The 57,056-nt window shown below is 48.2% G+C and overlaps 1 protein-coding gene and 1 non-coding gene across 2 annotated transcripts; one reads left to right on the forward strand and one right to left on the reverse strand.

The window, feature by feature from the left end:
• Positions 7,796-39,813, reverse strand: GLRX3 (glutaredoxin 3). The gene is made up of 11 exons (XM_018041489.1): positions 39,690-39,813; positions 33,828-33,936; positions 25,596-25,670; positions 24,717-24,918; positions 19,762-19,934; positions 19,227-19,288; positions 17,060-17,117; positions 15,392-15,444; positions 12,876-12,915; positions 12,676-12,768; positions 7,796-8,067 (listed from the first exon to the last, which is right to left on the reverse strand). The coding sequence occupies exons 1-11, from the start codon at positions 39,776-39,778 to the stop codon at positions 8,014-8,016; spliced, it is 1,008 nt and encodes a 335-aa protein (XP_017896978.1). The 5' UTR covers positions 39,779-39,813; the 3' UTR covers positions 7,796-8,013.
• Positions 41,218-41,289, forward strand: TRNAC-GCA. The gene has a single exon. It is a non-coding gene; the product is annotated as a tRNA-Cys (tRNA).

The raw sequence follows: 57,056 nt of genomic DNA on the forward strand, positions 1-57,056 counted from the left end.
ACGAGCAACACCTGCACAAGCGCGCGCGCTAGGCGCCCTCGCGAGACTATCCGGCTTCCGGTGTCTCCCCCAAACCCCGCGCGCGCGTGCGCACACGGCCCGGCGCGCGCTCCGGGACCCGCTCGCGCGCGCGCCTCGGTCCTCGCGCGCCCCCTGGCGCCCGGCGGCCGGCCCTGCGGGCGGCGCGCACCGGCCCCGAGCGCGGAGAGCAGCGCCACCGAGTGGACACGCGCCGTCTCCGCCCACGCGCAGGGCCGCCGCCCACGTGGACGCCACTTCCCCGGCCCACCGGCCGCTGAGCCCGCGCGGACCCCTGTGATCCGCGAGCGGCTAGAGAGCGAGCGCGCCGGCCTGGGCGATTCTGCAGGCGGGAGAACGGACGCGTGAGAGCCCCTGGAGGACCTCCTGGCGCCTGTGACCGTCAGTGCCCCGGCCTGGTCCCCCCGAGGCCGCCCGGGCTTCACGCGGGGCCCTTGTTGTCGCCGGCGGTCACCGGGCCCTGTGGCTGGAGCAGAGGGGTGTCCCTGTAGAGCTACGACCGCGGCACACGGAGCGGGGAACGGGGGTCCGGGGGCAGGGACCCGCCCCAGCCAGGCAGGGCTGGCCACGCTCTCCGACCTCCGGATACAGGGCCGGTATCTGCGTGCGTCCTCCTGGGCCGTGCGGCCCCCCAGCCAGGCTCAGGGGCTGCGCGTCCCCAGGGGCGAGGAGAGCCTTCACTCACCCACCAACCCCCGCCAGCACGGACGCGCCCAGGCCGGCCCTTCCAGAAGGCAGGCTCACAGGGACCCAGCCCTCCAGGGGAGGGGCGCACCGGGACTTACCTCTCCAGAGGCAAGGGATGCCTGGGGTTGACCTCTCCAGGGCCGGGTGCACTGCGGTCGAGCCCTCCAGAAAGTTCTCTTTGCAGCGCCCCTCCACCCTCCTGCACGTGCTCGGCGCGCCCCTCCTCCATGCGCCCCTGAGGGCGCACACCCGTCCCGGGTGGGCTGGGCAGGGCCTGCACAAGTCTGGGCATGGCCAGGGAAACAGGGTGGGAGAGAGGGGCGGCCGGGCGGGGCGATCTGCCAAGACCCCCGAGCAGCTCTCCAAGGGCTAATTCAAGTGCAGGCCTCCGGGTCACTGGCCGGGTGTGTGTGTCAGGTTAAGAGAACACACACGGTAACGCTGTATTCCCTAGATTTAGCGCTCGAGTGTTTGCACAGAGGGCGGGAGCCTTGCTCCCTCAGCGCCTGCTGCTCCCCAGGCTGCCCCAGGGTGACCTGGCCCGGCCGGGACCCGCTGGGCAGAGAGGGGCTCGCCCTGCGCAGAGAGGGGCTCGCCCTGCGCAGAGAGGGGGCCTTGCAGACAGCAGCCGCTTGGAGAGCCAAGGGGCTACTGGCCGGCAGCCCAGTCTGAGCACAGCCCTTGCTGGTGATGACCCTGTGCTGCGCTCCGGAGGTGCGGGGCCTGGGAGCTCAACCACCCCCTTAGAGGGGAGACTCTGGCAAACTTCTGCACCTGTTCCCCCCACGACAGAAACGACACCTGTGACACCCACTGTGCCGAGTCCTCAGCAGTTTCTACACAAGAAGCACCAGGCTTCCTGCAGACTGGCCTTTGGCAGGGGGCAGCCCCCATGATCCACCGTCTTCTCCCCACCCCGCAGCAGCTCTCAGCCCTGTTAGGGCAGCAGGGCCCCTCGGCAGGCCAGCACTCTGCCCTGTGCTCAGTCCTCTCTGGACACCTGGAAACGTGAATGCCTTCCCTCTGCATCACTGGGGCAGGAGCTGACTCAGGGACTCCACTATGTGTAGGATGAGCTCTGGGGCCAGGTGACCCAGGGCCACACGCCAGCTCCACCGGGTACTGCGTCACCGGGTACTGGAGCAGGTGGCTTACCCTCTGTGCCGCTTCCCCAAGAATAAAATGGGGTTGATGATGCCCACCTCACAGGGTTATTGTGAGAAGTAAGTGCTTCATGGAATCAAATATATAGGACAGGACGCGACATGTGATCAGCACCAGGTGGGTGGGAGCTAGCTGCCGTTACACCACGTCACTAACTCAGCGATGCACGCTGAGCAAGGAGCCAGGACCCCGTGACCATGTTGAGGGTAAGATGTGTTTCCCTGGCGAACAGTTCCAAGTTCAAAGAGAAGACTCAGGAGGCCGGTGGTTACCCTAAGTGGTTCTTTAACAGGATCCCTAGGGAAGAACACTGATCCCCCACAGACCACAGGCCCAAGGCTTCTTCGGCCTTGCAGGACCCCTGGCAGGCCCGCCCTCAGGTAACCCAGACTGTTCACACACCTGTCACCTTGAAATTCTTCATCACTATACCTTTGGACTTGGGTTTGCTAAGTGAAGTCCTTAGCTGAGATCTGAGAGTTGGAGTATAATCCTGTATGTATAGCCAGTGGTCATGTATGGATGTGAGAGTTGGACTATAAAGAGCTGAGCGCCGAAGAATTGATGCTTTTGAACTGTGGTGTTGGAGAAGACGCTTGAGAGTCCCTTGGACTGCAAGGAGATCAGTCCTGGGTGTTCACTGGTGGGACTGATGTTGAAGCTGAAACTCCAGTACTTTTGCCACCTGATGTGAAGAACTGACTCCTTGGAAAAGACCCTGATGCTGGGAAAGATTGAATGCAGAAGGAGAAGGGGATGACTGACAGAGGATGAGATGGTTGGGTGGCATCACCGACTCGATGCACATGAGTTTGAGTAGACTCCGGGAGCTGGTGATGGACAGGGAGGCCTGGCATGCTGCAGTCCAGGGGTCGCAAAGAGTTGGACACAACTGAGCAACTGAACTGAAGTCCTACAGGACAGGGGTGTGTGTGTGGACAGGAGGTGCCCACGACATGCATTCATACGTGTCCCCTGCCACCCGCTCATACACAGCACAGAACCCAGGGCACCATGCACGGGACGCCCTCAAGACTCAGAGCAAGTGCAGGGGAGCGTGTTACACCTATGACCCCACAGCCCTGCGGCCATACTTTCCACTCACACCACAGCTTGCTTTGTACACAGAAAGAAGGCAGTGGCATTCCAAGAGCCACACGTGACCAGGAACCCTGTCTGCCCTTCTGACCTCCAGGGATTCATATGGGAAACTTGTAATTTACTCACACAAAATGTGTTGTTTTAGGAGATAATTAAAAATTATCTACAAATGGTAGTCATTTAGACGAAGGTGGGGGGAGCACAGGAGAGACCCTTTTGGTCCTAAATGCCGAGTCCTGGCACCTAATTTTAAAAATCCACAGTACTCCGGATGGTTGTAAAAGTCCTGTCATTTCAGAAGCCCAAGACCTCCGGCTGAAGCTATCGTGTCAAGATGCCTAAAGCACAGTTCACATGCCTGGAGTCAGCATCTTCCCAGTTCAGACCCCACTGCCAGCCCTGGACCCCTGCAGAGTGACTTAGACACCCTGGAGTCAACCTCACAGGATGCTGAGGTCTTAGCTGAGCCGGCGCGTGGCAAGCCCAGCAATGCCCAACACACACCCTCCCTGTTGTGGCCAGCTGAACTCACATCTTCCAGATCTGAACATATGTAGATATCAGACAAACCTGTATGAAAAAGCCCCTGGAATTCTGAAACCAGTGTGAGGCTACGAACTATAAAACCCTGTCTTTGAAATTACCCATTTTGGTTCATGAGGCAACAACTTATATATCCATTCCAACTCACCATCTGAAATATGGTATAAAAAATGAATTTATCTGCAAGGTGGCTCAGATGGTAAAGAACGTGCCTGCAATGCAGAAGACCCAGGTTCCGTCCCTGGGTCAGGAAGATCCCTTGGGGAAGGGAATGGCAACCCACTCCAGTATTCTTGCCTGGAGAATTCCATGGAGAGAGGAGCCTGGTGGGCTGCATGGGGTCTCAAACAGTCAACACTTCCACCTTCAGGGGAAAAAACTGTTTGAATTTTGGTAACATGTATCTGTTGTCAAGTTTAAGAAAACTGACTTTCATTAAAAATTAAGCCAGAAATCATGTCTCCTATTTTGGTCTTAAGCTTTGAACTTCTGATTTGGCCACGCAAGCATGCATGCTAAGTCACGCAACTCTGTGCGACCCCATAGACAGCAGCCCACCAAGCAAGCTCCTGTGTCCAAGGGATTCTCTAGGCAAGAACAGTGGAGTGGGTTGCCATTTCCTTCTCCAGATCTGGCCACAGGATAGGTCTTATTTCTGTAATTCCTTCCAATGAGGCAGGTAATGATCACCTGTGTCAAGTGCTTTAAATGCATTACAGCTACTTCTGAGGTCAACTAAACTTCTCTGCAGAAGTTTAACCTAACAGAAGCAGAAGATATTAAGAAGAGGTGACAAGAATACACAGAACTATACAAAAAAGATCTTAATGACCCAGATAACCACGATGGTGTGATCACTCACCTAGAGCCAGACATCCTGGAATGTGAAGTCAAGTGGGCCTTAGGAAGCATCACTACAAACAAAGCTAGTGGAGGTGATGGAATTCCAGCTAAGCTATTTCAAGTCCTAATAGGTGATGCTGTGAAAGTGCTGCACTCAATATGCCAGCAAATTTGGAAAACTCTGCAGTGGCCACAAGACTGGAAAAGGTCAGTTTTCCTTCCAATCCTGAAGAAAGGCAATGCCAAAGAATGCTCAAACTACCACACAATTGCACTCATCTCACACACTACCAAAGGAATGCTCAAAATTCTCCAAGCTAGGCTTCAAAAGTATGTGAACCAAGAACTTCCAGATATTCAAGCTGGATTTAGAAAAGGCAGAGGAAACAGAAATCAAATTGCCAACATCCATTGGATCATTGAAAAAGCAAGAGAATTCCAGAAAAACATCTGCTTCACTAACTACGCCAAAGCCTTTGACTGTGTGGATCACAACAAACTGTGGAAAAGTCTTCAAGAGATGGGAATACCAGACCACCTGACCTGCCTCTTGAGAAACCTATATGCAGGTCAGGAAGCAACAGTTAGAACTGGATGTGGAACAACAGACTGGTTCAAAATAGGAAATGGAGCACATTAAGGCTGTATATTGTCTCCCTGCTTATTTAACTTATATGCAGAGTACATCATGAGACATACTGGGCTGGATGAAGCACAAGCTGGAATCAAGATTGCCAGGAGAAATATCAATAACCTCAGATATGCAGATGACACCACCCTTATGGCAGAAAGTGGAGAAGAACTAAAGAGCCTCTTGATGAAAGTGAAAGAGGAGAGTGAAAAAGTTGGCTTAAAACTCAATATTCTGAAAACTAAGATCATGGCACCTGATCCCATCATTTCATGGCAAATAGATGGGAAAACAATGGAAGCAGTGACAGACTTTCTTTTCTTGGGGTACAAAGTCACTGTAGATGGTGACTGCAGCCATGAAATTAAAAGACACTTGCTCCTTGGAAGAAAAACTACGATCAGCCTAGGCAGCATATTAAAAAGCAGAGACATTCACCTTGCTGACAAAGGTCTGTCTAGTCAAAGCTATGATTTTTCCAGTTGTCGTGTATGGATGTGAGATTTGGACCATAAATAAAACTAAGTGCTGAAGAATTGATGCTTTTGAACCATGGTGCTAGGGAAGATTCTTGAGAGTCCTTTGGACTGCAAGGAGATCAAACTGGTCAGTCCTAAAGGAAATCAGTCCTGAATATTCACTGGAAAGACCGATGCTGAAGCTGAAGCTCCAATATTTTGGCCACCTGATGTCAAGAACTGACTCATTTGAAAAGACCCTGATGCTGAGAAAGACTGAAGGCAGGAGAAGGGGACGACCAAGGATGAGATGGTTGGATGGCATCACCAACTCAACGGACATGAGTTTGGGCAAACTCAGGGAGTTGGTGATGGACAGGGAGGCCAGGTGTGCTGCAATCCATGGGGTCACAAAGTGTTGGACACGACTGAGTGACTGAACTGACTGACTGTAACTTCTCTGCATGACTGGAAAGTTGTTTTCTTAAAAAACAAAAATGAGATTTTCTAATTATAAAAATGTGCTTTTTAAAAATTTAGTCTCTTCAAACTCATCAGTAGGTGTCTGAAAATGGAGAATAATTCTTCCTTCTTGAGCAAGTTTTTCATCAGTCAAGATGGGTGGGACCTAAGGTTCCTGATAGAGGCCACGAGCAGCCACCCTGCTGACCCAGAGTGACACGCGGTCTCCGTCACCACAGGGCAAGGTCCCTCGAGCAAGTCTCAACACATCTGCCCACAGCCTTCTTCAGGTCAACCCTTGGATTACAGGAGTGACAGCGATGGAGGAGGAGGTGGGATGAACCTTCTCCCTGCTGCTCAGGAGAGGGACAGAGCGAAGTGTGCTGGCTGGTCACCCCAGACTTCTCATCACAGGCAGAAAGGCAGTCTGATTCCATCCACCTTGGTGGGGCAGCCTCATGCAAGGGGCGAGCCTCAGGTCTCAGGGGTCGTACAATCCTGGAGTCACACATGAAAGGCCAACCCTGCACCGGGTCCTGCAGCCAATAAGTCTTGTATTTCCGAGTTCCTCACCTGAATTCCTAACTCTTTAATTGGTTTCTTTTTCTTTCCATGTCTGGTTAAAAGTAAAATCAAGCAGTTCTATTGGGACTTTTTAAGTTCATTCCTACAAGCTGTTTCCCCAAGTGGATACCAATCCCCCAGGAGCCGTCACAAGGAGGCTACCTCAGGGCGGGACACATGCTGGAGCGGAGCTGCCTGCCCTTCCCCGGTGAGCCCTCCTGGTTCCCGAAGGCATCCCGGACGATGGGAGGTTTGGCTCCCCAGGGTCCAGAGACGAAGTCCTAGCAGGAGCCGCTGCCAGTGGCCTCAGCACCTGTGCAGTGACCTGCCACTCCCGGCCCCCGGCCCGGCACGAGCCCTCGGCCCAGCATGCCTCCCGGAATTCCCAAGTGGATTCAAGCACAGGGAGCCGTGCAGGCGGGGAGCTGGCAGAGCCGGCCCGTGGGGAGGCCCCTGCTCCCTGGCAGACAGCAGTGATGCTCAGCCTTTCTATCCACACGCACACCTGCTCCACAAGAATCTGACCTCACTAAAGCCCTGAAACAGCACCGGCCCACAGTCTGCTCCCAACAGAGCTCGGCCTCGGGTAGCATCTGGATGACACCCCGTCGCCTTCCCCGCTGACATCTCTTGGATGCTGGGAACTTGGCAGAGTCTAGTACCATGGCACCAGACTCAGCCTTCTGTCTAAGGCATGCACGGCAGGGACCTAAAGGGGCAACGGTGTCTTCAGCATGTCAGACTCAGAATCAAAAATGCTGCTGCAACGCTCACAGACTTCTGGATGTTCTCAACTTATTTAAGGACCAAGTATTTTTAGTGCAAGGATTAGAGTAAGTTGTGATGCGTAACACAACCCAACACCACCATCCTGCTCTCTGCCAGGCTACCTATCCTTGGACAAGTTCTGAAAGAAATCTGCTGACCCCCCACTGAGAAGCCCCCTCCTCTGGGAGGGTCCCAGGTGCTACGCTGCTGGGGCTGACATAGGTCCTGAGTCTGCAGGCGCCGACGTGGACCCAGCCATTTCACCAGGCTCCCGCTCAGTGATGCTCAGAAAAAGCCCTCCAGCAAGATTTTCTGAGCTGTAAAAAGATCATCGGCCAGTGAGGGGAGCCACTGGCTTGGTCTATGAGTGGCTCTAAATGCCGGTGCGGTTCAGATTCTCAAGTTCCCCGCTCTCTGAAGACTGTCTATTTCTTAACTGCAAGATGCCCACAGATGATGGAAAAGAGATGAGAAGTGGGTTAGTCACAGTGACTACACACCTAACATCACTATAAAGACACACATTTTTACACAATTTTAATTTTTTATTTTTAATTGAACTTGAAGATGTTTATTGTGTTCTAATTTTGGTGGAAAAAAGGTCACATACGTTATTTAGCACAGCCTTGTGAAATACACAAAGCGTAACTGAGGATGAGCATTTTCTCCTCCTGGTCCGTTTCTGAGGACTAAACCGCGAACTGCTCCGCTGAAGGAAGCCTTCCTGCGGTGGGTGGGCACCAAGTCCACCATTCACCAACTCTCTCCTTTCAGTACAGGCAGCAACTCCCCACTTCCTTTCAATTCCTGAAAATAAAGATTGAAACGGTGTCATGCATGCGTGTATGCAGAAAATGGAAACGCCTGGACAGCGGCAGCTCGCATCCGCGCCAGAGCCCGAAGAGACGCCTCGCTGAGCGCAGGCTCCGGACCACCAGCACAGCCACGCTAAGGGCAGCGCCATCAGAGCCGCAGGCTCACTGTCGCCTTACGGGACTGGAGTTAGACGGTGTCCGAAACCCACAGGCCTTTCAGCATTAGCAGCACAGCGACTGGAACACGACAGTGAAGCTTCCTATTTAAACAACAGCACTTAACGGGGAAGATGAACTTTACGGGACTGAAGGAATACCAGGTCCACTCAGATACGATGCACATGGCGCCTGCTGCCCTCCAGGCAGTAACGAAGCTTCCTGGTTTCAACCCACCCTGGAAAAACCAGGCACTGGTCTATAAATGTAAAGGCCGGGAACCATGACAAAGCTGAAGTATTCCGAAAGGGTCTGTGCCTACCTTTCAGATCTAAAATTGGAACACAGCCATCAAGTTTAAAATGTGACGGTGGAGGATACATAAGATTTTCTAGTTTCAGATAAACAATTTGACAGGACATTTCAAGTTATTCTAAAGCTTCATGAACATCAATAAAACCACTAAAATCCACTGGCACTCTCTCTGGATTAAACCCAGACAGGCAGGTCTTGGGATCCGGTACCCATTTAACAAGCAGACATCTGGCTACATCAGGAAGCCATGCACGACCGCCGGCCATGCAGCTCGACGGCTGGCTGGGTGGGTGGGTGGGCCTGACATGAGATCGGGACGCAACGGCTCCCTGGCCAGGAGGGGGCACACCACTCCCCTAACTTCCGACTTTCCGGACCTGCTGGGAGGGTGTCAGGCAGTGACCTACGGGAAGCACCTGCCTCTCAACTGATTCTGCGCCCCAAACTGCAGTGGCGCACTGTCCACTCTTCAGAGCGAATGTTAGCTCTCTGCATCCATACTAACCAGGCGACGTTTCTCTCCAGATGTCAGCCTGGCAGTTACCCAGTCACCAGATAGTCCATTCACTCATCACCCACCCATTCAACCAAACCAGCACTCGCGGCTCACGCTGAGGAGGCCAGGGGTGAGCCGTCAGCAACGCTGCTAAGGCTTCGAGTGAATAAAGATGAAGAGCTGCCCTCTGCCAGAACAGACCAACACGGCGACACAACATCAAACCCATTACCTTCTCAGAGAATTGTCAGCAGTATCACAAATTTCCAGATATGTAAGTTCTTAGCAGGTGAACACAAGAAGTCATGTACCACACACTGTTACACACCTAAAAAGAACCTGCCCACGCAGCTCAGCTTCAGGGTGAAATGAGACATCTTGACCGCGTCTCCCCCAGAGCTGCAGCGGCTGAGGGACAGGCTACAAACCTTCAGACAAGGACAGGCTCAGGAGCGCCTGGGCTCTGAACACTGCCTGCGCCTCACAAACAAGTAGATACAGGCAACAAATGCAGACCGAGATTTGCTGCCTCGGGGCTGTTCACAGCTACTGTGGTCTACGTTTTTTCCCTCCAGAAAGGTGAGTTTACTGGGGAAATGATTCACTGTCTTCCTCAAGAAGCATGACGTCAAACCTGGAACTCAGCAGGAGACCAAACCTGGGCAGTGAAACCTCAGGACCGCAGCTCTGGGACTCGGAAAAGCTGCCAGCCCTCAGCGCTGAAGGCCCCCAGAGCTGGGCCAGAGCTCCTCCACGGGACGACGGCGTTAAGTCAAAACCTTAGAGGGGCAGCAGCAACCAGCCAGCAGGTTATAAGACAACCCGAGGTAGCAGCATGTACTCCCTGCTTTCCACTTAGAGCATCAAGGCCCTGGCCTCAAACACAACCCTCCAAGTGGCCAGGCCAAGGAGTGCCTGAACCCCGCAGCTGTGCTCACCCTCCTCCAGGAGGCCGCCCCGCAGCCTCACCGTTGCCACCGCGCTGCAGCTCCGGGGGGTGGTTCCAGGGAGGCTTCCAGGATGCTAAAGCTGCAGCTGCCCCATGTTGTCCTGGGCTGCCCTGGAGAGCTCCAGAACACATGTGTGCTACCAGGAGGGGTTCCCTACATTCTGGACTTGAAATCCTAAAGTCATGTCTGTTTAAAATTCACTAAATTTACTTAAAGCCAGTATCTAACAGAAGCAGAAGATATTAAGAGGTGGCAAGCATACACAGAAGAACTGTACAAAGAAGATCTTCATGACCCAGATAAGCATGATGGTGTGATCACTCACCTAGAGCCAGACATCGTGGAATGTGAAGTCAAATGGGCCTTAAGAAGCATCACTACGAACAAAGCTAGTGGAGGTGATGGAATTCCAGCTGAGCTATTTCAAATCCTGGAAGATGATGCTGTGAAAGTGCTGCACTCAATATGCCAGGAAATTAGGAAAACTCTGCAGCGACCACAGGACTGGAAAAGGTCCGTTTTCATTCCAATCCCAAAGAAAGGCAATGCCAAAGAATGCTCAAACTACCACACAACTGCACTCATCTCACACGCTGGCAGCGTAATGCTCAAAATTCTCCAAGCCAGGCTTCAGCAATACGTGAACCGTGAACTTCCAGATGTTCAAGCTGGTTTTAAAAAAGGCAGAGGAACCAGAGATCAAATTGCCAACATTCGTTGGGTCACAGAAAAAGCAAGAGAGTTCCAAAAAAGCATCTACTTCTGCTTTACTGATTACGCCAAAGTCTTTGACTTGTGTAGATCACAACAAACTGTGGAAAATTCATCAAGAGATGGGAATACCAGACCACCTGACCTGCCTCCTGAGAAATCTGTATGCAGGTCAAGAAGCAAGTTAGAACCAGACATGGAACAACAGACTGGTTCCAAATTGAGAGGGGAACACATCAAGGCTGTAGGCTGTCACCCTGCTTATTTAACTTATATACAGAGTACATCATGAGAAATGCTGGGCTGGACGAGGCACAAGCTGGAATCAAGATTGCCGGGAGAAATAGCAATAACCTCAGATACGCAGATGACACCAGACAGTGAAGAGGAGCTAAAGAGCCTCTGGATGGAAGTGAAAGAGGAGAGTGAAGAAGCTGGCTTAAAGCTCAACATTCAGAAAACTAAGATGATGGCATCCAGTCCCATTACTTCATGGAAAATAGACGGGGAAACAGTGGAAACAGTGACAGGTTTTCTTTTCTTGGGCTCCAAAATCACTGCAGATGGTGACTGCAGTCATGAAATTAAAAGATGCTTGCTCCTTGGAAGAAAAGCTACGACCAATACAGACAGCACACTAAAAAGCAGAGACATCACTTTGCCAACAAAGATCCATCCACTCAAGGCTATCGTTTTTCCAGTGGTCATGTATGGATATGAGTTTTGGACTATCAAAATAGCTGAGTGCCAAAGAATTGATGCTTTTGAACTGTGGTGTTGGAGAAGACGCTTGACAGTCCCTTGGACTGCAAGGAGATCCAATCAGTCTATCCTAAAGGAGATCAGTCCTGGGTGTTCATTGGAAGGACTGATGTTGAAGCTGAAACTCCAATACTTTGGCCACCTGATGGGAAGAACTGACTCCTTGGAAAAGACCCTGATGCTGGGAAAGACTGAAGGCGGGAAAAGACCCTGATGCTGGGAAAGACTGAAGGCGGGAAGAGAAGGGGACAACAGAGGTTGAGATGGTTGGATGGCATCACCGACTCGATGGACATGAGTTTGAACAAGCTCTGGGAGTTGGTGATGGACAGGAAGTCTGGTGTGCTGCAGTCCATGGGATCCCAAAGAGTCAGACACAACTGAGTGACTGAACTGAAAGCCAACCAAACAAGGAAGTTCATCATCAAACACATAGAAAAGCAGAATCCTTGAAATACACTGACAACCTGACAGAGGTCTCAGTTTCCGAGCATCTGAGACCAGTCGGGGACCTGGAGATGACCTCATGCAATCCTGAGGTCAGTGACCTCAGGCCTCAGTGGCACAGCTAGCAGGGCCAAGCCAGCACTGTGTCCCAGGCCCCCAGCCCTTAGCCTGGCACTCTTTACTCCATCACCGAGTACATGTGAGTAAGGCAACTGAAATGACACCAGAAAGTAATAAAATTATAGTAATATAAATGTAACAGGGCAGGAGAACTTCAGAAGCAGATGCAAAACAAACATTTCTGGATGAAAAAACCTAAGATTCACAGACAAGAGGAGCCTGAAGGATACAGAAAGCATATTTAAATACGGACTATGCAAGGAAACTCAAAGTAGAGACAGGGTGGAAAGAAGCTAAAACATGGAAGAACTTAGTGCCATGTGAGTGAAGCAGGGGTGGAGCCTGGCCACGCCCAGGGCTGCTCTGAGTGCTGAGTCTCTCTGGGGACCCTGGCTGGCAGCTCCTCAGAACCAGAGCAAAGGACCTAGTGGGCAGGAGAGGCCATACAGAGAGGGGCTGATTCTGACTGGCTCCGTGGAGAGGTAAGAGACAAGATATTCTTGTTGGAGAGATGGTAGCTCTGGGCTGGAGCGATCAGACACGAGGCCAGAAAAGGACACCAAGGACAAGTCCAGTGAAACAATAGTTTTCATCCACGCTCAGGCTTTCATTCCTCCAGGCTCCCAGTGATTCCTGACCTCACCTTAACGATGTCCAGTCCTCCGACAAGCTCCCCCTTCACATACAGCTGAGGGTACGTCGGCCAATTGGAGTAAGCTTTTAATCCTTGCCGAACCTACGGAAACAATAGGAACCCTGAAATCATCCTATCAGATTAGAATAAATGACAATCCTAATGGTTAAAACTAAGACGAAAGACAAAACCTAAAACACAGAACTTACTTCTTCATCCTCCAATATATCAAATGTCTCATATTCAATCCTACAAAAAGGAGAAAACATTTTGACAAGAAATACAGTTTTAGACAAAAATTATAAACTCTATTTGGTGTTTCAGAAACAGTCAAGAAAAGTAAAACTATTTTGATGCTAACAAAATTTGGGGAAAAACAAATTATTTTACTTCTTTATCTGTCTTGTACTTGACAGAATAAGTCATCCCCAAATAGAAATTTTTCTGGATTTTCTGCTTCGGGAGCTAGAGGGGGCAGCCTTGCGGCGCCCAGGGACGGAGGGCAGGGGGTACGCCCCCAGCCAGCTCCCCCGCTGGGAATGAGCCTCCCACAGAGCACGCAGAGCACGCGTGCTTTCCCCACGATGCCTGCAGCCAGCGCGAGGGCTGTGGCTGGATGCCGTGTCATGAGGCTGCTCGTATAAATGAGTGAAAATTCAACCACATCTACGCAGGAGGATTTCATTACAAGGTGGTCAAGGAACTAGTAAGCATGTGTGACTGGATCCCTGCAGAAAGACTGTGAGTGTATGTGCAATTTCAAACCCTGGCCAAAGAAAATGCCACATATGAAAAAACGAATTTTGCTTTCCATAAAACCAAAGCCACTTTCATAGGGAAATCCTGCCTACGTAACACACAAGCTAAGGCCAGTCGCTTCAGTCGTGTCGGACTCTGTGCGGCCCCACAGACGGCAGCCCGCCAGGCGCCCCCGTCCCTGGGACTCTCCAGGCAAGAACACTGGACTGGGCTGCCATTTCCTTCTCCAGTGCAGGAAAGTGAAAAGTGAAAGTGAAGTGAAGTCACTCAGTCGTGTCCGACTCTTAGCGACCCCATGGACTGCAGCCTACCAGGCTCCTCCATCCATGGGATTTTCCAGGCAAGAGTGCTGGAGTGGGGTGCCACTGCCTTCTCCAACTTAATACACAAGTTCCAAAGAAAACAGTCCATGATGCAAGAAAGAGTCAAAAAAAAGAACTTGACAGGATAAATCAGCAACAAGTATCAAGAATGTAATGTCTGAAAGAAGAGCAAAAAAGATTAAAAAAAGAAAAATAGAACCACACAGTATAAGTCTCCCTTCAAGTTGAACTAAAGAGGCAGATCTCCTAATTAACACAATATGATAAAAAAACACTGAGTTCTGGAACTGCCCCTGATACAAGGGATCTAAGAAGTGCTGGGCCTACATGTGCACAGGTGTGGTGAGTCACAGCTGCCAGAACACCTCCTGAAGTTCCCTGAAAGGGTGCCTCCCACGCCCCAAGGCACATGGGGGTGCTCAGCCCCTCGAGGCACGTCTTTCCTCGGAAGGGACAGACAAGAGCAAGGATGGAGGAAAGGAACAGAGCGCTAGAAGCGCCCCCCACATTCCAACAGCTCCAGCAGGACCACAGTCCTCCACGTCAACAGACCCTGGAAGGGTTCAGTCAGCCTGGAGTCGGGAAGGTACTCCGTCCCAAAGAAGCTCCCTGCTCTGGGGGAACTGGTGCTTCCAATCCAATCCAGCTTAGACAGACATGGGACAGAAAGTAAGTGATGGAGACTTTCCACCAAATACTTAGGCTGTAATGGGCCCAGAACTGTCCCATCCTGGTGTCAGAATCCCAGGGGACTAGCCGGCACTAAGGACAGGTGGCCTGAGGGTGACTCACAGGAGATGTGGCAATGGGAAGAAAGCGACCAGAGCCACGCCAGCCTCGACTGCAGCCCAAGGCAGGGTGAGGATGGGGCAGCTGGAGGCCGGAGCACAACAGCGACCAGTCTCTCCTCTGTGAAGCATCACAGTCACTTGAACAGAATGGCTGTTCTTCTTTTGTCCCGAAAGCTGCATTTGGGGCTGTGCTACTCCGCCCAGCCCAAGAATGCCCACACACTTCAGAGGTGACTTTCCCTGTCACGTCATAGGAGTCTATCTAAAGCTACAGTTAGAATCCTTACAATACGGAAAAGAGGCAGGTGAGAATAAGGAAGAAAAATAAGCAAAAACATTGGGCAACACAGAACATGTGCTAAGTATCTCTAAATAGGTGGTTTGACCACAATTCCAGTTTTCTTACCTGGCAGCTTCGTCACTGAGATCAAAAGCATGAGCCCCACAATCTGATTTACCCACCTCTCAGACTCAGATAACAGATCTTCCTGTGCTTCCTGTTTCACAAACTATTTGGAAGCTAGAATATTTTTTTAAGAAAATTAAAAATCTATAATACACTTTCCCTAAAATATCTTTATGCATGCTAAGAACTCAGTTATTAGTTTTCCTCTGGGAAAGTAGACAAATGGTTATCTCAATGTCTGCCAAAATACCTCCTTTATGTTACCAATAGGTTGACATTGGTCAAAAAAATTCTACTGTGGTCTACGTTAAAGCATTCACAAAATGCTACAGCAAAAATAAATAGATAAAAATACATGAACAGATATAACAACTGAGAAGAATCAATGTCAGAACTGAAAAGTTAGAATTTCTTAAATACATTCTCTGAAAACAAGATTTACTTACCCAGTACTATTTAGTATTTCCAAAATCTGTCTGCTGAAGCCACACTTAGCTTCCTAAATTTAGGAAAAAAACACAAACTTTAGAATGCACTGCATACCAACACAGCCCACGGGCACGGCCCTGCCTGAGGCTCTGTTGGGGGGATGGCACTGCAGAAGACGGCCGGCTCCCAGGGCCTCCTCCTCCCAGAGCCCACGGAAGGATGGGACCCGCCCTTTCAAGAAGGACCCATCCAGACGTCCCCCCAGGCGCGCGGCCCCCAGCCTGACTTGGGCTTGTCACCACCGGAGAGGACTGTGTTCCGACACTGTCACCTCGTGATCAAAAACCTCCTGAGTCAAACCCTGCCGCCGCCGCCGCCGCCGCTCCACTTCACGCAGACCCACAGCCGCAAAGCCTCCTTTCTTACGTGGTTGAAATCATCCCTCTTCTAGTTCCACTTTTTAAACGTATGTTTACATTACGGAGTACCAAACTTTTATGAGGTTATAGAAAAGTCTAACAGTTTTTTTCATGCCAGAGGATCCCAAATCCCAGTCCTATAGAAAAGACTTGGCACCATGTAAACATCTTACCAGCACTCACAATTCCATTCCCAGAATTCATGATTACTTCCTGGGCTTCCAGGAACAAAATATAAAAATCTGCTTTAAATAACCTCCAAGAAGAAAAAAAAAGGTGACTGGGAATGGCTAACTTCCTCTCCTTTGCTTTAATAAATACAGTGAAGCAGTCAAGGAATCCAGGCCCTAATCTAGTGACCCCAATATGGTGAAGTGTGCATCACCACATCTTCCCAGTCACTATCACTTCCACTGTAACACTATGTTTACTGGTTACATAAGCTGTACTAGTTACACAGATTTCCCAGAATGACTCTGCATCATTCTGCCACCCACTAGAGGGGACCCTGAAGCTCTGGGGCGAGTGGCTTCCCCGACACACCCCACTGGACAGGTGAGGCAGATGGAACCGCCTCCGCCCAGCCTTCCAGAGTCCTCCTGTCCTCTGCCCAACCCTGCCCACCTCAGCACCTGGTTAGAACAAAGGAAGGTAACAGGGGCTGGCTTCTAGAGATCACCCATCTAATTCAAATACTCAGGATAGATGATTTTGATCAACTATCAGTAGAGGTGAGCTATCAAACTGATATTCAGAACGAAGCACAGTCAACACAACTTTCATCCATCACAGCGACAAGAACCACCCAATTACAAATAAAAACTGTCAAACCGTCCCACTCATTCATCAAAGAAGTTCTGAGCCCCCTAGACACAGCCCTGTTCCTTTCTGCATCGCCAGCACTTTAGACCATGGTCCAGGGCTGCAAACCAAGAAACCGTGAGGTTCCCAGCCCTGAAGTGCACATTCTGGGAGTAGACAGCAGCTAATGGAACCGCCCACTGCTAGCTAGCAGTGCTGACCACATCCACTGACAAAGTTTGGCAGCAGAAAGAAAGGCACCCCGCTGAGATGCTGATGATAAAGTCAAAGAAAATGTAGATTACTTTGTTTGATCTCCATAAGCACCAATTAAGGCCTAGATAACTTCCTGCTACCACTACAGCTTCATTAGCTAAAGCTAGGAAAAAAAGATTTAAGTGTCCCCTTGTTGCAGATGTTAACATCAAAAGAAATTACAAATAAAACCATTTTTGAGTTCTTTACCTGTTTGTTTCCTTTCATAAAGAGCATCACAGAAGCTTTATTTGTCAGTACTTTGAGCCTGAAGAGAGAAAATTGATATGTAAGGGCTCAGCTCAATTATTAACCGCCACTTTCGCTCCGCTTCGCAGATACCGTGCACATTTGAGGGACGGCAGGATGAGAGTTCACAGCGCTGAGTGTATTAAACAAGCAAGCGCACTGGCACTCCCCTTTATTTCACTGTCTCCCTAAGCCGCTGTAAAACACAATATGGCTTTTTAAGGCAACAAATGCGCCTTCAAATTGCAAATTTAAGCCCATCAACTCACAGAACTAAAAAAATAATAATAACCAACTCAGTAAGGAATTGCTCAATAAGGGACGCACAGGCTGAGCCCACCCGGAATTCCCAGAGCTAGACTCGTGTGTCCTTTCCCATCACGAGGCCGGCACAGCCCCACACTCTTCAAGCCCACAAGGTCCCACCTGGAGGGAGACGCGCTCAGCATCAGTTGCTGAAGTCTAATGCTCTCCTCTCGACTTTATACATCTTTCAAACCTCCTGATCTAGCTTGCTGTCCCGAACGCTGACCATCTGCACACACCCTGGAGTCCACGGCGGATCTCAGGGCCCACCCCCATCAGGACCAGAGGCCCTGCGGGGGTCCCAGCACCGCACTCTCCTCCTTCCACACGCTCTGGAACACTCGCGGCTCCAAATCTCCTCAGAGGAAAATGGTCTCACAAATGAAGCACGCAAATCATGCACAAAGCTGCGTGACACACGCTTTCACATGGTGCAAGCAGCCACTTTTCAGGAAGCGCCCACGCCCTCACCTGAAGACCCAACTACTGGGATCCAGGGAACCGAAACAGGGCCCTCTGTCCCACAGAGACGCGGCCGAGGCTAGGGACTCGGGCCCCGACACCGCGCTTTCCAGGAGCCCTTTAAATTATGACTCCAAGTGTACTGCCAACTACCTTCTATGTAACTCCAGCCAGTAACCTTCTGGTGCCTGAACACAGCACAGTAGGAAAGAGCGGCCTGATGAAAGCAGGGACACAGACAGCAGCAAAGGCGCGCTCAACACAGAGGGAAGTAAGCCAAGAAAACCCAAGTGCGTCTGGAGACAGGCCTCTGAGGCCACGGCCCTCGGCGAGCCACCCAGGCTTTAGAGCAAACCCTAGCCCGGGACACGAGAGTGCCACAGGGGCCAGGAAGGCACGAAGGGTGCACGGCGAGTGTGCACGCCACCTGGGTGTGCACGCCACCTGAGAGCACGCGGCACTTCCAGGTCAGCTCGACATCCACGCCAACTATGAGGAGCGCTGTACTAACCAACACAGGTACGTGGACACTTGCAGGGAATCCCAGAATGTCAACGGAGAGAAAAATCAGGAGAGGAAGTTTTACCTTAGAAACTCAAGCCCCAACCATGAATGGTTGATACGCTACTATATTTCAAAATAAATTGCTTTTTAATCCTCTACACTAATATTTATTATAACTACTTATTACAATTAATATTTATTAAAATTAAAATCCTACAGACCCAAGTCCAAACTTTCTATAAGACAGAATCTCTAAAAGCAGATTGAGACCCTTCCTAAGACAAAGCAATTTCACAGTTCCAAACAAAACCTTCGATTTTAAGTTACCACGGTCCTAAGAATGGCAATGAGAAATCCCAGAGTCTCCACATGACCTCCACATTCAACATGCCATCATTGGGGTCGCACAGAGTTGGACACGACTGAAGCGACTTAGCAGCAGCAGCAGCAGCAGCACAGAGCTCTACCAAGATGGAGACAGCAGCCAGCCCAAGGCCACGACCCAGGAAAACACAAGAAAGCAGCTTCAAGCTGTGAGCAGAACTGTCGCTAGAACCTAACACCAAGACTGGAGCCCAGCTCCAAACTGCAGAAGAGAGCTGCAGCTTGGTCATTTCATGGTGACAGTGACATTTCTACAAAAACCAAGAATACCCTCCACACAATCATTAAACTGGTGCAAAATTTTCTCCAGTCCAAAAGAGACCTTTCTAAGTTTGCATGGTTAACTTGTAACAATTATGACCTCCACATACCACAGCACACCTCTGATTTCCATATACAAAGAGTAATACAAAAACTGAAAACTCAAGAATATTTTTAAATAACCGCAGACTGAAACTTTAAACACACTTACCTTTCCTCTAACTTGGGGGCTTTGGGGCAAATCGTATCTAGTTCTTTAGATGCTTCTAGCTCCTAAAATAAACACATATGTTTATTTATACATTTATTGTAACAAATCTCCTCAGTCACACCGTAATATAAAATACCAGTGTATCACCTATTAGCAAATTCATTAGTGAATTTACGGGAGCGTATCAGAAATATTGTATTTATTCCAGATTCATAAATGTAGCTTCTACAAAAATGTATACTCTTGATTTAATACAGCACTTATAAAAGTATGCTTAAATATGGAAATACCAAGCCGGTGGCTCAGTGGTAAAGAACCCGCCTGGCACGGCAAGACACACAAGTTCGATCCCTGAGTCCGTAAGACCCCCTGAAGGAAGAACCAGCGGCCCACCCCAGTATTCTTGCCTAGGAAGTTCCATGGGCAGAGGAGCCTGGTGAGCTGCAGTCCATGGGGCCCCAAGAGTCAGATACAACTTAGCGACTAAACAACAGTAAGTATGAAAACGCTCTACAACGGTCTTCTCAATTCTAACCTTGATTATATCAAGTCCTCCTATGAGCTCTCCAGAAACATAGAGCTGGGGATAGGTGGGCCAATTGGAATAGGTTTTGAGGCCCTGACGAACTTCTTCATCTGAGAAGATGTCGAAACTGCTAAACTGAATATTATGTTTGTTAAGAATTTCCACCATCTGCTTGCTGAAACCTGCACACAGAAAAAGAAAATAAAGAACTTTATTTCTCTCTCTCACATACACAGAATTTTATGTTAATTCAGAGTGTACACTACCTGCTGAACACAGACAATCTGCCTCTGTTTTACCAATAATTTAATTAGCATGGCTGACTAGTGTGTAAGGAGGAAACCAATTCCAAGAACCCCTTCTCTGGCCTTGAACCAGAGTTTTTTTAAAGTGTGTTTATTTATCCGAGCTCCCCCTCAATGTTAGGTACATTTTCATAGCAGGGGAAACGGTGCCGACCCAACAGCACAGACCTCAAGCCCAGGCGCCCAGCTCCGCTCAGCGAGCAGAGGCCCCGTGCAGGCCCGGAGGCCACCTCCCCCTCCTGCACTCTGCTATCAATCGGGAGACTGGCCCGGACACCCATTCAGTGCCCCCGCCCCCAGGCTCTGCTGTTCCGTGAATCTGTGAGCAGCAGCACTAGGTGGAAAAGAAAACTCTGCAACTGCCATTCTCCACGACTGGACCACACTGGGAACCCCAGTCCTGTCTGGCTTCTGTTGTGCTTTGACTACTCCCTGTGTCTCCATTTCAGTAGGTCTCCATTTTCATCATCCCTAAATAGAATAAATTAAAATCAAGAAAGCAATATGTTCTCCTCTAGTCTAAAATGCCAGCACATTGGATTTCAACGCTGTCTCCTCTGCTGCTGTACAGGAACTGCCAATACACCGGCAGTATCCTTTCTCATCCCGTGTCATCACCTGACAGTTTCTTTTCTAAAACTGTTTCTATTCCCCAAAGCATGTGATGTGATTTCTTTTTTTTAACCACACTGCAGTGATGATCTTATGTTCCATGATTTCATTACACTTTTGTGACACATTTTTGTTCTGTGCTTTTCTGACACCATTTTCTTATTATGACATTAGTACTGAAGAATAAGAGTGTGCGTATCAGTCTTTTATAAACCTATTTAGTCTTGTCTGAAAAGAGGGTATTTTTCTTCCTATAAGCTGATTCTTCCTGACTGTTTTTCAACACTCTGTACTCCACTCTTTCACATTCCATCATTCTTCTTTCCAAATACAGTCGTAATCCACTGGAAAATAAACTACTCTTCAGATTCAAAATTCCTAGAAGGTAATAGCATCTGCAATTATTTTTAAATAAAATCAAATCATGAATCGGCTTTACCTGATGTCATGCAAAAGCACTTGTACTATTAAAATGTGGATCTATAACTGAGCTCCAGACATTTTGAGGTCTGCCATTCACTGAGATGAAGCACCAGTGTTTATTTGTATAGCACGTAAGCTGCTTTTCCTGCAACTGAAGTGTTAAGTTCATGTACAGCCTGAAGTAAAACACTGATTCTGAAATTTTTTCATTCATCTGGGAGTTCATTAGTAAACAGCTAACGGCTGATTGCTGATGGTTATTCTGTTGCCAATATATTAACTCATTTCTACTGTAACTGACTGAGGAAAAGCTTTAGTTTTGCTTTAGGCAACTACATGCAGACTAGAGAGATTGACTGGTAGTGTTTCATTTTTAAGGGTTAAAGTGGCAGACTGGAAATGTTATGCTTAAGGATAAAGTAGAAGGCTTTATTTTAATAACAAAATAGTTACACACATTTTTTTAAGAAAAATGCACGAATGCAGTGAAACTATTTAGAACTAGAAAAACCATGTTTAACCGTTATAGAACCACCATTTTTCTCCACAATCATTTCCACTCATGACAGAGGACATGAAGACGGAGCCTAACTGCCACATTTCATCACTTTCTAAGAACAATAAAACCCTAAAGAATACGCTTCGGAATCTGTAACGTTTCCATGTTTGATTTAAAAAGTGAAACCCAATTAGATGACTCACTGCAGGAGAAATTTCTGCACTGTGGTTCAAACACCTTTTGCTTCACTAAAAGCGCCGTCAGAGGAAACAGATGCGAGAGCTCCCAGATAACTTAATTAGCCCGCAAGATCAAGGATCTATCATTCTGTTTTAAAAGATGCGCATCTCAGTGTGCCTCGAAAATCACCCTACAGCACGACAGCCTTCTCTCCTGTCCTCCTGGGCAGCACAGACAAAGGGCAGTCTAATCCTCTGACGACTGAGGCCCTATCAGCATGCCAGGCTCCTGAGACAGGAACCATCCTACAGGTAGGGCCCAGAAGTGAGGGGTGAGAAGACAGAGGTGTGCAGCGTACACCTCTGGGTGTACACAGGGGCTGGGCTGAGTCCAGGGAGACCCCAGGGCAGACCCTGAAACGGCTGTCAAGGTTTCCTTGACAGAAAGTTTAAGCGTTATTCATTCATGTTTTTCTGTTTTCCTGAAAGCAAGGTGTGGACCCGCTAATCAAAACTCAACTGTAGCTCTATTCCCAAAGGGAGTCCAAGGGAGCAATGCGTGTTGATGACAGCAGTGCTTTCAAAGTGAATTCTGTGCAAAGTATGGAAATACCAGCCACCTGAGTTCATGAGAGCTGATGGCCATTCTTTTATAAAGAAGAGTCTGCCTAGGCCTCACCTCTAATGTACCGTCAGAAAACCAAAAGCAATTTTCCACTACACAAGCTCAGAAAGGAAGAGGGTAAAAGAGAACAGTTTCAAGACAAAGACAGTGTCTGGAGCCATGCACACAGACAAGGGCACACAGTTAGAGAGCAGCGCCAGTGATGGAGGCGGCAGGGCCCAGGTGCAGCGGAAGACCCCGGTTAGGCCCTGACTAGACGCTTCTGTAAAGGATACCAATACTCCAAAATAGTGTTTACTATGTGTGACAGAAAGACACACTGTCACAGAAACCAAAATGCTGGGAAACAGAAAAGCCTACTAAAATGTGGTTAAAAACATTCTAAATAACATATGAATAATGAGGAATGAAACTGTATTTATCATATGTATCTAAAAATATTTTATATCTCCCAAGTAGTATCTAAATGCATATAATATAGTGTATATGATAGTGTATAATATAGAGCAATAATATATTGCTCTGAAATGTTTCAAAGCTTCTTTTTCATTCTAACTCATTATTTGTACAGCCTTCTAAATGCCACTCAGGCGGTTAATATAAAGATGGCTAGAAACACCTCATAAATTCAGCCTAATAAAGTAAATGGTAAGCAGAAAAATGATTATTTCTAAGTGTGATTCTATTTTATTTGAATACTCATTCCGCATCTGGATGGCTCTCCAAGGCTGACTCCGACCTCTGACACTACGAAGAACTGCAGGCGTGAGGAAGGCGGCCGACGTGAAGCTGGAGGCATCAGGGCAGGCACAGTCAACAGGCGGCCCGCCTGCCGGCATCCGGTCTGCAAGGCATTCCAGGACATCCCCTTCCCCTCTGCCGCTTCAGACCACCTTCCCCAGCTGCAGTTTCACCACCTGCCAGGTTTACCTGCCAGGGAATCTCTTCATTCAGAAGAGATTAAGAGAATATCAGTGTTTTGCTCCCAAAGAAGATACCATGCTACTGGTTTTACTGTGGGCCTACTGTGCATAACCTGTCACACAGGCTGCTCCGCGCCATACAGCCTGATGACGGTCCTGAGTGGGACCCACGGGACTGCTTGTCGTGAGGTCAGCACAGAGAGTGCCAGAAACAGTGCTCCTGCCTGACGGGGAAAGGCAAACCAACATCCATTAAAAACAGCCAACCAACACACAGAGCCTCTCTGGGGCTCCCTCTGGTTAACTCTCACACAGACTAAGTTAGCCTTTCAGTACATAAACAGCAGGCATCTGACATGTAAATGCTGGCAAGGACAATTTTCAAGCAGAACTGAGAAAGAAAGGAACCTTTTCTTTCTCTAAGACAGAATTTACCATGAAACTTTACATTTAAAACTAGACTTTTTTATAATTTAATAGGTAATTTGCTAACTATACAGGGAAGAATTTACAACTAACTTTACAGTGGAGTTGGCTGTATTTATAAAGTCACACTGGACATGCAGTAGTGACATCAATAACACATTTAATTTCCTTGCCACCGATCTTTAACAAATCCCTCCTGTGCAGTTGAAGGCAACATCCTTAGATTCTCAACAGCATCATCGAAAGGCATTAAATGCTCAATTATGCAGCATAATAATGTTGCACGAGGCACAGTAAAAAGAACACAACATAAATTCAATACCAGAGGGGCCAAATAACTCGGAAAGTTACTTAAGGACAAAACTCCATGCATATCTGAGGCAAGACAGTAAGAGTGACTATAAGCCACAGGATTAGGAATCTTTAAATCCCGAGAAGCAATGAACTGGAAATGACGGCGATGGGTGAACAGGGTCATCAGAAGCCGAGAGGCAACAGGAAAGGCAAGAGCATACAGGGTGGACACTGGAACGCTACCGCCATTCTGTGCGTTTCTGACCTGCTGAATCTGAACCATACGCATAAAAGGAGGCTGCCAAGAAAGAGAAGGTAAGTATTAAGAGCAAGGTTAACTGAACAGACCAAAAGCCTATTCATGGAGACAGCAATATGGTGGCCAGGACTCAATCCCAACTCTGCTACTCAGTGACAGCAAATCGCCCTCACCAGGAATTAGGAGGACAACAAAGGTTTTGAATTAGATGATTTCCATGATGTCTTTTGGTTCCAACATTCTCCAGGTCTGCAAACAAGTCCTCATAGCTTAACTACAGAGTCCACTGGAAATCACCACCTCTCTGCTCTTCTAAGGGTGTCTGACCGCAAGCATCGGTAGGTGTCCAGCACAGACCGCACAGAGCACGTGGTCTCGAGCCCAAGCCCTGTGCAGCGTGGCTCGGAGCAGCCCCTTACCACAGCGCGGCTCCTGAGGCGTCCCCTTCATGAACAGCATGCAGGGGGCGGCGTGGGTTAGCTTCTTCAGGCGCAGGCTGAGGTCCTCCTTCGGGCGCTCACTACCACTGGGCGAGAAGGAGCCGCTAGACGCGTGTCGCTGAACCTTTTTGGTCAACTCTGGGGCATGGGCACCATCTAATCGGTCGATTTTCTGAGAATTCTAAAGTTAAAGAAGTCATTCAGAGTATGTATACATTCCTTCACCATCTATTTTAGGCTCCAAAATTATAACAAGCACAAGTCCATAGCTCTAGCCAGTATTTAAAGAGGTCAACACTATCACTGGAGAAATTTTTTAAAACTCGGATTGCAAACTGCCTGCTATGCATGTCAATTTTAGAAATAAATAGTTGGTTTCTTTTTTCCTTTTTGGAAACACTGGGAAAGCAGCACTATTCCTCAAACCTGATCAGAAAGGCTCTCCCCACCCCCGCTGCAGTCAAGCTATTATGAAGTACAATGAGGCACCTGGGGAACTATGGTGACACCCAGGAGTGCCCAGAAACACAGATTTGCACCCACTTCCTAAGAGAGTCATTAATCAAACCAGAAGCAGCAAGACGTTTCATCATATCCAAGCACATGCCCCAACCAACCAACTGCTGACCCAGCTCAGGGAACACTCTGGGTTTACAGCCATGGCTTCTGGTGGCTGGACCTCCACACTCCATGTCACTTTCCCAGGACCCCGAGCGCAGGCAAGCAATGAGACTACAAGACAGGTCGAGGCGAGGAGCAAGCAAACACCTAGTGCTCAGCAATCGGGAAAGGGTGAAAGAACCAGCAAAGACAGCCCCGCGGCACACACATAATCTCTTCCACCGTTTTCATCCTTACCTTGAAAAACAGAAAGGTGGGAACAGAACTAATTTCATATTTCTCAGATACTTCAGGAACAGCTTCCGCTTCCAACTTTAAAATAAAAGAATTTAAGCACCATTATAAAAAGGTCTTTTCTTTTTAACTACTTCAACATGTAAATCAGTTTCACATGCATTATCCCTTCAGGTAGTTGACGTTTTTAAAGAGCACAGTACAAAAGTTTATGACACATTTACATTTAAATGAGACTCACTGGGCTGGCATGTCATCCACTGAGTCTGCGGTGTCAAAACAGGTTCAGAGGTTTTTATTTTGTTGCACATTTCAAAAGATGCCTGGAGGCTGTGAATAAAATTTTTGGTGCACTAGTGACCTAGTAAATTTTCAATCATATGCAGCTACTACTATATTGAAATCCATAAATCACTGACCCCAGTTATGTCATGATTACAGTGCTTATTTTCTGCCCACAGCAATTCGTGCTGTTTGCTCTATTGACTAATTTCAGGAGGCAGTACATCATGACTGACAGTTGCAGCCTTCTGCAAATTATGAAGCAAAAAGGAGTATTTCTTCAATAAACTATTGATGTCTGATAAATTTTACTTTTAACTCCTGCAAGGCTGCTGAACCCTAAGCAGATAGTTATCTTGCTAGGTTACTTGCTTCTGGGTCTGTTCATACATTTAAATGCATTTTAAATAAGATGACCACATTCTATTTGAAAATCTCCTTGAAGCCCTTCAACAAGATCTGATGTGATATCTGACACATAAATTTAAACATATTTATTAGTAACACGCTCTCTAATAATGAGAATAAAATTACTATAAGCTTTTTATGTGGACTTTATATACTTTGAGAAAAACCAAGATATATTGTGTTTTTCCCTCACAGGACTGTCAATGTTAATACAAACTTTTAAAACCAATAAAAATCTGTATCCACATTATACCTATAGGAAATAAAGTTTATTGGTAAATTATGTTATTAAAGAGTTTTTAAAATATATACACTGTGTTTTTCCAAGAGTGAAAGATTTCCACTGGGCTTAAAATACTGTCTTTATCCAGAGCTTTAACCAATCCACTGTTTCTGTCCATGGAAACGGCCATGACGCCGGGGGAGGCTGTCCTATGCCTGTGGCTCGAATCGTCCATCTCGTATATGCTTGGGTGCTCTTTTACCGCCTTAATTCTATTTCCTTTAGAACACCCTTTTGAAACAATGTTTTAAATTATTTTCTTTTTTAATGTGAGAAACCACATATATTTTAAAATCAATGTCAAGTGTCCAATAAAACTGAAAAAAAGAACAAAGAGAAGGTTAAGCATTCGGAGACAGCTATTCAGAAGACACTCTTTCTAAGTCTAAGGACCTTCTGCACCATGTTCTTTCAGACAATTCCACCCTAGACCACAGGGCAGAAAGGTGGTGGCCGAGGCAGCGCCCCCCCCCCCCCCCACACACACACACACACTCTGGGCACTGGGCCAGGCTCAGTGACGATCCCCTTCGCTCGCACTCTGGGATTCTAACAGAAAAGTAATACGAATCAAAAAACAGGTGCTACTAAGTAGAAGCAAGATAATAAAGTCTTAAACAGAACAAACAAGTCACATCCTGACTCATAAAATCAAATTCCTATATGCTTTTAAAAGCTGATCTCTTCTCATATTTCTGCTGGTTTCCAGTAGGGCCCCTTACTGACAACTCTTCCGGGAAGCAAATGATGCTCTCAAAATTCCTGCTGAAGCCAGGAGGATCACTACACGTGCCTCCCCTCAAATGAGCTCCCAGAAGACGGAGCTTAATAAGACAAAGGCAACAGTGACAGGCAAATCCTCCTGAGTCCAGACCAGGAGGGCCATTAAAGGCAAAGCTGCTCCCCAGAATAGCAAGGGCAGCTGAAGTCCGAAACCCTTCACAGCAGCAAAACTCCTTGGAAATATTTCTCTTGGATGTAAAGCAACATAACAGTACAACAACGGAAGCAGAAGATGAATGCATACATATCCAAAACTTTTAATTTCAATTTTCTTCTGCATCCTGAAGAGACCAGAGATGGCCAATAAGAGCTACCTTCCTTGGAGGCCTGCTCTGTGCTATACACCAGACTTGTCACAACCTGGAAAGCAGGGGCCACGTTATCATCTCAGCTCCACGGGGGCCGAGAGAGAGGTCACTGCAGACACAGTCAATTAGCAGAGCTGAGAAACCAGCCCATGCCTCCCTGACGACAAACCCTGTGCGTTTCTCATTGTGCTACGGTTACCTTTTCTACCACAGCAAATAAGAAACAGCAAATTTAAGAGACAGGGTTATATGCGACTTCAGGACCAAACAGACATGGACACTTCCAGAATGGGTTCCCAGCCGGAGTGCCTTGGGGGAACCACGCGCTTCCTACATCTAGAATCTCAAACTTGGACCCTTCCCACTCAGGGCGCTGTGTGTCTGTGGAGGGGGGAGGAGGGCACGGGAGCTCTACTACAGCAGGATGAATCCAGAGGGAAGGAATCTCCATCATCTCCTTCAGTATATCAGGGGTCCCCAAAGGCCACCGCGATGGCAATGGCTAAGAGCTGTGGTGCATTCTAAGCCAGACAGCATTCTGAGTGCATTCACGTACTGAGCTCATTTAATCCTCACAGTGAGTGCGCAAGGGAGTGTCAGTCGCTCGGTTGTGTCTGATTCTTTGCAACCCCATGGAGCGTAGCCTGCCAGGCTCCTCTGTCCATGGAATTCTCCAGGCAAGAATACTAGAGTGGGTGGCCAATCTCTTCTCCGGGGAAAGCTTCCCAACCCAAGAAGCACACCCAGGTCTTCTGCGCCGCGGGCAGGATCTTCGCCATCTGAGCCCCAGCGGGGCCCTCACGGCGGGTGCTGCCATCACACCCCATTTCTGGGTCCCTCACTGCTGAGCAGGGGCCGAGGCGGTCTGGCTCCAGGCACAGTCCACTCTACACAGCCCTGTTAGCACCTCACCAGACCCAGTGGTGCCTCCTTGTCTTCTCATTTTACTGACCTCTCAGTCTCACTCAGCAAGCGTGACCACAGCTGCCTTCTCGGGTTCCCTTCCCTTGGCTTTCCGTGTCTTCTCTTCCTCTAACTCCTGGCCTGAGTGTCTGGCTTCTTCCTTCACCTTTGCCAACCACGACACTGCTGCACATCCCAGGACTTGGTTCCGTGCCTGCTTCTCCTACCTACGCTCACTTTCCTAGTAGAGTGGTCTCAGGCAACACCCTGGCTCTAAGGAACTCCAGGACGGCACCGCCACCCAACCTCTACCCAGGACAAACCTCTCCTCTCACCTCCAAGCCACACACTCGACATCTGCCCGCAGATCCCCACCAGATATTTCCCACTGCACCTGTTCCTCCCCAGGGCAGCCCCGATCTCACTTAATCCACCGAGCCGCTCAGATCAAAAAGGAGACAACCTTAACTGATCTATTTCCTCCACCCTGACATCCAGTCCACCAAGAGGTCTCCTGGGTGCCCCTCTAAAACATAAGCCAACGCAGACGACCACAGCATTTCAACAATCTCCCCACTAATGTCCAAGAAATCTCTTACCTGGCCTAGTGAAACAGCCTCCTAACTGGTAGACCTGCTTCTAGTCTGTACCCTTACCCACTTCAAACCGTTCTCCACGTGGCAGCCACAGTCATCAACTTAGGAATCAGACGGCTCACAAGGCCACGTGGCCCTCCCAGCCTCTGCAGCTTCCGGTCAGGGCCTCGACCCCTTCCCTCTTCTCCAGCCCCGCTGGCCGCCCACTGCTCTTCTGAGGTCTGCCTCTGCTAAGCCTCTACCTAAAGGCTCTCTGCCAGCTCTTCCAGTGACTGTCATATTTGCGTTTTTTAACTCTCACTTGTTAGATACACCCTTTCAGAACAACCTACATAAAAGCACCCCGCCTACCCAGGCCGCCTCCTCTTCACAGCCTGCCTATTTATTTCTTTTGTTGAACTTCACACCACCTGAAATTACCTTGGTACTGTGTTACCCATTTATTGTCTACACCCTTACTGTTCTGCATTCCCAGTAACTAGCATCCGGTGTGGCGTATAATTAAGTGTCCAAGAAACAGAATTCTGAACAAACAACAGTCACTACTCCCAAGCCAGAAACACAAGTGACTGCTTGCCAGTGGCGGCACTGAGGCTCCAAGGTAAAGGCAAGAGTGAGGAAACGCGACCTTTCAACGTAAAGCAACTAGACTTCCATGACACTCTGGGACACTGTTATGCCTCATACAGGACTTCTTTCCACTCTGTGACGTGCTACAAAAGGTGAATTTTTCAAAGTCAAATTCTTTGTTTGCCAGAAAGTCAAATATAAATTTCAAAATAGTACTTAAATGAACATTTCTAATAACTTTTTATAACACTTTGCCAAACTTTACCCAGTAACAGCTAATAAACTATGTTAATTATGTTTGGTTTTGTTTTTTTTACCAAGACAGCAGAGATTAAAACTAGGTTGTTTTAAGATTTAACCATCCTACTAGAATCATCTGAGAGACATTTCTATAGTTCCTAAAAAATGGAATCCTATGTATGCTCTATCAGACACCAAATAAACTGATCAATATTCTGACACACACAAAAAACAAGTTCAGATAGTCAGCTGATACCTGATACAGCCAGTTAGCCGATGCCCATACCTAGTTATACAGCCAGTTAGCTGATGCCCATACCTAGTTATACAGCCAGTTAGCCAATTCCTAGTTAGACAGCTAGTTGGCACCCTTCTGGAGACTGCCCTACATTTTCTGCTTACACACACTAATCGTACAGATTATCTAGAATTTAAACAGTGTAAGCTACAGAAATTATCTATACTAACTGTACAGACCTTTAGAAATTACAGTGTAAGCTGTTCTTTAAGATGGTTGCACATTTAAGAATATACCAAACCATAAAGATTCCTTTTTAAGGAATCAAAAAAAAATTTAAGTAGGTAATTCCTTCTGTACCCTTGACTTCATATCTGAAGACATAATGCACATAAAATGCAAGAACAGCTACCATACAAACAAGATTAATAGTAAATGAAATACAATAATATAAAACCCCACCAACCAGGTGGTTGCTAAGTCTGACTTCAAGGATACATTTCTGTACCAAAGGGCAGCATATGGTACACTGAGTATCAGAGCCTGGTAGGACTAAGCTAGAATTAGGGGGAGGGGATAAAGAGGAGAAAGGGCTGGCACGTGAGGCGGGAGCCACCTTCACAAAGAAGAGCAACTTAAACAGACCAAGCAAGCATGGTAAAGGCCGCGCCCTCCAGCACCTCACCACCGAGCCAAGAAGGCGGCGCAGCAGGGGCACAGCGACAGAGCCAACGAAAATACGGGAGACCCCAGACAGTCCAGCCAACGGGGCAGACTGAGCTCAGAAACAGAGGAGCGGGACAAGAGTCACGGAGGCGGGAAGAAGGCATCGCACAGAAGGGATCTGCTTTGAATCATCGTGCTGTACACTTTAAATACACGCAACCTTACTTAGAAAGCAAAAGCATAATAATGCCAAATGTAAGAATTCAAAAATAAATTGCCACTCCTAATTTTTTTTTTAATGGCTTTGATTTGGACCATGAATTTGACCAGTGGCCCCAATTTCACCACCCAAAACTATTCTTCCTCTTTCCCACACCACCACCAGACACTATCGTGAAATAGTCTACTGACCAAACAATTTTGATATAATGATAAATGTGTATTCCCATTGTAGTTAAAGTGCTAACAAACTGACTTCACATAATTTGAAATGCAAAGACACTTGACATCTTAATTAGCTATTTAATCTTATTCTGAATAACTGTAAGGTTTCGGTGGGACCTCAAGCAACAGACACAACTAGTGTGCGTCCTCCAAGCCCTCGGAGGTGTGAGAAGGTCAGGGAAGAGCCCAGCCCCAGGCCCTGACTGGACCAGGCAGCCGAAGCAGGAGGCCACAACGGCAGGCACCCAGAAGTGAGGGGATTCAACGCAGTAAGTGGGATCTTGCCTTTCAGCAACCTATTCCAATGGGCACAAACTACTGGGGTTAAAAAGCAAAAAAATGTACGCTAGGTTTTCTCAGATGTTATTTTCCCATCTTCTACAAAATAAGGAATTGATGATCACCAAACTTTAGAATCAGAGTATTAAAAACACAGTGTTTAAGATCGTCCTATGCAATGATTCTGTAAATCTAAATCATAGATTGAACTAATCTCTATACTTCAAGTCAAAAATGCCAAACTGCAGTCGTTAAAAAAAGAAAAAGACCAAGAAATCAAACTGTAAGAAACAGAGTGACAGGACGGCGGTTCTCTGGACTGGAAGTCACAGAGCTCTCACTGAGCAAGCTGCCTTCAGCTGGACCACACGCCCCTCCTCTGGAAAACGCCATCGCCGCTCTCCAGTCCCTCACCTCTCCTGGGCTGACCACGGCTCAGCACTGTGGCCTGTAATCCCCTACTTTCCGAACTCCATGCAAATGACCTTCGCCTCTGAAGATGTCTAAGAAAAGAAAACTATGCCACAGGCTGACTTCCCAGAAAGTAACAACACCTGAGCAAACTACCCATGTAAACCTGTCACCCTCTCTGAACAGCAGGCACAGTCGGGGTCAGGTATCCCCAACAGATATGGGCTCCCAACCCTTGGCTTGCCGAGACACTTAAGCACTTGAACAACTTAAAATCTCACTGCCAAGTCCGGTACTGATGTGAGAAGTAATTCTATAGTCACTTTAAATGAATCATTCAAATGGCAGCTAAGAACAATGTGTTACCTAAACCAGCAACAGGATACGCATAAAAGCAGTCTCACAGCAATTACCGCTGTCTCGATTAATCTCACGACTGAAATGTTTAATCATTTATTTCACTTGTAATCGTTATCTTTTATCACTGACCAAACATGCAGTTTTAATGTCCACTTCTATTATTTATATTGGACATTTTAAGGTTGTATTCTAAGGTTACATTACACATTTCATTGGAATTTGAAACAAGTCCTTAAATTTTAAAAAGCTAACTATTCATACATGCTCTATCTGCATAAGGAAGCACTGCAAGGATTCATACAAGATTAATGCAAGAGCTACTTGTGGGACGGGACGGCGGGCTGGCGAGGAGTAGGCTGGGCCTTCTCAGTGGACTTCTTCCTGCACTGTTTTGATTTTGAACCATCTAAATGCAATCAATACCTGTTCAAAGGACACATACTTAAACAGAAACTGTCTGAAAAGTGTATCAGCCGTTATACAAATAAATTAATGTGTCAGAATTCTGGGTCTTCAGTTTACATAAAAAGTGGCACACACACAAATACAGTTGACATCACTTTTGACTCCATATACTTGCCAACACATCCTCTAGCTATTCTTTTTAAAAAATCAGGCTTTGGGGTTTTGTCTGCTTTTTTAAATCCTAAAGATTCAGGTTCTGAATACAGGGTATGCCTCCCTTCCCAAAAGTTCATTTCTAAAACATTCAACTTACATGTTGGCCATGTTGTCTCAATTAAGTCCTGACTGATACATTAAATGTACTAAGACCAAGCGAGCTCGTTCGTACTGATACATTAAATGTACTAACACCAAGCGAGCTCATTCGTAACTCTCACTGTCCTAGACCTGCCTACCCAGGAAGGACACCAGGAATGAGGAGGCTGGAGCAGAGCAAGGACAAAGAAGGCCACACGCAAAGTGAGCGAAAAAGGCAGCCAGGGGGAGGCTGCTTCCTTCTCCCTCTGCTTCCACAACGCGACACAGAGACTCTGGTTTCCCTGCAGGCCCGCGTTGACCGGACCCCTGGCAGCAAGCTCTCCTTACTCCCCTGCTCCCTGCAGCCCTCACACACCTTTCTTGAGTCACTTTCCATGTCCCACTTAGCTTTTCAATGAAGCAAGTCTTGTTAACATCTCTATTGCACAAAACCACAATTACCCACAATGAATGATCTTGCCTGCGAGTGCCCACGTAAACCCTCTCCTGACTGCCCATCCTATCCTCCCACCCAAGCGTGTATTCAGGAAAGTGTAATGAGTTTTACACCACTCCCCGTTTGAAAAATATAAAACCATTTTAAGATTTTTTCAGAATAATCTACTGTGAAAATAACAGATCCCAACACCACCTCTTAATATGAGGAATCCCACACCACCACTCCTTTCTATGTCAATAAAATGTAGTCTATCCCATAAATCAGAATTAAACTCCTAAGACGTGACACTGAAAGCACAGTACCTTCACAAATGAAGCTTGTGGGTGCTCTTTGGCGAGCTCGGCCATCACGCCGTTCATCTGAGCGCACTGAGGAGCCCATGGTGCCCAGAAATGGACCACAAGAAGGGACCTGTAAATCCGTAAAATGCAGACTTTCAAAATACAGCAGCTTTAGAAATAAGCAAATAACGATAAATTCTATTACCAAAGAAACCTTTCAAGGGCCGCCTGAATTGTTTTTGTACTGCTAGAATCTTGTATTAAACACAGGCTGAAATATGATTTCAAGGACTTCTTTTGGATGAATTTTCAAGTTAATGTCATTTTTTGAATTAATACTTAGCTCACATGAAGTGGTTCTGAATATTCACCCACCTCAACTACTAGCCATGTAAATTAACTCTATTTTGAGACCCTGTGGAAACTAGATTTCTGCAGTCAGGGCACAAAGTTTGTGAAAAATGACTGTATATGCGTTACTACTATTAATGCTAGTCTTTTTAAACATGGTATTGTGATGAAGTGGTCACAGGAACAGGAATAAAATGGGGCAAAGGAAGTATATAAGCAGAAAACAAGGAAAAACATAGAACTGCTTTTTACACTAACTTTCTTATATTATGCTACAAAGTATTTTCTAAAAATTGACAGTATGAACAGACAGAATAGTGGACTAATAAACTGTTGATAAAATCCTTAGAAATCTCAGTATACATCTATTAACTATTTTCATATAAAATTACCTTGGCAAAGATACCTTTAAGGCTAACCTCATACTCAACTGAAAAACCCTTCACTTTTACAGAACTCTAAATTTGACCAGTTGCTTCAGTCGTGTGCAACTCTGACCCCATGGACTGTAGCCCGCCAGGCTCCTCTGTCCATGGGATTCTCCAGGCAGGAATGCTGGAGTGGGTGCCGTGACCTTGCTGACCCAGGGAGAGAACCTGAGCCTCTCGTGGCTCCCGCATTGCCAGGCAGGTTCTTTAGCACCAGCGCCACCTGGGAAGCCCAAATTCAAATACAATCTCTCTCAACTGCAAAAAGGCTTCCCTCATAGATCAGCTGGTAAAGAATCTGCCTACAATGCAGGAGACCCCCGTTTGATTCCTGGGCCGGGAAGATCCCCTGGAGAAGGGATAGGCTACCCACTCCAGTATTCTGGCCTGGAGAATTCCATGGACTATACAGTTCACGGGGTCACAAAGAGTAGGACACGACTTAGGACACGACTGAGCAACTTTCACTTTCAACTACAAAAAAATCTGAAAACTCAGGAAAACCCATTGAAAAATACGTTACAAGGAGAAAAAAACAAAGACAATTAAACTTGGGCAAGGAAAGAAGTAATCGACTGTTAAACCATTAAAATAATACAGCTGAGAAGAGAAGGGGCTTAGAACCTCTAAGTTTCTGGCTTAGTGACTTAGGTAGCGGTGGCACTGCCACAAATCACAGCCCAGAGCTGGCAACCTGAGAGGAAAGGAAGTCTAGTGGGCTGTTGCTGCCGCTGCTGCTGCTGAGTTGCGTCAGTCGTGTCCGACTCTGTGCGACCCCATAGACGGCAGCCCACCAGGCTCCCCTGCCCCTGGGATTCTCCAGGCAAGAACACTGGAGTGGGTTGCCATTTCCTTCTCCAATGCAGGAAAGTGAAAAGTGAAAGGGAAGTCGCTCAGTCGTGTCCGACTCTTTGTGACCCCACAGACTGCAGCCCTCCAGGCTCCTCCGTCCCTGGGATTTTCCAGGCGAGAGCACTGGAGTGGGCTGCCAAAACAGTGGGCTGTTAGTGACAGGGGGGCTCAGGAGAGAAGTCCACACCTGGTGTGCAGATCTCTGAATCAAGAGATGGTGCGCACCACCCTCATCCACGCTGGAGGATAAAGAAGGGGCCGAGGGCAGAGCCTCTGGGGCTCCGCAACACCAAGTCAAGAGAGACGGAGGGAAAGGAGTCCTGGCAGCGGACCAGAGAAGGTTCAGGGGCCAGGAAGGGAGGGGGCCAGCCATCACACGGAGCAGGAAGAGTGACCAGCAGCGGCAGTCATTCCAGCAGGTGAGGGAAGCGGTGTGTGGACCACCGAGCTGAGGATGAGGAAGTAAACTGCCTGGAACCTACTAGGTAAGAGACTGGGCTGTTAACAGAGAGAGAGCAAGGATCCAGACAGATCAAGGGACGGGCTTTTTTCAATGCAAGAACATCTTCATAGTTTATTCTGTGAGGGGACAGTGCAAATGAGAGGGAGAGGCTGAGGACATGAGATTCGAGGTCTCAGAGGTGGCAGGACAGGGGAATCTAGAGCAGAGAAGAATTCAACTTGAGAAGAAGAGAGTCTCCTCTGGGTCAGGAGCAAAGGAATCAAGAATGTGTAAAGTGAAAGAAAGTGTTAGTTGCTCAGTCGCGCCCAATTCTTTGCAACCCCATGGACTGTAGCCTGTCAGGCTCCTCTGTCCATGTGATTCTCCAGGCAAGAATACTGGAGTGGGTTGCCATTTCCTTCTCCAGGGGATATTCCTGACCCAGGAATCAAACCTGGGTCTCCTGCATTGCAGGCAGATTCTTTACCGTCTGAGCCACCAGGAAGCCCCTAGAGTGGGAAAAGCTACAAGCAAATCTGTTGGGTTGGGGGAGGGGCAAGTAGAAGCAGCAGTCTGATGAGGCTACTGAAGTCCTATTTTCCCAGGCAGGAAGCAAGGTCTTGTGCTGAAACAAAGCACAATGGAGGACAAGGGCCACAGACAGGACCGAGGAACAAGGGACACTGCCTGGGACACAGAGAGCAGGAGGCTCCAAAGGAAGAGCCACTGAAGGCAGGAGAGGAACACATGGTCAGGCCCCCACTCCACAGGCCCAGCTGTATCTGGAACTCAGGAGCTTTGGCGCATGGGCAGAGACCATGGAGGAAGTACTGATACTTCACCAAGTACTGCTTCCTCTTCTCCTCACCCATGCAGCTGGACTCCTTTACCACTTCTTACCAAACTGAAAAATGATTTTTAAAATCAAAATAGTCAATGATTAAAAGGATAAAGTGAGACAACACTTTTATATCCCACTGGTAAAAGTTCAGTTGGAAACTTTCAGAAATTTCTTGTACCACTTTCAAGGATCCATCCTACAGCAATCATTAAAGAGACAAAGATGTATGTATATGACTACTTCCCCAGTATTTTACACAGCAAATAACTGTAAAAATCTATTATTCAACAACATAGTTTTCTTAACAGTCATAAAATATTATAAAGTCATTAAAAGTCGTATATCAAAGAACATTTAATAACATGGGAAAATATAAAGAGTACATTTTTTAAAAATTAAAATAGGGTACAAAACTTTTTAACAGTAAGTGTCAACGTAAGGAAAAAGAAAAAGTACACATATTCAGCTTAAATTCCAACATTACTAATGTGGCTTTGAAGAGAAATTTAACTTCCACATCTGTGAAACAGCAATAATACCCTGAGAGGTTGGGAAGACCAAACAAAAATATGTAAGCCCCTTAAAAACGTTAAAGAATGACATTAATGTTCTTTTAAATTATCCACGTTTTTCTCATTTTTAGATGCTTAGCTTCTACTTTCCAATTAAGTGAACAACGCCCAAGATCACCAGGATATAAGCCTGAAACACACACAGACGCTGCCACCCGCTCCGGATGGCCCACTGCTCTCTCCATCGTCATGGACAGCTCAAGGCACAGGGTGCGCTGTTTAAGGAAAAACCTTCACAGAAGATGAGGTTCAAATCCTAACTGCTGCTGCTAAGTCGCTTCAGTCATGTCCGACTCTGTGCGACTCCATCGACGGCAGAATCCCCAGTCCCTGGGATTCTCCAGGCAAGAACACTGGAGTGGGTTGCCATTTCCTTCTCCAATGCATGAAGGTGAAAAGTGAAAGGGAAGTCACTCAGTCCTGTGGACTCTTAGCGACCCCATGGACCGCAGCCCACCAGGCTCCTCCCTTCGTGGGAGTTTTCAGGCAAGAGTACTGGAGTGGGGTGCCATTGCCTTCTCAAATCCTAACTCCTGTGCTTTTAAACAATATGATGAACCTCGGTTCTTTGTCAGTAAAACAGTTAGTGGTCAGTAAATTGCTCTCTCTGTCCCTTCAGATGTCCTGCTCCTGAAGTTATTCCTGTGCAGATAACACTAGCTACCACGTATTAAAATCGTGTAGTATTAGACTATATTAGTTAAACATTTTACAAATGGGCAAAACCTTAATTACTCTGCAAACGGGTATTAATATTCCCACTGTACAGACTAACGGGTTTCAGTAACATATAAACATGTGATGACTTAGGCAAAAAACATTTTCAATCCACATGAAATTTTAAAATTGAGAAGCGATGATCTGTCAAACAGACGTTAAATGGCATTAACAAGTACTACTTCATATTCTGAAATGCTGCCATTTCCACCAAAAGGAGCAGAGATCTGTTCCTTCCCCAGATGCCAAGCACCGTTTCCCACGTGCCCATCTAAAGGAATCATTTCAGTGTTAATACCTTTTGGATGCGTTCTTGCCACTGCTCTGTACCTGGGTCATTTCACCTACAGGCCAGTGGCAAGAACGCATTCAAACGGTATTAACACTGAAATTTTAACCGACTGTGACGTCTTAAGGACTTTAACGTTTAAAAAAAAATGAAACATAGAATCAAAAACGCCAAACACACCAACAGCAAAATAGTCTTCATCCTCATCGGGAGAGGGTGACCACGGTTCTGTTTGCTTCGGGTTTCTGTCCTCAAGACGTCAGGCGCTGTTTACTTAAGATGGGTAAACTGAGCGTTTATTAAGGACAGATCCACACAAGCCCGGCTCCTTTCAAAGGCCGCCTCCGGGCCGCATCCCTTTTCATCAATGAGTCAACGTCATTCCCCACGCACCCGCCTCCCCAGGACCACCTCTTTCACCAATTTTCCAAGTGAACCTGAAACGCCGAAGGAGCTGTTCTGACGAACACTTCTGGGCACCGCGGCGAGGAAGACAGGGGCTCTCCCCTCTCACCCGTACCCCCACTCCCCCCCGCCCCCTGCCACGCTCCCAGGGAGCTCCCCAGCTGCCTCCAACTCAAACTCGGGGCCGCATTCAGGTCCACACGCCCCACCGCCCTGAGCTCCGCGCAGGCTCTCTGCCCCTGGAGCCTCCGAGAGCGCTCCCGCCCGCCGGCCACGCGCCGCCCACGGCCCTGACCCCTCTCAACGCAGAGGACACCGAGGCCTGGGCAGGGCGCGAGCGCAGGGGAGGCCCAGGGCTGGCAGGCGGCTGAGCGCGGGGCGGGTGCCCAGGCGAGGGCTCGACTTAGCCGAGGCGGAGAGACCGCCCGGAGGCCCCGCGCGCCCGCCGGCGCTGACCCGCAGGTTGGGGGGCGAGGGGCGGCGTTTCCGGGTACCCGCCAAACGGGCCCACCGCACCCCGCGGGTCTCCTTCCGACGCCTGCCCCCAGGGCGACAGGCAGGCGGGCCCAACCAGAACCGAGGGCGGCGGAGTGCGCCCAGGAGGCGGGAGAGCCCCGGCCAGCGCCCGGGCCGGCGCGCTCGGCCCGACCACGAGCGCCCTCAGACGCCAACTGCCGGCCCCGCTCGGCCTCCCTGCAGCGTCCGCCCGGGACGACGCGGCGAGGGGCCGGGGTCCCCGCGCCCACCCTCGGCCCGGTGCTGGGTCCCCGCGTCCCCGCTCCCCGGGACCGCGGGCCTGGCGCCGCGGGGCGCCCGGAGCCTCGAGCCCCGGGTCTGCGGTGGACCCGCTCCCGCACCGGGGCGGGGACCCGGGCTCGGGGGCCGGGCCGCCCAGGCTGGGCCGCGCGTGAGGGAGCCGGGCAGTGCGCCCGTGAGGCCGGCCCCCGCCGCGTCCCCTCGCCCCTGCCGCCCGCCGCCTCGCTTACTTGGCTCTGAGGCGCAGCAGTTCCTCAAACTGCCCAGCTGAGCCGACCTCCACCACCGCCGCCGCTGCCTCAGCCGCCCCCGCCGCCATGCTGCCGCCGCCAGACAAGAGCAATCGAGCGCGGGCGGCCGATGGGGGCGGAGCGCGGGCGGTGGCGCAGGAAGCCCCGCCCCCGGCCCTCCCGGCGGCACCGCCCCCTACCCCGCCCCGCACCCCAGGGCCGCGTGCCAGCCCAGAGCTGGTTGAACGTCCTGGGGCTGCTGCGTCCTGCCGGCCAATTAGGACCCTGACCGCCGGGGCTCTGGACTCAGGAATCCTGACCTCCAGAGCTCCTGAAGTCAGGGCTTCCTGCGATCCTAGAAGCTCCTAAGGCAGCTGGGAGAAGGGTGTACGCGTTTGTTAGTGTGTGTGTGTGTGTGTGTGTGTAAGACGTGAGTGTGTATTTGAGTGAGTGAAGGCGCCCAGTCGTGTCCGACTCTGCGATCCAATGGACTGCAGCCCGCCAGGTTCCTCTGTCCATGGGATTTTCCATGGCAAGAATACTGGAGTGGGTTGCCATTTCCTTCTCCAGGGTATCTTCCCTACCTGAGTCTCCCACACTGCAGGCAGACTCTCTACCATCTGAGCCACCAGGGAAGCGTGTATTTAACAAGCTGAAATTTTAATCCAACAAGGTTAGGGATGGAAGAATGGGAAATCAGGGGTTTCGAATTCGGCCCTGAAGAACCCGAAGCCGCGTCAGCACATGGCCCACCATCACCCACTGTGAGATCGGCCCGGCTCCACGCCCCGCGCCCCTCTAACCTCAGGCCTCCCCCGGATCCCCTCGGCACCTCCTGATGCTGACGCTCCAGGCAGTGTCCCCTCCCACCTTTCCACCACTGCTTCGCACTCCTCTCCAGCCTGCGTGACCTTGTCCATGGTCCCGGCAGCCTCCATCGCCAGGGAAACCTCCCGCAGAGCGCCCTCCCCTGCCTCCGGTGCCCATGGCTGGGGGAGGGCCGGGGGTGGGGCGGGGGTGGTCTCTTTAAGGTTCCCCCCAGACCAGCCCCGGCCTTGTCTCCAAAGCGCCCCTCCTCCTGGATCCCAGGTTCACTACCGCCATTGCTTCCACCCAGACACGTGGGGCTCCTCCTGGGCTCATCTGGCTCTGTACCGGGTTGGAGGACAGGCCCCGCGGAGCCGCCCTCAGGTGTTCAGGGCTCCTGCGCGCCTTGGACTGCGGGCACACCTCACCGTGTTAGAAGCGTCTGTGGTCTCGCTTCAAGGGCGGGAGCTGTGTCTCCATCCCAGAGCCTGAGTGAGAGCCCGGCACGTCGTAGGTGCTGTGAACCATGTTCTCTATGGGGCCGGGGGGGGGGCGGGGGGCGAAGTGGACTTAGGGAGTTTCAGAGACTCATTATCAAAAGAAGCTCATTCAGAGTATCAAGTGAATAATCTTTACAGAGATTGCATGTCGAAATATACTGGGTTGCGTGAAATATATTATTAAAATTAGATTTACTTCTTTCTACCCTTTAAATGGGGTTTCCCTAGTAGCTCAGTTGGTAAAGAATCTGCCTGCAATGCAGGAGACCCAGGTTCGATCCCTGGATTGGGAAGGTCCCCATGGCAACCCACTCCAATACTCTGGGGGATTCCATGGACAGAGGACCTGGTAGGCTACAGTCCATACAATCGCAAAGAGTCGGACATGACTATGTGACCAACTTTCACTTTTCACTTTCACCCTTTAAACATGGTTGCTAGAGATTTTTTAAGTGTGCAGGTGACTCATTTTGGGCTCATTTCATGTTTCCTCTTGGGCAGCACTGTGCCAGTGACTGAAAGGGGCCTTTAGTTACACGTGTGCCTCTGCCTGAGAAGATGCAGCTGAAGATGGTAAATTACCTGAATGTGATCAAAATAGCACGGAACAAAAAAACACACAAGAAGTAAACCTGAGGCAATGGAGGAAGATGGACAGATTGTATGAATATCCACATCCTAGTTATGATATTGTACTACAGTGTTTCAAGATGCTGTCCTTGGGAAAAACCATACACAGAATCTCTTTGTGTTATTTCTTATAACTGTGTGCCTGCTGAGTCACTTCAGTCATGTCCAACTCTTTGCAACCCTATGGACTGTAGTCTGTCAGACTCCTCTGTCCATGGGATTCTTCAGGCAAGAATACCAGAGTGGGTTGTAACTGCATGTGACCCTACAATTATTTTTAAATAAAAAGATTATTTTTATTAAAAAGTAAATAAAATCTAGACTTTATTATGAAAAATGCAACAAGAGGGGAGAAAACAGCATGTTGCAACACAAGGTGTTTGCTCTGATGACCAACTTTAAACAGAGTTGTATAAATACAACATATTACTGTATAGGTGAATGTAGCAAAGAAAAAGTCTTCAGAAGGATGTGCCCCGAAGAGTTAGGAAAGCTTGCTCCCAGAGGGTGAGAACAGGGGAGTTTTAATATTTGTTGATTTGACTGTGCCAGGTCTTAGTGGTGGTGGCGCAGTGGATCCTCGCTCTTCATTGTGGCATACAAATTTTTAGCTGCAGCATGTGGGATCTAGTTCCCTGACCAGGGATCAAACCCAGGCGCCCAGCATTCGGAGCACAGAATCTTAGCCTCTGACCACCAGGGATGTCCTCTCCTTGGACATCTGCCCTTTTTGCAGTTACCACTGTTGCATCAACAGGTCTAATGTTCAGCAGGTGAGTCTCTGAGCTCGGCAATAAAAACCACTCCATGAAGCCCTGAACCCCAGCCATGTACCAGGGCTTGTCACATCTGAGTTACAGGCAGACAAGGTTATACACAGCCACAGGGTGCTTTTCAGCTTTCCAAAGCCCCTGCTCTTTCCAGTCAATGATGCAAAAACATCACTGCCTGTGACACCTAGCCAAACTTGGGTCCGCTTGCCTGCCCACAGTAAGGCCAAGCTACCGGCCCCAGGTTTCCGGGGGGGGCGGGGAGGCCGGAGAGAAAAGCGCAGCATTTATTGCAGCCAAGGTGCTGCACCCTGCGTCTGTGAATTGACCCCAGTTCAAAAAGAGACGTGTGAGTGTGCTTGAGGTGTAATCATGTTTGGTGACAGCTAACATTTCAGCGCTTCTGAATAGGTGAGGACGTATTTTAGCCATCCCATTTTTTGAGAGCACATTATTCCCTCTTGGGCCCAAGAGTTACTCCCCAGGAGGGCGAGTGCTGAGTGCTAGGTGGGCACAAATGACCCAGGCGGAGAGAAACACCTACCTGGTCACAATAGATGAGGACTTGGAATCGGCTTCCCACCTGGCTAAATCTTTGCAGACCCTGTGTCGAGGAGCTGAAAGACACACAGGTTTTTAATGAGCAAAGCATGGCACTGAAAAGTGTTGTTACTCAGGTAAAATGGCCAATACTTCCTTTGCTTTAAGAGGGAGTCTTAAATCCTAATTACTCCTCCCCCAAAGACCAGTTGAGAATAACCCCACTGGAGGAAACTAATTTCCTCAGGAATTTCACTGTTACAAGATTAATGGAGCCCCCCTGCAGAGAAACAGAAAACCTGTAAGTACAGTAGATTTGCACCTGAAGGATACATGGTTTAATTTCTGTTCTCAAGCTGCGATAACATCCTCTCAAGCTACTGTAAAAGGCATAAATGAGCACCTACACCTCTGCTCCGGGGGAGGCGTGCTCCCGGACTGGGGCTGTCTCCTGGGGTGGCCCCGAGAGGGGGTGGTGGTGGTGTTATGACCACAGACCATGGCTGGCCACAGGCCTGGGAAGGCTGAGCAAACGATCCTCCCCAAGAGCCCCAAAGGGTCACCCCCATTGGAACTCCCCAGCCCTGCCAGCCACCAGAGCACAATCCTGCTGAGGGGCCTGGAATGAGAATGAGGTAACTAAGAGGTGGATGGTCTGTGTTCTGCCCCTCGAGAGCCCCCAAGGACTTTCACCCCGCTATCCATCAGCTTTGAGGGCTCTGAGAATGGGCCTTGGGAAGGTTGCCTCACAAATGATGTTAAGATAAACTGGACACACGGGGGTCCCACCAAGTGACCACCCCTTGTTCTCTGTGGCTCAAGGGCCTCCTTGGCAACTGAGATGCTCCAACTGTCTTCCTAATAACCAAGAACTAGTCTGGGATAGGGAGGTGGAAACGGGTGTGAGATTTCCTCTGTCAACCCTTGGGAGCCCTGCACGCGATCCTGGCAAAGTCTGGCCAATTTTCTGTCCCCTTCCTTACCAGGAACTGCTTTTATTGGAAGAACTCTATGTATATGCTGGCTATAAAGGTTGTTTATGCTGCCATAGCAAGATTTTTATTGGTTGTATTTTTGCTGCACTTGCTTGAAAAATAATTATTTTCAAAGAAAAGAAGAATTACATATCCAGTAAACTAAATAAGACTCATGTTTATTAGGGACCCTCTGACAGCTCCTCAAATGTGAAAAAAGATTTCGAAGCAGTGAATGGACAATTTATGGGCAAGTTTATTTGTAAAACAGATTTCAAGACATACTTCATCTTGGCTCCGCCAATAAAAATACATTTCATTTCTTTTCAGAAGTGTGTGCTCTCTGATGGTTTCATAGTAATCCCGTTTCCCCTAAGAAGGTAGGACAGTGTGGATACATGTGCGCCCACTAACCTAATCTAGGACTGGGCTGAATGATTTGGGATTGCTGTATGCCAAAAAAAAAAAAAAGATGTGACCACATCTCATAAGGTGCACTCTAGAAGAAACACATTTATAAGAAATGAAGTTCACAAATCTTGATCCAATTGCTACAATCTTCAAAACCTCTTTAGCCAAAATCATTTTTAAACACACTTCTAGCTGTTAGCAATTTATCAGAGGAAATTCATCTTGAGAGCGGACGGCCCATTTTCCATCGCCTGCATCAATTCTAATCTGTCTTCCTCGGAGGACGAGCCAGGGCAGCAGGTGCCGGTTGTAGAGCCAGTTTCCAGGCTGTAGGTGGCACCAGCCGCTTCTCCAGCCTGGGGAAGGAGCATCCTTTGTTGAGTGGTTTCTTTATTCAACCTGGAGACACCGCAATTCAGGATTAACCCAAACTGATGCTCTGTCTTGATGCTCTATCTGTAGAGGCTCTGTTGATCCTCCGAAAACATGCTTCACCCCTGACCTGCCAATTTTTAATACCTTCTCCTGCCTTCTGAGTTCAACCAGCAGCATATGTGAGGTGCTGTAAAATGTACCGAGTCTGTTCCGTACAGATGAAAGAGGCTGGTAGGGGGGCCGGGGCTGGGATGTGCGGTAAGAGAGGAGGAGAAACTCGCATACACGCTGCTACGCACGCCTTTGCCTACCCGACGGTTCGGTTTTCTGCGTGACCACCCAGATACAGCTGTGATGACACTTTGAGGATCATGAGTGTACAGCGTCACTGTGTACGTTTGTGTGCAGCTGTGTGTTGTCTTGAGTTAAACGTTTTACATATAAACGGTGGTGTGTGTGTGTGCGGGGGTGTGTGTGTGTGCGCGCGGATGTGTCTGTGTATTTACTCTCCAGGTTATTTTGGAGTTAATTTTCTGTTGCTGTTTGTAATTCTTATTTAAGGATACAAATGGCTTTGCTGTCACAAACAAGATCCCCTGTAAAATCCGAGGTAATTCTAAAGCCAGCTAAGAAGTCTTAAGCAGTCAAGCCCCTTGAGGCTATGTGGCTCTGAGATGTCCTGTCTCAGAGGGACGCTTCCACCCTGGAGTTCACAGGCCTTCTGTCCCACTGACCTTGGTGCTCTCGAGGGCCGCTTCTGCCTTTAGCTCTCTCCTCACAGAGCGGATGTCTGGAGTGTCCGGCAAGCGCCATGAGCAGAGCTGGCCCTTCCTACCCGTGCACGGAATTCAGGGTATGCTGAGAACACACACCCCTAAAGAATACACCCTACTGTGAAGCGCTGGCGGCCAAGCCACGGCCAGTCGGTGATTCTCCCACACGAGGACGGAGCCGTCCCAGCCAGGAGAGCTAGCTGGTTCAACCAGTGACACAACAATCCTAGGTTTGACAAAACGCCTCACGAGTCTGCCACACCTACAAAGGCCTTCTTCCCAGCCTCTCTGTTACCTGAAAGATAACGGCGGCATTTCCTCCAGGTGTAGGGCAAAGGAACACCAAGCATCTTTTTTTAATCATCTGATATGTGTATTCAAGTCTATTTATTTTACATGGAGGATAATCACTTTACAATACTGTGATGGTTTTTGCCACACATCAATACGACTCAGAAATCTGTATTCTTGAACCTCTCCAGTGCTGTCAGGCAGGCTGTGTGAGCCTTGGCCAGCCACAGCCCCGCTGGAGTCCAGCAGGCAGGACAGGCAGGGATGCTGGTGGTCTCCCGCTGAGCAGCTGCGAGAGTCCCCCACCCCACAGCGTGGGGGCCGCTGCTCTTGCTGCAGCTCAGGGGCAACTCCAGGACGGTGGAGGAATGGTACAATAACCCCGGATGATGGGGACAGACCTGGATTCGCATCAGATTCTGAAAGCATTCCCAGGTCCCATGGTTTCTCGACTGGCTCACCCACCTCAGATTACAATGGCTAGGATGATTTTTCTGTTAAAAAAGAAAAAAGAAGAGAAACAAAAAATTCTGACTTCAAATTTCTTCCTCTAGCACAAAACAAGAAAGGAAAAAGCAAAGCACTGAGTTTTAAATGATGCTTAGGCCTATTGCCCTGTGAAAGTGAAAGCCACTCAGTCATGTCCGACTCTTTGCAACCCCGTGGACTGTCGCCTCCCAGGTTCCTCTGGACTCCAGAATTCCACGGAATTCTCCAGGCCAGAGTACTGGAGTGGGTAGCCATTCCTTTCTCCTTTCCTCTTCCCAACCTAGCGATCCAACCCAGATCTCCCGCATTGCGGGCGGATTCTTTACCAGCTGAGCCGCCACGGAAGTCCCCTGTAGTGTATGTATAAAATAAATGGGTCGGTTCCAGCCCCAATACCAGTGGCCACCGTCCCAAACACACACATTTTGATAGGTGGTGAGTGCTCCCTTGCAAGCATTCATCACCTTGAACAGCAAATAAGTGTAACCTATGCTCAGAACACACTTTGCCCGTTCATTTCTTTATCCAGAGGATCCGAGCTCTATGCTCTTGCTATGTCTGTACCAATGCGGCCATTCTGCTGTTCCTGACCCTTGGTATCCTCATGTTCCTTCCCTATGACTTGGCACACCTTTATTTTGTCTTATTTCAACTTCTGAAATAAAACACAAGTCTGAAAAGATAAAACTAAACCTGGGTCAGGATTTCACATTCTCATGATAAAGCAGCTAAACCTCCTTCAGAGTAAAGCAAAAACCTTAGTGACTCCATTATTAGCTCCAGCTTTAAGTTAGGATCTATTCTTCGCGCCTCTGTATGAAATAAGCGTCACTATTTTAATTAGAATAAATATCTCATGTAAACATGTCGATGCCCACATGACCTTCAGACTTTCTAGCTATGACACACGTTCTTTTTTCAGTCCATGGTCTGAAAAAAAACCTTCCCACGGCGGGGAAGGTCTCCTTCCTAAGATAAGAGGAGAAGTCGGGGCCTCCCAGAAGGCAGCCCTTTGCGGTGTGAACCTGAGGGAAGAAGCAAACACGGCCCCCAGCCCTGGCTCTGCCAGAGGTCAGGCCGCAGCGGCCCCAGGGCTGAGTAGGACGAGGCAGGCTCCCGGGACCTCGGGGAGGTCTGCGGACGCAGCCTGCTACGCCACGCCCCCAGCCCCTCCCCCGGAAGCCCCTCCCCCTGCAGCGCTGTGTCTGATGCCCACTGCCCCAGACTCTCAGGCCTTTCCGACGGGTAAGGACCCGGAAGGGGCTCCTGCCCACCTGGATGAGAGGCTGGTTTTCCAGCTTCCGCACATCCTCTGTCGTGGCTTCGCAGCTAGAAATGACCAGACGCGCGTCACAGGGATTCCTGGCCACCCTGCTTTTTGCTCCCCTTGAATCAGGTCTTACCCCGCACCGAGTTATTATGGGGCATAACTGTATTTACCCTACAGGAACATGTCCTTTTACGACGGGACCTAAATGTCAAGTAACAGTGTTTTGGAATTCCTGTCCACTGACGCAGCTGGGGGAGTTGAGTTTAGAAGAATCCCGAGGCCTACTCCCATCCCTAAATGAGATGTTTTGTTTTAAGGACAGTGATAAACATCTTTAACACTATTTAGCAATCCCTATGGGGGGATTTGTCTCTTCTTTACCGAAGGATGCAGCATGTGAGTTTGTGTGCCTTTGCTTTTGTTTTATAATTTCAAACAGTCAGAAAAGATGGCATTCACTGGCAATCAATTTATTTTGATTGATAAAAAGGGGTTAATAAAAGCCCCTCAGAAATAAAAAGAAGGTGACTAGTGATATATCTTTCAGGGAGCCTTCTTTCAGCTGCGCATAAACAGAGCAAGCTGTTTTACTTCTCCCCAATAAGTCTTCTCTCCTTGTTTTCTCTACCTACCGAGTCATTTATAATCCTTATTATTTCCAACCCACATGCTAACGCGGCCTCAGTCGTATTTCCACAGCCTGGGGCTTTCTCCTTACTATGTTGTGAGAGCCGAGAGGCAGGAACACCCTATAATTTATGTGAAAATACATGCCAAAAATGTATTGTCAAACATAGCCAATGTGACTTCATACACTTGCAAATAAAAAAATTTTAGGATGAAATATAAAACATCATGCTAAAATTTCCGCCTACTGCCGAAACATAGCACAGCACAGCACAGAAAGTACACTCGTGTCTGGCATTTAACAACCATTATGCAGCAATTAGAAGCAGAGGTTAAGTTAAAATGAGATAAAATATTCAAATCTAAATGCTTTTGCAAGCACATATGTGGTTTATTAATATTTTAATTTTTCTACAGCACCTATGTAGAAAATGCAAAGTGACAGACTATGAAATCCCTGCCCACTGTAGGTAGCAAGTGCTTACAGTCCCATTATGGGATGGATGGAGCACATGCGTTTTACAGTATCATACAAATCTCTAATTTGCACTGGTTGTAAAGCCTTTCAAATAATTTTCTATTTTTTGATCATCCCTGAAGAGCATATGTACAATGTCAGGAAATAATGTAGGGAAATGGCTTAGATCCCAAAGGTCTCGTGTAGGGATGTTATTTTGAAAGTTGAAAATGGTGGTTTATTATTATTGTTATTATCATTATGATTTGCCTTAATGAAATCAACCTGGATCATTATAAGGATTGCATTTAGAAAAATCTTATACTGAGTCTCGCATAAAAAAAATAATAATAACCTGAGCGAAAATAATGTGGAGATAAAACCATGACCCTTAGGAAGACGAACACGTGGTGACTTTCTAGAAAGACGGGCATCCTTCGAACGCTAACTGCCTTGGGATGGAGCAGCTGTCCACAGTGAGTGGGCCCCCAAGGTACCCATGTGCTGTCCACCTGGAGACCAAGGCAGGAGGGGCCCTGAAGGCAGTCCTGGCCAGCCGCTCTTTAGTAACGCTTTGACTGGGGCGTGGAAGCACGAGATAAAATCACAAAGGCAGGAGGTGAGGCAGTGGGTGGCTTGTGCATTCCCATTGTCTCGTTGTCCCACCTAACATCCCAGAAACACTCGCTGTCTCTAGATGAAAATAGCCCAGAGTGGGCAGGTGACCCCACACAACTACCTCTGCTGAACGTATTCATTCATCGGCTCAGCCCTGAGCACCCTTGCTGGGTCCCGTCTGTGCTAGGCACTGGGGACACAGATTTTTAGGAAGAGAAGCCCTTGGCGGCACACTCCCACGCATGAACCACCTTGGGGCCAAGGTGGGTGTTCAGAATAAAGATTATTCACGTCTGGGCACAGCAGAGGAGCCCCTTGAGGAAGCCCACGGGGGCTCTGTACCCACCAGCCATGCCTGGAAACTCGTGCGGGGACATCAAGGCCCCTGGGGCAACTAGCAGAGCTGTTTTGTTTGTTAACTGTTGCTGTGGTTTGCCTGGCCAAACTCACTGGGTTTCAGGAAGACCTGCGACATAAGGAGGAGGGTTTCCACGGGAACGAAAGGCGAGGGCAGGAGAAGACATCCAGACGGAGCTGTGTCTGAATTCAGGCCCGCCCTTCATCCTTGTGCAGCCGCGTCTCTGAGGCTGACATCTCTTTCTTTATCCGAACCTGAAGACAGACCTGCAGCGTTGCTGCGAAAGTGAAGTCGCTCAGTCGTGTCCGACTCTTTGCGACCCCATGGGCTGTAGCCTACCACGCTCCTCCATCCTTGGGATTTTCCAGGCAAGAGTGCTGGAGTGGGTTGCCATTTCCTTCTCCAGGGCATCTTCCCGACCCAGGGATGGAACCTGGGTCTCCCGCATTGTAGGCAGACGCTTTACGGTCTGAGCCACCAGAGAAGTCCGCAGCGTTGCTGCAAGGGTGACCACTAAAGATGGTTAGCGACCGGTGGGCGGGGACTCCCCGAGCCGACTGCAGGCCAGGCTCCGCCCCGGGGAGGCCAGCCCTCCGGGAGGACGCGGAGATCATCACTGGACGGAAAAGAAAGCCGCTCGCTCCCCAGGGACGAGTGCCCTGGGGGACTGGAGCCAGCCAGATGGCGTGGTGGGGGGGGGGGGGGGAGGGGGGAGGGGCTTAGCTTCTCTTGGCAGCGGGTGGTTTCTTCAAGCTCCGGAAAATAAGCAGGAGAGCTATTGCCGTTTAGGGAGACGCGTTTCCAGGCAAAGATGATAAACAGCATTGTCACAGAATAGCTAAAGAAACTGTGAATTTCAAAGGAATGAAATAGTCAACAATCTATACTAGTGCCCAAGGAAGTGCTGGGAACTTTTTGAAAATAAGAGGGCAAGGAGAAAGGAAAGAGCATGTATTAAATCCTTCCCATGTGCCAGGCTCTGTGCTTCTGGCTATCAATATGTAAAAGAGGGGCTTCCCTGGTAGCTGAGCGGGAAAGAATCCACCTGCGAGTGCAGGAGACATGGGCTTGATCCCTGAGTTGGGAAGATGCCCTGGAGAAGGAAATGGCAACCCACCGCAGTATTATTTTTTACAGATGTCATTAAAGATTTAAAGGAGGAAGGCTAAGTCAGTGGAAAAGTAGAAGCAATGACTTTGCAACAAGGGAATCAAAACTTTCTCACCCCCTTCTCACAAGACATACACAGACACACAAGACATGTATGTGTGCAGACAACCTCCCACCCATTAGAGAGACTGTAAAAAGCATGCTATCAAAGGCAATCCACAGCTACTCCACGAAGCCCTGACGTCCCTGAGAGGCTTTACTCCCATTTTATAGATGAGGAGACTGAGGCTGTGAACACTCTTCTCAGCACACCTCACTAGTTAAGCAGACAGAACCTTTCCAGAATCTTCCTGGACTCCAAATGATCCAGCCCTTAGCTAGGAAAGACTAGAGGTTCCTCACACCAGCCACGGTGAACTGCAAATGTGCCAAGTACCACACGTCCTGCTGGGCACTGTACAGGGTCTCACAGTAAACTTGGAGTGCCCCACTGCAGAAGGGACAATACACACACACACACACACACACACACACATACACACACACACAGTTGTTATTGTTCAATCACTAAGTCATGTCTGACTCTTTGTGACCTCATAAACTGCAGCACACCAGGCTCCTCTGTCCTCCACTATCTCCCAGAATTTGCTCAGATTCATGTCCATTGAGTTGGTGATGCCATCCAACAATCTTATCCTGTCACCCCTTCTCCTCTCACCTTCAATCTTTCCCACCATCAGGGGCTTCTCCAATGAGTCGGTTCTTTGCATCATGTGGCCAGAGTATTAGAGCTTCAGCTTGAGCATCAGTCCTTCCAATGAATATTCAGGGTTGATTTCCTTTAGGATTGACTGGTTTTATCTCCTTGGTGTTCAAGAGACCCTGAAGAGTCTTTTCCAGCACCGCAATTCAAAAGCATCAATTCATTGGCACTCAGCCTTCTTTGCTTCCCTTGTGGCTCATCTGGTAAAGAATCAGCCTGCAATGCAGGAGACCTGGGTTGCATCGCTGGGTTGGGAAGATCCCCTGGAGAAGGGAAAAGTTACCCACGCCAGTATTATGGCCTGGAGAATTCCATGGACTATATAGTCCATGAGGTTGCAAAGAGTCGGACATAACTGAGCGACTTCCACTTCTCTTCAGCCTTCTTTACGGTCCAACTCTCACATCCATATATGACTACTGGAAAAACCATAGCTCTGACTAGATGGACATTTTTCGGCAAAGTGATGTCTCTGCCTTTTAACCCACTGTCTAGGTTTGTTATAGCTTTCCTTCCAAGGATCAAGCATCTTTTAATTTCATGGCTGCAATCAACACCCACAGTGATTTTGCAGCCCAAGAAAAGAATATCTGTCACTGCTTCCACTTTTTCCCCTTATATTTGCCATGAACTCGCAAATACACACACAGACACTCACAGACACACACACACTCACACACACACACACACACACACACACAAACTGAACAGCTGACTCACTGGAAAAGACCCTGAAGCTGGGAAAGACTGAGGGCAGGAGGAGAAGGGGATGACAGAGGATGAGATGGTTGGATGGCATCACCGACTCAATGGACATGAGTTTGAGCAAACTCCGGGAGATAGTGGAGGACAGGGAAGCCTGGGGTGCTGCATTCCATGGGGTTGCAAAGAGTCAGGCACAACTGAGCGACTGAACTGAACTGAAACTCTGCCCCAGTTAAACTCTTCATCCCCCTCCCCTGGTCCCCAGAAGCCACCACGCTGCTGTCCGTCTCTGTGAGTCTGACTACTCTACTACTTCACAGGAGTAGAATTCTTTTGCACTTGGCCTTTTGTGACCCACTTATTTCATTTTGCATAATGCTCTCAGGGTTCACTCATGTTGTAACCAGTGCTGGAATTTCCTTTCTCTGAAGACTGAATAAGATTCCCTTGCGTGGATGGACCACGTTTTGCTCATCCCTTCACCCACCTGTGGACACCTGGGTTGCCTCCACCCCTTGGCCGTTGTGAATGGTGCTGCTCCCTGCTTTCCCTTATTCAGTGTAGATACTCAGAAATGGAATTGCAGGATATGATAATTTTATCTTTAACTTTTTAAGGAAATACCATACTATTTTTAATAGTGTCCGCATCATTTTACATTCTCTTCTGTAACACACAACGGCCCCAATTTCTCCGCATTCTAGCCAGCGCTTATTAGTTTTGTAGCAGCCCTCCTAATGGGTATGAGGAGGTATCTCATTGTGGTTTTGCTGTGCATGTTCCCTAATGATTAGTGATGTTGAGCATCTTCTCATGACCATTGTATATTACCTTTGAAGAAATGTCTATTCCAGTACTTTGTCCTTTTTTAAATCAAGTTGTCTGTTGTTTATGTGTTCTGGATATTAACTCCTTATCAAATATATAATTTGCAAATATTTACTCCATTTTGTGGGTTGCCTTTCACTGTGCTAATAGCATCTTTTCACAAAAGTTTTACATTTTTATATAGTTCAATTTACCTAATTTTCCTTTTATTGACTGTTTCTGGCATCATAGGCAAGAATCCAATGTCATGAAGCTTTCTCCTGTTTTATTCTGTTATTGTGTATAATACATTAGAATAGTGAATACTTCAAACTATCACTTTTTAGATACTTTATATTTTTGAAGTCTTAACTTTTAAGATACAAGAATTTAAATATATTAGGTAAATAACAGGAGAGGTTTAGTACACATCTTGTGGTTGGTACCCAAACGGCCAATGTTCGGCAGTGTGCTACACTAGACTGTGTCGTTCTAAATACACCAGTTGTATTAAAGGAAAAAAGAATCATGACACTTGTTAAGGAATCAGGCAGCCTTAATGCAGGGGGACCACTGGGGCGGGTATAGGGACTACTGAAATGGAATTTTGTGAGCGCAGAGAGAGTGGGCTCAACTCTGAATACAAGGGAAAGGGGGAATTTATAGCCAAGGAGCATGGTAGGGAGAGTGGAGCCCGTGGATAGACAAATTTCTAAGAGGAAACATCGTGTATAAGGGGAGGTTCTGGCTAATTAACCCAGCAGGATTCTTGCTGAACGCAGAGCACCACGATCAGACATCCCCTGGGGGACGGTGGAAGATGAAGAGCCCCATTAGAGACCAAGGGTGATCAGAGACCAGGGGCGAGGGCTTCTGGCTAAGTTGACTCAGCAGAATTTGTGCCAAAATTGGAAAACACGAGGGTGAACCTGGGAGCCTGAAGGTCACAGCCTAGTTAATAAGAGGATTCAGAGAAGCCTGACTAGAATTCGGTCAAGGAGACCACCTGTTCCTTCCTCAGGGACTAAGCTTTTGTGCCCCTATTAGCCAATGTTTGGATCAAGCATCTGAAAAAGCAGCCCTCGATGCAAAGAGCAGTTAAACCGAAACTGAACGACCAAGCAGGTCATTTAATCTCAACTGCAAGACACATACAAAGCTTTTAAAGAAGAGGCAGTAATATAGGTCTGCTGCCGCTGCTGCTAAGTCGCTTCAGTCGTGTCCGACTCTGTGCGACCCCATAGACGGCAGCCCACAGGCTCCCCCGTCCCTGGGACTCTCCAGGCAAGAACACTGGAGTGGGTTGCCATTTCCTTCTCCAATGCATGAAAGTGAAAAGTGAAAGTGAAGTCGCTCAGTTATGTCTGACTCTTAGCGACCCCATGGACTGCAGCCTACCAGGCTCCTCCGCCCATGGGATTTTCCAGGCAAGAGTACTGGGGTGGGGTGCCATTGCCTTCTCTGAATATAGGTCTACAATAGTACTTTATTTTCAATTCTGAAATGCAAAACATTCTAAGACTTACAAGTTTTTCCCTAAGTGAAAGTGAAGTGAAAGTCGCTTAGTCGTGTCCGACTCCTTGCAATCCCATGGACTATACACTCCATGGGATTCTCCAGGCCAGAATACTGGAGTGGGTAGCCTTTTCCTTCTCCAGGGGATCTTCCCAATCCAGGGATCGAACCCAGGTTTCCATTGCAGTCAGATTCTTTACCAGCTGAGCCACAAGGCAAGCCCTAAGTTTGGAGCAAGCTCATTTGAACTGAGACTGAGACTATTTATAGCCTTTATATATCCTATTTCTGGGTAATATTTGTGTCTATTCACACATTTTTGCTACAGAAATACTGTCTTTGATTATATGTGGTTCCAGACCCCACTGAAGGTTTCTTGTTGTATATATACTGCCCTTTCAAACAGAATCCAAAAAATTTTGAATTCCAAAACCACATCTGGCCCCAAGGTCCCCCACATTCATATTTACTGAGCTCTAGTGGACATTTACTGTTCTCTTAGTTTACTGTGTACAATGCAATGATCTGATATACGTATATACTGCAAAAAGGATTGCTAGAATAAGATATGTTAACACATCCAGCACCTCATATAGTTACATTTTGTGTGTGTGTGGTGTGAGATGTTTTAAAACCTACTCTTAAGCATCTTTCAAACATATAATACAGCACTGTTAACTATATAATCACCATGCTGTATATTACAAGCCCAGAACTTAATTACCTTGTCACTGGAAGGTCCCAACGGATTTTGATACAGGATTAACTAGTAGTCCTAGAAATATTACCAGTACTATCGAGTATTTAGTTTGTATCAGTCACTCTTCTAAGTACGTTATGTAAGTACCTCGTTTAATCCTCCCAATATCATGTGAAAGTGAAAGTGTTAGTGGCTCAGTTGTGCCCAGCTCTTTGCAACTTCAACAGCCCACCAGGCTTCTCTGCCCATGGGATTTCCTTCTCCAGGGGATCTTCCCAACCCAGGGATCAAACCTGGGTCTCCTGCACTGCAGGTAGATCCTTTACCGACTCAGCTACCAGAGAAGCCCATGCTCTTTTATAAATAAGAAAACTGAGGTAATTAGCTATTTAATCCGCTGAATATCATGTAGCAAGTAGCCCAGCTGAGTAGGGCTTCATGCATTTCACCACAAAGGATAAGGATAGGTCTTTGTAACAAAACAGCTTCCTAAACTTCAGTCAGTCAGTCAGTTCAGTCGCTCAGTCGCTCAGTCGTGTCCAACTCTTTGCGACCCCATGAATCGCAGCACTCCAGGCCTCCCTGTCCATCACCAACTCCCGGAGTTCACTCAGACTCATGTCCATCGAGTCGGTGATGCCATCCAGCCATCTCATCCTCTGTCATCCCCTTCACCTCCTGCCCCCAATCCCTCCCAGCATCAGGGTCTTTTCCAATGAGTCAACTCTTCGCATGAGGTGGCCAAAGTACTGGAGTTTCAGCTTCAGCATCATTCCTTCCAAAGAAATCCCAGGGCTGATCTCCTTGCGGTCCAAGGGACTCTCAAGAGCCTTCTCCTGCCAGGAGCCAGCATGAGGAATCCCGCCCGTGACAAGGTCATGAGGAAGGAAGCTGACATACGCAAGGTGTGATCAGACTTCAGGGGCCCCCCTGGAATTTCCTGAGCATGTACCCCAACAAAAAAACAAAATCTGCCTGCTTTTCCACTCTTCTGATATTCTCTGGAAAAAGTCAAATCAGGGCTTTAGTTTTGAAAGGGATGTTTCTGTTAAACCCCCTCTGATAGCTCTCTAGCTTGCCTAACAGGTTCCCCCCTGACCTCTTACAGCTTGTGAATTGCTTACAGCCCCCAACTGCGAGAGGCACAAAGCTTAAAAGCATCTTAAAGATACAGAGCCTTTTCTAAAGAGTTAAAAATTGTATTGGTAGAGGGTTTTCACTGTTGACTCAATGACTGCTGCCGGGCCTCCATATTCTTTATCTTTTAGGCACCTGGGAGGATGTTAATCAATGTAAACAGGATATAGAAAAAGATATATAGTAGTTTTGATGTTAGCAACACTAGACTTTTGAGTTAATTACTTCTCTTTGTTACATATCACTGCACTCCTCTTGTGTCCTTGCTATGTAAGAATGTAACTTTATTTAGTGATTTCTGAGAATGGCACCAGACTTTGGGAAGATCAACACAAATAAGTCTTCTGGTTGACAAACCCTTATCAGAAAAAAGGCTGTAAAATGTTAATTGGCCCTTTTGGCTGGAAGATGATGTAAATTACCTAGGACTTGTGTATGCAGTTAGGTATGCAGAGAGAAAAGCCTGGTTTTGTTAAGAGTCTGGACTGCTAACGCTGCATAACTTTGTGTTACCCATTGATCTCCATGTTTTATCAAAAGTATAAAAGGCCTTCTGAACAATAGAGGACAGAGCCAGTCGCTGGACTGGATTCCCCCGTGTCTCTCTCTCTTTTTTTCCTCTTTACTTTAACTTCAGGCTGAATTCCCATCTGGGGCGTGGAGGCTCGCCAAGTCTACTTACTTGCCCTGGCTGTTAAGACCCGCGCGAAAGGGAGCCTAAGGCGAGGCACCCTTAGATA

Source organism: Capra hircus, chromosome 26, assembly GCF_001704415.2.
Source record: "Capra hircus breed San Clemente chromosome 26, ASM170441v1, whole genome shotgun sequence".
Classification (NCBI taxonomy): Eukaryota; Metazoa; Chordata; class Mammalia; order Artiodactyla; family Bovidae; genus Capra; species Capra hircus.

Excerpts from the sequence above, each read along its gene's own strand:
- GLRX3 (XM_018041489.1), bottom strand. The coding sequence starts at position 39,778 with ATGGCGGCGGGGGCGGCTGAGGCAGCGGCGGCGGTGGTGGAGGTCGGC. Across the intron at positions 33,937-39,689 it reads CTGCTGCGCCTCAGAGCCAA|GTCCCTTCTTGTGGTCCATT; the intron begins GTAAGCGAGGCG and ends ACGGATTTACAG. Across the intron at positions 8,068-12,675 it reads GAGGACTGGACATCGTTAAG|GAATTGAAAGGAAGTGGGGA; the intron begins GTGAGGTCAGGA and ends CTTTATTTTCAG.